We start from the raw sequence: 68425 nt of genomic DNA, 5'->3' as shown, positions 1-68425 counted from the left end.
ATGCTGGGGGCTAGACCAGATTGGCCCACTGCCTACAGTGCCTGGAGGATTCAACTGAGTACTGGTGGTGATTGACAAGTTTACCAAGTGGATCGAGGTGAAGCCAGTAACTTGCCCCAAGGCAGACAGAGTACTCGACTTCCTCGACGAAATCATCCACCGCTACGACTTTCCCAATCGCATTATAATAGACCTGGGTTCTAACTTCAACAACCATGAGTTTTAGGAATATTACGAGAATAGCAGGATCGACGTCCGGTATGTCTCCGTCGCTCATCCGCAGGCCAACGGCCAGGTTGAGCGCGCCAACGGGATGCTACTAGAAGCTCTCAAGAAGAGGTTGCATGAATCGGAAACACTAAAGGGGGCAAGTGGCTCAAAGAACTACCCAATGTCCTCTGGGGGTTTCGTACCCAGCCGTGCAAGCCTATAGGGAAATCGCCCTACTTCCTGGTCTACGGATCAGAAGCTGTCTTCTACGCCGATGTCATGTTAAAATCTCTAGTAGTTGAGCAATACGACGAGGGCGCAGTAGAAGAAACAAGGCTTCTAGACTTAGACGGCCTCAAAGAAGCTCACTGTGCAGCACTTGTCGGGGATATATCCCCAGTACTCGCAAGGAGGAAAGAAGATAGACTCCCACTAAGATTCCCCTATAATCCTACTAGAACTCATACCATGTAATTCTACTAGGACTACTCCTTGTAGTCGACTAGTAATCCTGCCCCCTGCAGTATATAAAGGAGGGCAGGGGTACCTAGATCGGCAGAATCCTCAGAACCATCATCAATAGTCAACAATCAGGCTACGCAACACCCAAGCGCAAGGCGCAATATACAACTCCCCAAACAGGACGTAGGGTATTACGCTACTCTGACGGCCCGAACCTGTATAAATCCATGACTTGTGTCCTCGCTTTTACCTTCGAGTTGCAGGTCCGGCGATTCCCCACCAACCAATCTACTACCTCGGGTACTCCCATGGTACGTTGACGGTATAAAATATCGATATTTGGCGCGCCAGGTAGGGGTGATTGTTGAGATCATCAGGCGAGCTTGAAGGACCGCATCTTCAAAATCAATTTACTCAACAAGAAGCAAGTCACCGATTTCCAATTCGAAGCAGAGTCGAGAAGCTTGGGAAAACAATTGGATCACAGGCGATTCCATCCATGGTAGGTTGGTGGTATAAAATACCGACAACACTCGTCCAGTCTGCAAGGTGCCTTGAAGGAATCCGCTGCTATCATGATCACAACATCAAAGAACATTTGTTCAATATAGGTGATATGGTCCTCAAGCGTATCCAAGACACCAAAGGGTTGCACAAGCTAAATTCACCATGGGAAGGACCATTCATCATCTCCAAGGTCATCGGACCTAGGTCGTACAGGCTCCACCATCTCTCTGGTGAAGACGTCGACAACTCGTGGAACATTGAGCAACTTTGTTGATTTTATCCTTAGTTTACATATTCATGTAATTTAGCCATCAACCTTCGTTGTAGAACTACAATTCAATAAAGCAAACTTATTTTTTTAATACGACTACTTATTTCTGCTTGATTATGGCTTGCACAAGTAAGTTCGTAGAGCTATTTAGCTCCCTAGGCAATATTGCCCAATTCGCAGCTTGTAATAACAAGTCTGCACAAAGCTATTCAGCTTCTGGGGTAAAATTGCCCACATGCGGCTCATAATAACAAGTCAGCAAAAATTTTCGAGTTATTCAATTCACTGGATGAAATTGTCCAAACACGGCTTGCAAAGACAAGTCTGTAGCAAAATTCATGAGTTATTCAACTCATTGGACAAGTCTATCCCCTGGCGATTTGCAGAGTTGTCAACACTATGGGAGTTGAGATACTTTCTGCTAGATAAGTCTGTCTAGTCGTAGCTTGTACTAACAAGTTTGCAGTTTCTGATTTTCAAGAGCGCAACATCAATACAACCCAGAGACGTTTTAAATATAGGCTCTAGTCGAAGAAATCCTGAAGGGACTACTCGCCTAAGGGGTCTAACTACCCAGATGCTTTGAGTACTCGTACTCTACAGAAAGGAGTCACATCCTAAAGTACTCTACATCATGTATCTGAAGAGGCTCATCAGAGTAGCCTTGTGCGCAGACACTTACTTCTACTGTATGAGCAATTATCAGGGTAGTTCGTAAGATGCACTAAAACAACAAGTCAAAAGCAATAAAAATTGCAACAAGACTTAGAATTATTAACATTTCATAACATTCACATCATGTTTTACATTACAAAGAACTAATGTTCACTTTTTATAAGACTACTCAAGGTCTAAATGATTAGCTACTTACTCCACGATAGGGTCCATCTCCTCCAGGTACTGCTGGAAGAGCTCATCTGAGCAGTCCTCCGCTATTCCTTTAGCGACAGGAGCAAGATCAGCCTACAGATAGAAGGACTTCACGAAGCCCAGCAGCTGCTTGGAGATAGACTTCGCTATCTTCTGAACGTAGCTAGTGAACTTCGCTAGCACTTCCTTGAGTATTTCAGAAAGAGGGTGGGGCTCCACACCTTCAACTGGGGACTCCAACATGTTCGCAATCAGCTGGGCTGCTTCGGACAATTCCTTTGGAGCAAGTTTCGCAGCCTCCAGCTCGGCCTCGCGCTCCCGAAGGGTCTTCATGGCGTTGACCAAGTCAACCTCCTTGTCCTAGTGCATCTTCTTCTTCTTCTGCAGATGATGGCCCAGGTTCTCATACAACGCAGTCAGGTTGTCATTTTGGTCCATATCCGGTAGTAGGAGTTCTTCCAGTCAACAACTTGGCCCTGGAGATCTTCTTTTGTTTTCTCGAGCACTGCAGGAATAATTCAACAGAAGTTCAGCATCGCAAAGTGGAATCAGTACTCGAAGATCAAGGAAGAAGATCAATTACCTCTCAGTTGCTGCTTCAGAGACTTGTTGCGCTTCCTGAGATGGTCCTTCTACTCCTCAAACTGCTGGACACTATTCCAGTACTTAGCGGCTTGTCCGTCGTACTTCATCAGCAGCTGGGAGGAGTGCTCCCTCTCCTTGGCAAGCTCCTCGGCCAGGGCTTGAGCACGGAGTACTGCGTCCCTGTAGCCTTGCAGCATCTGTGATTTCCGCTGGGAGCATCCAATGACATCCTGTACCACAAAATACGTACTCGTGTAAGGGTACGGCTACTAATTTCAAGTTATGAAAGAAGCAGGATGGGACATACCTCTACATATACACCAACACGGTGGTACATCTCCATCATCCCGACCACCATCTCCATGTCTAGCAGAGGGTCGTCGATCAACTGAATGTCTTCAAGGTTAATCCCTTCAGCTGCTAGTGGCTCCCCGTGCGCTTCAGCATCTACCGCGCCGAGCGGAAACATGGCACAACTTGTCGACGGACCTATCTTAGAGGATGGGATGGCTTCCATGACTTCCAGCACTTCCATTGTTTCAGTTTATGCCTCTGGCTCAGGGGCTACGAGAGTAGCCACGATGCTAGAGGTAGTCGCCACTAGAGCTTCGGGTACTGGTTGCTTGGGGGCTGGCACTACAGCGTCAGTCAAGGAACCTATTGCATCCTGCATCAATACAGCTACAAGAGATATGGCACCTTGGTTGATTATTGGCGCAAGATTTTCTTCTAGTGGCGGACTTGTCAGCGTCGAGGCAACATCTTGGACCGAGTGGCTACTGCTATCTGTCACGGGCTTTAAGCTTGGCCCTCCAAGTTTCATGCTAGTGGATTTCCTACAAAAGACAAGTTGTCAGAGGCATATAACAAGTCGATCAGAAACTGCAATTGATACTCAAAAGGAGTAGCAGGACCTACTTCGAAGAACGCCTCAGCTTCAGTGCAGGCTCCCTTAATAGGCGTGGTGGCTTGATGCTCAGGGATGGCTTCTTGGTCACGGCTTGTTGAGTCGTAGTCTGATCACGCCAGCCTCCGACGCTGCCTCTGTTTCTTGAGTAGTCCTCGCGCTAATAGGGTTCACCACAACAGCAGGGGGTTCTAGATCATAATCGACCTCAATTACCTCCTCGATTGCTGGCAGCTGGTATTTTGCGATTTCAGTAGTCGCCTTTTCCGCCTCGGACACCTCCTCGACTACATGAAAACCACCAATGCTATATTGAGTAGATATGGTGGTATTGAATTTACTTACTGAGAGAACTTGATTCTTAGGATCTTGCCCTTCCTCGTAAGTTATTACTGTTGGGGGTATGCCTTTTACAGTGAGAGGCTTCCTCACGGCATGCTTCCCAGCGACAATCCACTTCTTCCTTGGCGGTGGAGCCAGCGCAGCCTCAAAATCATCTTCAGCTAAGCGTTTCGGTGAACCAGAGGATGACCTAGCCTTATTAGATGGCCGAGCCTTGAGCTTGAAGTCCTCCGCAGCTTCGAAATCAGAGCTGCTGAAGGATTCCACTTCTTCTTCCTCCTCCTCCTCGGCTTCACTCCCCACGCTTGCTACCTTATGGACACGAGGAACAGTTTCAATGTCTTCTGAACCGGGAGGAGGAGGAGCAGAGCAGTACATATGAACATCTTCCTGCACAAACAGACAAGTCAGTTCATCCAGTTATCACCAATATGAGTACTTGGCGGCTGCGGCCACGGGTACTTACAGCTTTTGGCGGGTTGGCGGTGTAGAACTCTCACACAATTGTGGGGATTTCACCCACATTCTTGAACATGCACCGCAGCCGCGCCATGACCTCATCTATATTGAGTTCCTCTGGAGACAACCTGGATGGGTCGTTGACACCCGAGTAGTCGAAGTCCCAGCAGCATCAAAGTTGCAGAGGATGAACTCATCGCTTCATGAAGCTAAAAGCTACTCCGACTCCTATCAATCATTCTTACTTGAGTTTGGCTATCCTGTCCAGGAGTTCGGGTAGCTGCAGGCAGTCCCCATGGCTTGGCTCGTCCAGCCATCATTGTTCCAGGTAGGGTGATGCCCTATCAACTTGGGGAGTTTGGAGTCATGGTTGCCGATGTAGCACCATCTCTCTTTTCCATCCATAATGTGAGTCCATCAGCTCATAATCCAAATACAGGCCCTTGAGTTTCTCCCTCATTTGAATTTTGGCACCCTCGACTACCTCGGTGTGCACCCTCTTGAGCTATGGCTTCACTCGGAAGAACTTGCGGAAGAGTTGGAAGTAGGGCTGGATCCCCAAGGAGGCTTCGCACAAATGCACAAAAATTATGGTTTGCAGAATGCTATTGGGGTTCAAGTGAACTAACTCCAATTTGTAGTAGTCCAAGAGACCCCAGAAGAAGTCGACGGCAGGTAATGCAAGACCGCGCTCAATAAAATGTGAAAAGATTACCGTCTCCTCTGGGTACCCTTCCAGCGGCCATGGGTTGCCATAGGCAGATCTCCAGTTGATGATATCTTTCTCTTGGAGGAGGTTGGCGGCTACCAGCGCCTTGATGTCTTCCTCCTGCAGTGACGATTGTTTCAAGGCACATGCAGGGGTCGGCGGCGCAGTTTGATTCATCTTCCCATACTTGGGTGCCGGTAGTTGAACCACCTTCTTCTTCCTGCCTTCCACCGCCTTGGCTATAGCTGCTTTCTTCCCCATCCTTGTTGCCACGAGTGTCTTCCTTCGCATATGCTCGGAGGCTGAGTGGTGGGGGATGGCGGCGCTAGTGCTCGAGGATCGAGCAACGGCGACGCTAGGGCTACAGTGCGGAAGTTGAAAGAGCAGATGGCAAAGGTAAAATGGATGGAATGTTTTCCTCTGTTATTTACAACTGTAGTGCAGTAACAGCAACAGGAATAAAGAAATATTCAGGTTTAATGGACCGAAAGATTACGCACCTAATTGGCAGTTATTTTCGGAAGAGATAAGGTTACTGTTTAGAGACGGTCACATTGACCAAAGGTTGACCCTTATACCCACCAAAGTAGTCGTGTAACGGCTCGGGGGCTGTATGCCACGTGCCTATCAACAAAAAGTTTTTTCTCTAGGTTTTGATGGGAAAATGGTGCAAATTATAGATTGACTCTCAACCTGATTCTACAATTCAACCTAAGGCTCAGGGGCTACTCCATATGGAGTGCGACTTTCGTGGCACTTCCATATAAAAATTTAATATTGAAGGATTCAATACCAAGTTAAATGAGGCTTGAGTATATTCTAGCCGCATGCCAGTGTTCGTGTACGTTTGAAGACTCAACCTGATGAAGTACTCAAAGAGAACCAAAACTAGACGATGAGGTCTACAAAAGTACTCGGAACTACTACATTTTGACTAAAAAGTACTCGGAGGCTTTTCATCCATACATCTATGGATCCACCAAAAAGTTTGGACAGTCCTAGGTACAGTGCTGGACATCGAGACGTGTCTGACATGGAGGCTACGGTGCAGGACAGCGTAGTCTACGTGGCAGGATAGTAACTAGTCAAGGATAAGAAAAACTACCCGTAGTAATTAGAGTAAGACTCGCCTAGTCGAATCCGATTAGTATTTTTATAAATCAACCGACCTGTAACCCTACCCCCCCGAAATATAAGGAAAGGCAGAGACCCCTGCAAAGCAATTTAATCCAACCAACACACTGGACGTAGGGTATTACGCAATCTAGCGGCCCGAACCTATCTAAATCGTGTGTCTAAGTTCACCTTCAAGTTCTTAATCTCGACAAACCCCACAAACCAATCTCTACTTCGGGCACCCCCGTCGGTAGGTTGCCCGGTCTAAACACCAACACTCATGCACGCACCCCCTATCTCTAGTCAACTATAAATCTAAATGCCCATGTCGAGTTGGTCAGAGCAACTTAAACCCAGAGAAACAGGTTTCTACATAACAAACCTAATTAGTTACACTCAATTCACTGCATCATGTTTTCCGACCTTATCTGTTAATCACTTCATGTTAGACATCACATCTATAAAATGTTGCTCATCATGGTCTCTTCTTAGAGACTCTCTAGCTGATGAGGCATGATAATTAAAGCAAATCAAGATAGGGCCCATAAGCTAGGCTTCATACTATTTGTAATAAAAAAACTGGACCGGGTCACCGATTAGATCAGAAAAACCACGAACTACTGATCTTATCGGTTTGGTTTTAGCAAAAGATCGGTTTAGTAAAAAATCGGAACTAAAATGGCATATTCTAGGGCTTCCACAGGCTTCCACAAGCCAGATAGTTATACAACTTAGGTCCAGTAAAAGTCCATCAACCTCCTCTTCTTCTCCCTCCTAGAATTTCAACATTTTATAGAAATAGATTCAACATTTTTCAAACAATAGTTCAAAAATTTAAAATTGTGAATTCAATATTTTTTAAACAATACTACATTCAACATTTTTCAATGCTTATTTCAACATCTTAGGAAAATGAATTCAACATTTTTCAACATAAAGATCAACATTTCGAGAGAGAAATCTTCAACAACAACAATGGAGCTAGCGGCGCATGGGGGTAGGTCGCCAGCGTGCGGTGGCGATGGGAGAGGCTGCCAAGCCGCACGTAGGGGCGGCGGCGGTGCCCAGGGGCAGTGGCGAGGCCGAGGCGTGTCGGCTAAGCCGCGCACAGTGGTGGCGGCGGTGCCCAGCGACGTGCCAGTCGAGCCACGGGGATGGCGACAGCGGCAAAGCCTTACAGTGCGGGGAGGCGGCGTGTGTGGTGGAGGCAGTGGTGGGGAAGAAAAATTAAGGTTAGAGTTAATGATTGTTGTACGAATCTCAAGTCACCAGAAGCCATATAAGTAACTGGCTTCTGGAAGCCAGATAGGATTGTTGGGCTGAAAGTTGGCCCAATGAAACTGCTACGAGGCCCGCACTGAAAAACTCAACGAAAATGAGAAGCATCAGTTGGAGCAATCGGTCCAAAGACATTTCAACTTTTGAAAGAGTCAGGACGGTACCATTTTCTGAACTTTGAGCTCGCAACGATTGCTCTCAGAAGGAAAACTGTACAAGAAGAAACAGTGAAGCTGCGGCCAAGAAAATATTATGCGACGAGAAGCTGTGGCTGAGACCTGATTTTTTGGTTGACCTGCGCCTGCGTCGTGGGGCGGCGACTATGCGAATGAAGGGAACCGACTGATAAGCTAGGGACCATCCGTGTGAAGGATCTAAAATAGGACATCCCTTTGCATGCAAACCCAAGCATCGCCGCCTCCTTTGCTGGTGGCAAGAGCAACAGCTAACGAAATCCATGCGTGCATGCATTCAGCCAACGGCCGTCATGCATCACCACATTCCATGGGAGAGGCTGACTTTTGGGCACCTTTGATTTTGGAATAGCTAGCTAGATGCGCTAGCTCTTGGACCTACAGTCAAGGAACTGCAACATTATCCACATTCAGGTGTGCCGGCTTGCAATGCACACCCAATCCACATGCCTGCTGGGTGTGCAGCGTGTGAGCCCAGCTTCCCCAACCAAGCAAGCCGTGATGCATGCATCTTCCATGCAAGACCGAAATCATTTGTGCCAGGAACGGAATCTACCTGACAGCGATTTGCCCCTGCCCACCTATAAAATCGCGGCATCTTCTGATCCAGGCCTTACCATACTTTGTAAAGGTGCCCATGCTTACGATGGCTTGTCTGGCGAGAAGCCTTGTGGTCTGCCTGCCCCTCGTGGTCCTCGCCGCCGTGGTCTGCCTGCCATCACGCGGCGACGCCATGGGCCTGCCCCAGCCTCCGCCGGACCTCAACTTCACCATCGCCGTCGAGGGCGTCGTCTGGTGCAAGACCTGCCGGTACGCCGGCTACGTCCGCTCCATGGACGCGTCGCCCCTCCCGAGTACGTTGCTGTCATCATTCCTCGTGCGCTCAGATCATCTGCCTGCCAGCTGCCACTGCCACAGCTGACCGTTTTATGCATAAATCAATAATCTATAATGCAGATGCCACGGCGCTGCTGCGGTGCCGGCGCGACGGCGACCCGCGGGCGCTGTCCGTGTCGAACACCACGGACGCCGACGGCTGCTTCCTGATCCAGGCGGACTGGCAGTCGGCGCCCTTCAAGAGCAAGGACTGCAAGGTGTACGTGCAGCGGTCGCCGGCGGCAGGGTGCGCCGTGCCCGTCAAGCCCGCTGCCAAGAAGGGGGCGCCGCTCAAGTTCCGCAGGTTCGTGCCGCTCCCCGACGAGCTGCAGGCGCGCTACACGGCGGGCAACTTCACGTTCGCGCCGGAGGAACCCGCCAAGTGCTAGCTACTGCTACCTGATCGAGTAGCTGACTCTGGACGTCCAACTGTCGGAATAAATCAAATACTATGTGTTTGCAGGGAATGATTGACAATGTAACACCAATCCGGCCAAGCGAAAACTTTCATATGTATATTTTTGACAGCCCTATATGGGTCTCCTTTTTTCTAACAAAAAGGATGAACAGAACGAACGTTGGCCGCACAGGGTTTACAAGTTTTGCAAGCTCTAGCTCTTAAATTTTTTTTTCTTGCATCTAGGGTGCAAGCTGCTGATCCTAGCATTCTGGCTAGATCCATGGTGCAGCTGTAATATATGCGTCGTGCTCTGTTCTTTGTTCACTGGCTCTTTGTTTGAGTTGAGTGGTGTATTGGAGTTGTGCGAGAAATGTTGATATCATAGTTCAACTGGTCGGTATTTCCTTCTTCTTATTGGTCGTATTGCCCAATCCAGACTTCATTTTTACAATAAATTCTCCTGCCTGATTTCTTAAGAGAAAAATGGACATCGGACAGACTGATGAGCAAGGTTATCAGGATTCTGATCCAAATCTTAGGATTTTACGATGCTACGATCCTGCCAAAGTAAAATGATCCTTTCCAACCTAATATCTTAATTGTACCCTGTAATTATCTTGGTAGCGATCCTACGATTCCATGGAATGCTATATTTAATTTCATAAATATGAACTATTAGCTCCAGAGTGTGGTTTTTTTACTTCTATCACTTCATGACATTATTATTGCACTATTTTTTTTACAGAATGACAACATATAATTGGCAAATATATTTTTATATAATATAAACTTTAAATGAAAAATTTTAAAAATCCACGATCCCATACAACGATCCGATCATATTTGGAGAAAAACAATCCTACCTGGTGAAAACCTTGGCGATGAGTCATACTCCCCCGCCATTCAAAAAGTACAATATTTTAATTTTGTTCTAAATCAAACTATATTAACTTTTACTAGAGAAAAATATCAACACTTATCATGATAAATCTACTAATACTTATCCGATCTCATAAGTTGCTGTACTTTTTTATATAAATTTAACCTAACTTTAAATAATTTAACTTAGATAAAAGTAAAATAATATATTTTTTTTATGACGAAGAGAGTAAATTCTAAGAAGGTATAGATCCACACGCACTCGATTGTTTTGCATACCACATTAGGGTCACATGAGCCAGGTCATGGGCACACGAATTTACATAAAGGACTAAAAATACCAAACTATCATTTACCTGTACATCAAATCCACTTGGGCCATATGTTGCTGGGCTCATGGGCTGTTACGGTCCTTGAAATCATTTGACATGTCCTTGTATTTCAAGGATCATATCGCTTGGGAACCGGAATCACTGGAAAATTTATGTTTCTCGCCTGTCTTAAAAAGTTGAGCTCCACCCTTCGCTGAAGGATCTGGATTTATCCAGGCTGTGCGATAGGAGCACTAAGCAAGATTGGCATGCAGGTGTTAACAACTAAGCTAACAAAGGTTCCAAGGGATTGAGTGCATCAGTATGCATATGTGTATGTGACGACTCCTTATCTTTTTTCTTTCCGGATGCGACGACTGAGTTGTGGCTGAAATTTGATTTCTGGGTTTGACTTGCGCGCCTGCGTCGTGGGGCGGCGATTGTGTGATCAAGGCAGCTAGGTCATCATGAGCTAGCGATCCTCAATGCAACAAGACATCCTTTTGCATGCAAATCGAAGGAAGCATCGTCGCCCCTTTGCTGCTAGCACGAGCAAGAGCTGAATCCATGCGTGCATCGCCGAGCGTACGGCCACAGGTAGAAGAGAGACCTTCTATCCAGCATTTTAGTTCCGGTTGTTTATTTTTAACTTGGGACTAAAGGACCTTTAGTCCTGGATCAAATTCCCACCACCAACGACCACCTCCGGCTGACTCTTTAGTCCCGTTTGTAAGGGCTAGTGGAACGAGGAAATCTGGTAGGGCATTTTGTCCCGGTTGGAAAACACCAACCGGGACTAAAAGCCCCCCTTTAGTAGTCCCGATTGGTGGCTCCAACTGAGGCTAAAATGCCCCTTTCCACGCAGCCCCCTCTCTCCCCACATTATCTTCTCATCTTCTCCCTTATCTCGCGTAGGCAGTGCTCTTCTCCTCCTCTTCCTTTCTTCTAGGTGGGCGGGCGGGCTGTCGGATTTATTAGTCTAACATTCCAATAGGGGATTACCCAAGTGGTTGATTTATAGGTAGGAAGGATTGCGAAACTAAGAACTTGAAGGTAATCACGAGAACACGAGAGTTTAGATAGGTTTGGACCTCCGGAGAGTAATACCTTACATCTTGTATTCTGGTGGTTTGTATTGCTTTACAGATTGGATTGGGATGCCCTCAGGAGGCGCCCTAGGCCGCCTTATATAGGCTGACGACATAGGGTGACAAGTCGGATTGAATCTGATCTACTTGGTTGTTACATGGAAGGTAATCTGAATCGAATTACCATACGCATCCCACAATATCCGAGCTGATTTGAATTGCCTTTCTTAACTTATGCTCCAAGTAACTTCACGTCCTTGGCCCGCACGTTTTGGTCGAGTGAGCCCACCTATCAGGACCGGCCATTATCCTAGTCGGTGAGGACCCATGGTGTACCCATATCCCTCACAGGCCTCTGGCTCGGGCGGCCACCCGGCCGGCGCAAGGCTGGCGCGGTACAAGCCGGCGCGGGTGGCTGGCACTTTTTTTATTTTTTTAACTGGTATTACCAACCAGGATTAAAAGGGGTCTCTAGTTCCGGTGAACGACCCGGGACTAAAGAGTTAGTCCTGAATAGTTAGTCCCGGTTGGTTTTTCGGGAGCTATAAGACTTGCCAACCAGAACTAAAGATCAGTTGGGCACAGTTTCAGATTGCCATTTTGGTTTTCAGGGAGCTAACAAAACTTGTAGAAGAATTCAAAGTCTCTTGGTGTGGATGTCTTTTTTTTTATCAGCTAGAGTTAAGCAAGTACGGCATTACCGCATTATCCACTTGGTAGCTAGTATAAAGTGCACGAGGAGCAATCACGGATATGCATTTCGCTTGCAACGCACCCCCAAGCATCTGACTGACTGTATCTGAGTCCGAGCCAGCCGGAATCTGCTCTCTGACTCAAAGTGCTCCTAGGCTACAAATTGCGCGGCCTGATCTGGGGCTTGCTACGATCGCTAGCTACAATACCATAGCATTCTCTTAAGACATCAGTTATAGTAATGGCGCCTATAAGCCGCGTCCTAGGCTGCGGCCTCGCCCTTGTGATCTTCGCCGTGGGGTGCCTGCCGTCCCGCGTGTCGGCCATGGGCCTGCCCCGGCCGCAACCGAACCTCAACTTCACCATCGGCGTCGAGGGCGTCGTCTGGTGCAAGGGCTGCCGGTACCGCGGCTACATCCAGTCCAGGGACGCCTCGCCTCTCCGGAGTACGTCCCTTCCTTCCTTCCTTCTCCGATCGTCGCCCGCGCCGCGCCCATCAATTTCCAGCCATTTCCCGCGCTCTTACTAAGAACGAGTATAATGCATGCAGACGTCTCGGCGCTGCTGCGGTGCCGGCACGGCCGCCGCCGAGCGCTGTCGGTGTGGGGCGCCACGAACTCGCGCGGCTACTTCCTGATCGAGACGGGGGCGCAGGCGGCGCCCTTCACCAGCAAGGACTGCAGGGTGTACGTGCCGCGGTCACCGGCGCGCGGGTGCCGGGTGGACGTCAGCCCCGGCCGGAACAGGGGGTTGCCGCTCAGGTTCCGCCGGTTCGTGACGCGACCCGACGGGCTGCAGGGGCGCTACGTCGCCGGCAGCTTCACGTTCGCGCCGCAGACCGGTCCAAGTGCTGACCCGGTCAACTGGACCCTCGCACTACTACTTCGACTCGTGGGGCTGTAAATTAATAAGGCCGTGAAGCCGAACCCACCGTATCTGTGTGCTTCGTTCGTGTTGTTGCAATGTTGCTCCATGTTCGATCAGCTCGGAGATGTTCAGGAAAGCACCGGACCGTACTGCATCAGTGCATCACACAACACACGTCTGCCGGGGGTGGAATATTACAACTCTATTGGTCAGCGTGGAAGCCCAGTTTTCAATGGGTCGCTTCTACCTCTTTGTGCGCCATCTCGGTCCAAACGGAGGCGCGGCCGAACGGGGTCAACTTGCCGCGGCGCCTATTCCGGGCGGGGGATGCCGCACACACCACAACAACTTTCTCTCCTCTCTGGGCCGCGTCGTACCGTACGCCACCCAGCCCACGGGCTGGCAAGCCGCGCAGCTCAGGCCCGCGTGTTCGTCCCTCACCTACCACACCCACACCACACCACCCACACCTCGTGGATCCAAGCCAGGAATTCCTATCCATGTCCGGGAAGAACTTATTCAACACATCTTCTAATGTTTAAGGGGCTGTTTGGATATGAGGTGCTAAACTTTAACAGTGTCACATCGGATGTTCGGATGCTAATTAGGAGGACTAAATATGAGCTAATTATAAAACTAATTGCAGAACCTTGTGCTAATTCGCGAGACGAATCTATTAAGCCTAATTAATCCATCATTAGCAAATGGTTACTGTAGCACCACATTGTCAAATCATGGACTAATTAGGCTTAATAGATTCGTCTCGCGAATTATACTCCATCTGTGCAATTAGTTTTGTAATTAGCTTATGTTTAGTACTCCTAATTAGCATCCAAACATCCGATGTGACAGGTGTTAAACTTTAACAGGGGTTTCCCAAACACCCCCTAAGATGCGTGCGAAGTACAATCAACTGAGGACATTGAAGCGGGAGCATAAAAGCAGTTTGGATCTTTAGGATGCAGATGTGGACATGTGTCAGCATGCATGGGTGGTTCTTGTGCGTAGTGGTGGATGGGTGAGATTCCTTTTAGATTCAAAACTTTAATCTCATTTATCTCTCAAACCGTAAATGAGTTTTAAATTTTGTTTGAACCCTGATGCTATTTAGAATTTATGCAACAAAACAAGACCCAACATGAATATATTTTATTTTAAAAAAATCAACATTTCAAATGCACTCTTCAACATTTGAATATACATGCTCAACATTTTGAATATACAGTTTCAATATTTTTTTGCATAAAATGTTGAACTACTTTGCGAAAGGGCCTCTAGTCCATATTCTCCTTATGACGGTCCCACTCATCGTTGACTTGATTAATCACCACCAGCAATCGCTTTATTCCTAGCGAGACTGCCAGGCGAAGCCCGTGCAGAAGCGCCTCGTATTCAGCTTCGTTGTTGGACACTTTCAAGAAGATTTGCAGGATGTACTTGAGTTGTTCGCCCTTGGGAGATATAAAGAGTACGCCTGCACCGGCGCCCTCGAGCTTGAGTGATCCATCGAAATACATAACCCAGTGCTCTGGACGCTTTGCTGGCGTTGATAATTGATTCTCCCACCACTCTGCCATGAAATCGACTAGGGCCTGGGACTTGATTGCAGTCCTTGATTTGAATTTCAGGGATAATGCTCCGAGTTCTACCACCCACTTAGATATTCTTCATGTTGCATCCCGATTGTGGAGAATTTCTCCCAGGGGGAAGTTGGTGACAACAGAGATCTTGTTCTCCTGGAAGTAATGTTGTAACTTGCGCGAGATGAGCAGTATCGCGTACAGCAGCTTCTGGACCAGTGGATATCTGGTCTTGTGAAAGCATCTTGGCCCCTAACTTGTGTTTTGATAATTAATGACGACCTTTGTAGACTAACAATTTCATTAAGAATATGAGTATATGTTAGTCCTAGAATTGAATTGCGCTTCCAAGGATGCTATGGTGATAGTTTGGATGGTTTGTACCTTGGAAAGGTCAAGGCAAAGGTACATGGTAGGATTTTCTATTTTTACCGATCAAAAGGTGCTTAGCGGATGTAAATTGACCGGATTAATAGGCTAGATAGTCATACTATCAAGAGGGGTCAATTTCATTTGCTTGACAGTTCTATAGTACCACTTTGCTCAAATAATTGCATTGCATGCATATGGACTAACATAGTTTGAGAAAGTGAAAAAGTTGAGAAAAAAAAGATGATCCAGAAGAGTGCTGATTGCATAAAGGCGGACGGTCCGTGCCTTAGAGGCGGACGATCATGCTAACTTAGATAGAGACATGTTTTCAGGCTTATGGGCATTTCTTTAGAGGTGGACTGTTCGCAGGTGTTTGAGTGGAGTGTCCGCAGTTTAAAAGCTCAAACTAATCGCGCTGAAATGTATACCGCGGATGGTCCGACCCTATAAGGGCAGACGGTCCGCCACCTCTGTAACGGTACAGTCTAACACGCATTAAATGTTGTAGTAGCCGTTGGACTTGAACGACAGACGGTCCGACCCCTGTGAGGCAGATGGTCCGCCAGTTCCCAGTTTTCACGAGTTTGTAATCCAACAGCTAGTTTTGGAAGAAGGGGCCATATATACTTCACCCCCGGGCATGGGTGAGGTCTCTTGGCACTTTGAAAAGCTGTGTTGACATTCTTGAGCCTTCTTCCACCTCTCACTCACTCAATTTGCTTAGAGATTGCATTCTTGTGAGATTGAAAGCATTCTAGTGCATTGCATCAAGAGTTTGAGCTTTGTGGCATTAGGGAGTCTTCAAGCAAGCGTCATTGGCTTGTTACTCTTGGAGGTTGCCGCCTCCTAGACGGCTTGGAGGCTGTGGAGCCGTTGAGCCCTTCAAAGAAGATTGTGAAGGAGCCCCGGCTATTCTTGTGAGGGGTTTGTGCTCACCTCGCCGGAGCGGTGAAGAGCAACATTAGTGGAATTGAGGTTTGGAGAGGTTCTTTGATTCAAGCCGGCTCAAACATCAAGCGGTGTCTTGATAGAGGAGCAGTTGAAGCATTGAATCCACCTCAACATGGATTAGGAGTGACCGGCAAGTCATCAACACCATGGGAAAAATTTATCTCTTGTGTTCGGTTTTCTCTTTGCTCAATCTCTTTATTGCAATTTACTTTGAGCAAATACATTCATAGAGTTTGAATTGTACCTTGTCACCCTAGGTTGCAAACCCTCACCTAGTTATAGAGTAGCTAGAAATAGTTTTCCTCTTGTGTTACTAATTAAATTCTTTAGTGTTGTGATTTTAGTTGAAACCGCTAATTCACCCCCCTTTAGTCAGTATCCTAGATACTACAAGTGGTATCAGAGCCGTGGTCTCCGTATTTCAAGGATTTAACCATCCCGGAGTAGGATAAATGGCTAATGACAATAATGTTTATGTGGGAAAATCACCATTCTTTGATGGGAACAACTATGATTATTGGAAGACAAGAATGATGGTTCATCTTAAGGCAATGGGCAAGAAGATACGAGGAGTTGTAAATGAGAGATTTGCCATTCTTGATGAGAAAAATAAGAGTGAAATCGATGAAGCAAATGAGCTGCTCGATGATCAAGCCATGAATGTGCTATATGGTGCTCTTGATATTAGTGAGTTCAATCGAGTCAAAAGTCTCACAACCGCATTTGAGATTTGGAACAAGCTTATGGAGATTCACGAGGGAACATCTATCGTGAAGGAAACTAAACTATATGTATACAAAGGCAAGTTTAGTGAATTCTCAATGAAGAAGGATGAAAACGTCTCCTCTATGTTCAAGCGGTTGAATGATATAGTGAACGAGCTCAAGGGTCTTGGCTTCAATGTTCCCGATGAAGATTTCTCTCACAAATTCCTTAGGTGTCTTCCGGTAAAATATGATACTATTGTGACATTGCTAGTAAGATCAAACTTGAAGACTATGACACCTATACAAGTGTTAGGAGAAGTGCTCACTCATGATATCTTCAAGCAATCACAAGCACATGGTCTAGCAAATGAAGAAGAAAAGAAAAGCATTGCTCTCAAGGCTCAATCTTCAAAAGAGAAGAATAATGATGAGAGTGACAATGATGATGATTCTGATGAAGAAATGGCTCTTTTTTATAAAAAGTCTCAAAAGAATCATGAAGAAAAAGAACTTCAAGAAGGACCAATCATCAAAGAAAAATCCTTTTGAAGACAAGAAATGCTTTGAGTATGGTGAGTTTGAACACATTGCAGTAAATTGCCCAAACAAGAAAAATAAGACCAAGAAAAGTGATGATAAGAAGAAAAAGAATAGCCAGGCCTACTACGTTGAGTGGGATTCCGATGCTAGCTCCGATCCGGTTGATGATGATGATGAGAAGTCCTCAAAGGGAATTGCCAGCATCGCCATTAAGGAAGTTCCATGGCTGGTAACCCCGCTATTATACCGACGGAAGGTAACCCTAGCCAGCCCAAAAACTGGCGTGAAGGTCCATTCAACCTCCCGCCTTCACTCCATGTACGCGAAAAGGCGCCCACACGAGCCTGCACCACGTGAAACGGTCGAAATTGACGTTCCACGCGGTGCAGTCCGGCGGGCCTGGCCCGTGACCCCCTCCAGCCTACCAAACAAGACCCCCGCCGCGTGTTTTCGTGACCGGCGAGGTCCCGTGATCCTGCTAGGACTCAGGTTCTACGTTCCGAACAGCCCCCAATGGTCCCCGGACGACACGAGTGCAGGGCAATCACGACGGGTCCTGTTCAAAGGCAAGCAACCACGGAGCGATCAAACTCACGACGCGGCTGAGACAAGTATGCCGCACAGGTCGCTCACTTGGGCGTGTTGCGTCTTCTCGCTCTGCACAGCGCCTCATGTGACTCAACAAACAATTGCAGAAGGGTTAAAAGAATCCACATGCGTAGCAAGTAGCAACAGTTACCTGATCGAACAGACACAGCATGCTTGGCACCCAAGCACTGTTATCAATCGATAACATATAAGGGAAAGGACAAGTAATCAGGCAAATGTTGATCTCTGGTTGAACAGATGTAATCCATTTTGTACTTTTGCATCTCAAGAGCAGAACCCTGATGCGGGTAGGTAAAAACTTGGATTGATTTGCCTGTACAAGTATACCTCGAACCAATGATGTACAAAACCTTTCTTTGTGGGACCACCCGGCACCTCAATTTCCTCTCCTATTTATGCTACTTTTGCTACCACGCTAATCTGTAATCCTATCAATCCGCTAAATCTGTGACCGCTACTCCTACCTCCAAACTTTGCAACTCGTATTAAGTTACATTTTGCGAATTCGTTGGCTTCTCCGAATTCAAGTGCCGCAAACCTTGAAGCCAACCAGACACACACACCCTGGGTAAGAAGTCAGTACATTTCTAGATGCACAACCCAATCGTACAGAGTCAGTCCATTTCTAAGATCTTGATGTTGCCGCTGGAGTTAGCGGAAAGAAGAGTTGTAGACTGCCCTCTCCAACAGACACATGAAATGAACTGTGTCGGATCATCAATCTCCTGGCCTGATATAGGGTCTGTCACGCTAAACTTATATGCCAACACTGGCATGGGAAATTCTTTGTGGTAGACAAAAACCTGTGGTAAAGTAATACGGGAGGTAAGATGAACATTTCAGTTGATATGAACAGGCAAAGGAGAAGTATACCAATCTAATTAAAGAACACTAAGTTCCGGTGCGACATTTCTCTATTGACACAGCAAATGCTGCTTAAAACCTGGTAACTATGCAATGATCCATAAGCTACAACAGAAAATTCAATCGTGTTTGCATTGCATCTTAGTAATTTCATTTACTTCCTTCTATATGAAGTGAGAACTTGAAAAGTTCACTTACATACGTTGCCCTGACTTATAAACCAACATGCAAGGATTTATAGTATGAAAGCTCCTCCTGCCTCACCGTAAGCATATACACATGGCATATCAAATGTAGACTACTGACTTACTGAGCGACATGAACTACACTATATCCATCAACAAAAAAAAATCAGCTTCCTTGCAACAAATACAATGTTTACTTGAGTACTCTGACTTTGCATAAAGGTTGATAAAACTACATTGGCCACCAGTCAGATATCCAGACAAATTTGTGGAAGCTTAGCGATTGGATGCATACCTCATTTGTTTCGGAGCCAGTAGCAATGTAGCCATCAGATATAGAAAGGCCAACAAAGTTCTGGTCAAAAGGTTTAACAGTTAAGTAAATTGGTCACTAAACAACAACATTGTTTTCTTCAGCGCAGAAAGCAACTCAGCATACAAAGGGCATGCTGGAATTAATGAAGGGTAACCTCTGTTTACACGAGAGAGAATTAATTATGATCTCAACTCAGGTGCTAAATTATTTCGTGAAAACAATGGACTGATAGAGCCACAAACCACTCTAATATGCCACAGGGACAAACTGGTACAGGAAGCACATGAAGTGAGCAACATTTTAAGGTTGTTGAGCAATCTAAATATCCAAAAACAACTAGCGCAGTGGGATTTAAAGCACCTCCTTCACACAGTGATCCATAAAAAGGACAGGTCTTACAAATTCTCTCATTTTTCAAGAGACAGAAAAGAGCATATAAATCACTAATGTGGTGGGTGTAGTTTATAACATAATGGATCAATCATATAACAGTTACAATAACGCACTATGTAATAGTTTGTATATAGCACAACACAGATAATTGTTACAGTAGAGTACTCCACATATATTAGAGTTTCATAGCAAATAAACTTTCGAGATTTAACTAGTTATCCTTAGGGCCTGTTTGGTTACCTAGGAATAAAGTTTAGTCCACTCATTTTTGACACTTTTAGTCCCTAAAGTGCCAAACAAGTGGACTAAAATGTGGACATAAAAAGGACAGGTCTTACAAATTCTCTCATTTTTCAAGAGAGACAGAAAAGAGCATATAAATCACTAATGTGGTGGGTGTAGTTTATAACATAATGGATCAATCATATAACAGTTACAATAACGCACTATGTAATAGTTTGTATATAGCACAGCACAGATAATTGTTACAGTAGAGTACTCCACATATATTAGAGTTTCATAGCAAATAAACTTTCGAGATTTAACTAGTTATCCTTAGGGCCTGTTTGGTTACCCAGGAATAAAGTTTAGTCCACTCATTTTTGACACTTTTAGTCCCTAAAGTGCCAAACAAGTGCCAAACAAGTGGACTAAAATGTGGACTAAAGTGTTTAGTCCTTTAGTCCATATGGGGTGAACTAAAGTGGACTAAAGGGTCTTGGGGACACCTTGCCCCGCATTTATTGCCCTTCCTCCCGCCCGGCTCCCTCCGCCGGCCTCCCTCCCGCCGCCTCCCGCCGGCCCCCGTTGCCCTCCCACCCGCTGCTATCGCCACCGGCCTCCTTCCCGCCACCCTCCTGCCTGGCACCGGCAACGCGCCGTGCTCGCCGTCCCCGTCCTCCAGGACGTCCGCGGTGCGGCGCCCATGTCCCCCGCGTGGTCGAAGGTGGTGCCGAGGAGTTCTTGTGCCCGATCTCCGGCGCGCTTAAGGTGGACCCTGTGATACTGCGGGCCTGCCTCCATGCCTGTGCGGAGCTTGAGTTCCTGCCCCCCAGCGTGGAGCCTGGGGGCGCGGAGACGGTGATTCCGAACTCGACGCTTAAGGCTGCCATCGGCACCTGGTGCGCATGCACCAACTGGGCGGTGCTGGCGCTGCCGGCGCGGGGGCCCAGGCAGGGCAGGAGCCGTGCTGCGCGCGATGCTTCCTAGGCGCGCCCTAGGCGCTCCTCGCCGTGGCCTTCGGCACCCCCGAGCTGGGCCCTATCTGCCGGCTGGCGCTCATGGTGATCTGCAACGCGATCGCCTGCTCCGAGGGCCGCACCGCGCTGATGGACGCGGGCGCTGTGGCGTCCGTCGTGGGCATCCTCGATGACACCGGTAGTGGTGACAGCACCGCAGACCTGGAGGAGTGGTGCGTGTCGGCAATGTACGCCATGAGCCGCGGCAGCCTCCGGTATGTATGTGTAGGAGCATGAGTCCAAAACCAGATCTGGCGCCAAAACAAGGGTACCAGGTGGTGGGTAGCAGGGGTAAAAGAATCTTTGTTCAACTGCATTAATGGACTTTAGTCCATGGAACCAAACAGGGTAGGGACTATAGTCCATGGACTAAACTTTAGTCCATGGAATAAAGGAACCAAACACCCACTTACAAAAGACAAAACTAGACACTACTAATCACTTGTAGAGCAATATAATGAAAAGAGAACAAGTACATGCAAATGTCTTCTAACCTTTGTATTTGTATGCCCTGTAAATGTTTGGATTGGACTGTCAATTATCCTTCCTGGGCTCATCGACAAGTCCCAGAGCCTCAATGAGTTGTCAGTAGACGCAGATACTATTGTTGATGCGTCTAGATACTTAACATAGCTTACTGTTTTTGTGTGCCCAACCAGTGTACAATAAGGAGCTCGTATGTTACGGAGATCATAGCAGTAAATTTTGTGATCTGCTGAGCCAATGGCAATGGAGCGAGCAGTATCAGGTTGGAATTGTACAGAGCACACATTTGCCCTTGTTCTAATAGTGCCAATACTCCCAGCCTGCAAAGTTCATCGAAATGTGTTATAACATTGTAGAGAAATAATTCCACATTCGCATATACAAGTTCGATAACCATGTTATCGGCAGTTCAAAAGCTGACATACAGTAGGTGCAAGAATAAAATTGCCTGATTCATATCCCACAGCTTCACAGATCCATCATCACTCCCACTGACCAATTTTGTTGGGTCCACAATTGAGAAGTCCACCGACCACACTCGCCTCTCATGCTCCCTCATGTCAACGAAAACTTGACTCCTAGTAACATCCCAAACCTGAAATACCGACATATTATGGTAATTGCATCAAATACAATTATTTTTAAAAAAGCATGCCATGAGGAGCTTACCTGCACTATACCCTCAAAATCACTAGATGCTATATGGCTCTTCATATAACTGTTCCAGCAAATACAACTTAATTTTGATCTATTGGACATCTCTACCACAGGATAGTGAATGTCACGATGCTCATTTACAATCATATTATACTCAAACACTTTTATCTTCTTATTTACACCAGCTGTTGCAAAAAACTCTTTATCCCGGTCAAACCCTACGGAGCATACTAAGTTCGATGAGTTCAGCAGATCACACTGTTTCAGTTCTGCCTGTACTTTCAACTTACTGAATGACAAGTACTTGCACAATCCCTCAAGAAAAGAGTTCACCCAACATTGCCTACTGCCATATTGCCTTTCCAAAGGAAAATTATCTATTGAACTTCCCTCGGTCCCAACAGCTGAACCAGTAGCCCTCTTAACAACTTGATGACAGCTATTTATTTGGTTACCAACTTGCTTCACCAACTTGGACCTTGTAAGAAAGTAGGCTGTTTCAAGTTTTTTGAAGTTCTTCATCAACCTGGAGCTTTTGGACAAAACACTTTCCTGGATTAGCTCAGAGGACGGCACTGTTCTGGAACATTCTTCCACGCTATGATTCTGTTCCTCCATGTCAATACCTTGCAGCTCAGGTCTGAAACGCTTCCTGGATCCACAATCACTCTGATCTTCAACAGTTCCAGAGCACACCTCTTTATCCAAATCAGGTGAGAAGTTCACAAATTGCCCCCCTAGTGCAGATTGCTGGTGGAGGACCTCGTTGATGTCAGAAGAGAGAAAGGCAACAGTATCCTGCAAATTGTCTGCTATATCCTGCTTTCTTTTCTGCAACTGCTGAAGAAAATCCAGCAGTAATTCCTGTTCTTCTATCTCTTCACGTAACCTAAGTGCTGCTTCACGCTCTTCCAGGCTATTCCGAGACTGATTAAGGAACTCACTCTGTAGCACCTCACTGTCAAAAAAAGGAGAAAAAAGGTCAATGAGGTACAACTTCACTGAATACCACAAAGTTTATATGCAGATACATATCTTTAATTATTTAATTTTCTAAAAATTAATTATGTCAAGGGCAGGCATATGACCAACTAGCACATTGCAGTAGTGAGAAGACAATAAAGAAAAAAAAATGTTAACCTGAACTTAAATCCAGCAATGGTCTATTGTCCAAATAGAAGTCTTTATTGCCATACCTAAAGATCCACTGAGAAACTCCTAAAATGCAAGGAAGTGTGCTGGCACTTTCATCAGTTGCAATACAGCCACATTTTCTAATTGAAGCATTAACTACAGATACTATCAAATTGGAAATAAGGACAATGATATGTCTGAGTTTTCGCAAATTGGCAGAATTCTCCTGCAAGTGCATGGTCTGATGGTTACTGGTTAGTTGTTATGCCTTTTCGATAGTTTGCTGCATTTTTTTATTATAAATCGAGGCTTGAACAAGAATGTCAAATCTAGAATACATGGTGAATTGTTCATAAATTCCAATATTTTAAATTGTTGATAATAATTCCATGGTTGCTACTGCCTCATGAATATTAGTTTTTCTTTCTTGTTGCCTAATTTAGCCAACTTGATCTTCGAAAAACTCCATGTTCATGTTTAACAAACCCATGTTTTCTATCCTATAAAGTGTACCGCCACAGCACATGTATAGGAAACAAATGCAGTTTGCAGCTTTGAGGAGAAGCACTACTACTATATAGTAGTAAATTACTTCCAGTTACCTAACGTGAAACAAGCAACCCCTAACACAACCCGTCTCCAGCCATAACATATTCAAAACATAGTACATGACACACAACGCACCTCATCTTCGGTCTGGTCTCAGGCACAGGGTGCATGAGCAACTGGCAGAAGGACGCCTCCTTGGGCCATCTGAGCAGAAGCTGCGGCGGCAACACCCGATGCCGCAGATTAGCCATTGCCCGCATCTTATCCTCCAAGGTTTCGAACGTACAGAACAGCTGCAATCCGAGTGGCCAACTAAGTGTCATAAGCTATGTGATGACGCGCCCGCAGAACAGAAGCATATTCATGTGATGAAGCAAAACTCACCTCGAACAAGAGCACGCCCAGTCTGTAGACGTCCGAGGAGAAGGTAGAGCCGCCTCCGCCGCTGTCTTCCGCCTCCTCGGGGCTGGTGTACCAGCTGAGCTCCATCGCCAGCACGCTCTTGAGCGGGAACGTCTTCCCGGTGCGCTCCTCGCCGCGGGCGGCGCCGTCGCGTCGCCGCGGAGGCGAGGCGTCCGGGTCGGCGTCCTCGGAGGCGTCGGAGCCCGAGCAGGAGCCCGAGGCGTCGGAGCCGGAGGCGGACTCGATGAAGGCGACGCGCGCGAAGGGCGGCGACACGACGAAGCACGAGGGGCGCGCGCTGCCCACGGCCACCCCCTGCGCGTGCGCGACGGCCACCGCCTCCGCGACCTGCCTGAACACGTGCACGCACTCCGCCGCCTCCACCGCGCGGCCCGGGCGGTCGAGCCACTCCCGCAGGCTCACCTCTCCCCCCTCCTCCGGCCGCCTCCCTTCCTCCACCTCCGCCTCCGCGTCCCCCCACCGCCGCCCGCCGCCAACGGCGCCACGGGACGGCTCCATGCCACGCACACCCCCTCCACTCTACCCCATGGCCCGGGATCACCACCGATTCGCCGCGCCCCGCACCTCCACCCGCTGCTCCGCCAACCCCATCCAAGCTCCGCACGGCCTCGTCACGGCAGCGGGGATCAGGTAAGGATCTGAGCCCAGCGGCGAGGCGGCGGCCACCTGAGCACACCCGCGGCCGGCGAAGAAACGCGAGGTGGGAGGAGAAGTGACTAGGTGAGAGGAGTGGAACGGAGGCGAGCAGCGAGCCACACAAAGGCGCTTTAAATCGGGGCTCTCTCGTCTACTGCTTTATTTCCGTCGCCTCGGTAGCCGGCTCCCAGCCGCACAACGCCCGCGACCCTTACCCTCGAACACCTCGCCCCAGTTCGGGGCGGCAGCCAGCGGCCGCACAACGACCAGCCCAGTCCATCTCCCTCCCAGCCTCACCTGCTACAGCAGCACAGTGCCACCGCACTAGACACCAAACCTGACCGCGGAGATGGAAACGCCGACGCGGCCTTGACTTGACGCCACAAAAAGCCCCCCACCACTGGCTCGCCACGCCGCCGCCGAGGAGGAAGAAAACGGAGCCGGAGAAGCCCACCACCAACTGGGCGCGCCCTAGGCCTCCCCTACCCTACTCCTCGAGCCCTCCCCTGGTCTTCCGATACTCCTACTTCCCAGGCGATTCCCAACGAGATTTGCCTTCCGAGCACGAGATCAAAATCAGAAGCAGCATTTAAAAATTCCCAAAAGCAGCCGCTCGTGACGTGGCGCTTCTAATAACGGAAACCGCCCGGACCACACGAGAGCCGGAAACCCGTCGCCCCACGCGGCCTGTCCAGTCGCCGTCCCATGACACCCGGGGCCGGTGACCCCGGCGTGGCCCAGCGGCCGGTGGCTCGCGGCCGGCGCGGCTGGCGTGAGGAACCCGCCGCCACGACGGAAGTGGATCAAAAGGGCGCTGGATTTCCAAAAGCGCGCACCTGGCTGGGGTTGATAATTAAAAAGCGTCACCCGAGCCGTACCTCCGGGCCCACCCGTCGGCCTGCGTCCCCGGGCAGCAGTGCATGGGCCGCCCGACCGGGGACTGACGCGCGGACGCAACCGGCTGACCCACTGGGTGGCCGGTCGCTGTCAGTGGGTCCAGATTTTTATACTCCGCTGCGGAGCCCAGCAGTCAGAGGGCGAGGGGGCCGGGGCCAGGTGCGGCCGCGCGCGGCAGCGGACGTGGCGCGACGGCGGCCGCACGCCCCCGCGGTGCGGGGGGGAGTTGAGAACTTGGCTCGAGGCGCCCCGTGCACGGGCCACGTCGCCGCGCCACCGGCTTCGCGATCTGGGGCGGGAGGGCCGGAGCGCGGAGGGGAACGGTGGCTCGGGGCTCGAAACGTTAGCGGGAGCACGTTTTGTTTCCGTTTTGGGCCATGTTTAGTTAGGCCATGTTTAGTTACTCCCAACTCCCAACTTTGACACTATGCAAAAAGAAGATTCCCCATCACATCAAACTTGCGGTACATGCATGGAGTACTAAATGTAGATGAAATTAAAAACTAATTGCACAGTTTTGTTGTACTTTGCGAGACGAATCTTTTGAGCCTAATTAGTCAATATTTGGACAATAATTCACAAATACAAACGAAACGCTACAGTGTGCTACAGTGCTGTAACAGTAATTTGGCACCTCCCAAATTCCCCAACTAAACACGGCCTTACTCCCAACTCCCAACTTTGACACTATGCAAAAAGAAGATTCCCCATCACATCAAACTTGCGGTACATGCATGGAGTACTAAATGTAGATGAAATTAAAAACTAATTGCACAGTTTTGTTGTACTTTGCGAGACGAATCTTTTGAGCCTAATTAGTCAATATTTGGACAATAATTCACAAATACAAACGAAACGCTACAGTGTGCTACAGTGCTGTAACAGTAATTTGGCACCTCCCAAATTCCCCAACTAAACAAGGCCTTGATCCGTTCCCAGTCCCAGCTGATGAGCGGGCGGCACGGGTTCTGTTGTACTCTCTCACGCCGCCACGCCGGGGACGGGGAGGGAGGCGGAGGCCGGGCCTCGTGACTCGTGTGTTCGCGACAGGCCGGGCCGGCTCCCCACGTGAAGCGCACGGGGGTGACACCGCTCCGGCCGCGCAGGTCAAAGGAACGGATGACTCGCCCGCAAACTAGCGGTGGAGACGGTGCTCGCCCTGCTCCTCTGTTTGGATGGAGTATTTTGGATGCGCCATGCCCATGCGCCTTTTCGTGGAGCGGATTAGCTGAAGCGTAGCGTGGGGTGTTCCGATCTGACCATCAGGACCTGATCCTCGTTTTGAAGCCAATCCACTTGTCTCACTGACTCATCCACCACAAACACATTTTTTTTGGGGTGAAAATCCAACGGAAACACATAAATAAAATAAATCAGGACCATTACGAGTTGGATGGCGTTGAAGGCTACTCGATAGTCAATACCTCAGCCTTGTGCAATTGCAGCCGGGCAGGCTTGATCAGCGTCGTCCTGCCCCCTGGCCCGCAACGTCTACCGTACACAGCAGCCACTGCATACAAACATGCCATGTCTGTCTCACCTACCTGATGACGTGCTGCACCCATTTGGGCTGCGATCGCGCTCGCGATCGCGCCGCCTAAATGCCAGCACTTTCTGTGGCTCATCCACCGTCGAAGGCTGCCTACGCGTGCTCTGCTGCATCATCGCCACATCTCGCCATCGGCTGTCTGCCCCTTCCTTCTCCTAGCCGGAAACGCAAGAGCATCTACTTCTGCACTGCGGCCATGCCAGGGCCACCTGGGCTGCACTGGGAGCTCTTGCCCCATCCAAAGCATCCATGATCTTAAGCTGCTCTGGACAGCCAAATAATCAGCTCTTGCCATTTGGGACTCTTGGAGCTCTTGCCATCCTGAATATTGAACATAAAAATTGCAGATCCACAACTGCAAATTAGCTCTCCTGAATATTGAACATAAAAATTGCAGATCCACAATTGCAAATCTCAACACTTTAACCATATGATCCTGCTCGTCTACATCAATCCATAGCGAGACCCTTTACAAATGATTCAATTTATGCAGGATGCATTTATAATATAAAGGACATCATAAACAACATATGTGTAACGCGTTTACATGTCAGTCAGCTATTTTAGTCTAATGGTCGACCAGGTGATGATCTTGATGCCAGGATAGATTTAGTGCCTCGCTATATATACACGAAGAAACAGACGAAACAGTGGGTTAGTATAAACAGGGCTTATTGCAATTCTGATGACACCAAATGTGGTGATACTGTAGTAACTTGCAGTTTTGTAAGTATAGCCATACAATTCACTGATCTTGAGGGGTTTGCCTCCCTGCTGAGAGTGAGATAATGCATTGTTGGACCATCTCTTGGACTCTTCGCTTCAGAAGCTTGTCTTTCACGCCAGAAAGCATGCTGCGGTAGAAGATCTCCAAACGATTGAGTTCATCAGTGTCTGCTGCATCCAATATATTCTCAAATTCCTTTCTGATATCAAAGACGGGAGATTCCTGAAGTGAACGCGGTAGCGTACGTTCATCAAGCGGCTTACGGAAGATTGAGATGTGGAGTATGTTGGCATATCTCTCCATGAGTGTCAGTTTTGACCTTAGGAACTGTAACTCCTCTGTGGCAGCAGATAGCTTCTGCTCCAACTCAGTGCTAGTGCGATCAGTCACTCTTGACGTTGATGCCTCTGTTCGGTCCTCATGAATCTCCTGGAAGTTCTCGCCAAGAGGAGGCCACATCACAACACATGGTATGTAGCTGTCAGCAGTCTGGCCTCTCCCAAGCACACCACTGCGGCCTCTGCCCCATGCCCACATCCTATACCCATCACCAGCAACAAGAACAGTGTGGGCAGCTCCACAGGCGATCTGCACTGGACCAAGAAAATTAAACCCATTTGTTTCAGGAGACTGAACTCTTATCGGAGATAGAGCATCCCCTGCATCAACCCCTGAGTAGCTAGCATCTGGGCACAGCCCAAGACCTCTCTCCATTCCCCAGCACCATACCTCTCCATCAGAGGAGACTACAGTTGTGTGGAACAATCCACAATCAAGAGATATAAGGAAGGATCCGGTTGGTAAGCCATCAACAGGTTGTGGCGAGCAAATGGTGGCTGTGGTTCCATGGCCAAGCTGCCCCTTGTCACCAAGGCCAAACGTCCAGCACCGAGATTCTATCTGGTCAAACGACTTCTTATTGGTGAGGACGGCAGTGTGGGAAGCTCCACATGCAATTTCATACACCTCCCAAGAAGATTCTTCACTAAATGCTGAGATAAGCACAGGACGAGATCTACTTTCCTTGTCACCTAGACCCAACTGACCATGGTTGTTATTTCCCCAAGCATAACAAACAAGGTCACCTCCTGTATAGGTCTCCCCAGCACTAACTGCAGCTACTACATGCTCATTACCACAGGCAACCTTAACAACGGTGTGTCCATGGAAATCCCACACAGGTAGTGGAATAGAGCTACTTGCGATACAAAACTCTCCAGCATCAGTCTGCTGTGGGCAATTTCCCCACATCCAAAGGCCCCCCAAACTGTCTATGGCAAAAGACATCATGCCACCAGCTTTGACAGAAGACAGCTGTAATAAAACATACATCAGGATTATCAAAAAAAGAAAGCCAAGCTTTCAGGAACAATCTTAAAACATATAATTTGGGCATTGTAGAAACTTGACACTGATGATATGCTCATACCTTCAAAGAAGTCAGATCATGTGTGCTCTGGGCTTCATCATCCAGTGTTTCAGGAGGATCCAGATCCTGAAATTGCTCAACCAAACATGGAAAAAGGGAATTCTGATCCCCGTAGCCAAGCTGACCATCTGTTCAATAGTCAAGGAAGTGACACGCCTGACAATGACAGGTATAGCAACTAAGAGATTTGCAGCTAACAAAGTTCAAAAATATGCCAAGAGGTGTAAAGGATACAGAGATTGTAGCCCCATGACCAGAGTGAACCTTCGTCTGCCATACAAAACATTATTCAGTGATCAGTATCAATATTTGATGCCCATTGCATATGTATATTGATCGATCAGGCTTAATTGCTTTTGGCAACAAAAAAAGAAAATGCAGCAATGAACACTTTGCACTTACGGGAATTATAAATTTTATGGATATGCAACACATAAGTCACATGCATACAAAACGCTGCATAAACTACGAGCATTTTGTATAGTGACCATTTTACAACATCGTCAATTCAGTCACTAATGCTGAGCTAGGTCAGATTATGTCCTAAGTAAGCCTTAAACAGGTGCAGAAAAATTCAGGGTAAAGATATTAAATGTCATGTGCAGATTTTGCAGGAGGAGCCATGCTGGGCCTCACTTACAGGCTGTAGCACCCGAAAATCAAAGTGCCAGTCGGCAGTAGGCTAGTACAAGCAAACTCACGATTTGGGACACAGTAACAGAACCCCCATTTCTCTGCCGCTGGTCAATTACCCGATTCCACCACCCACCACAAACCGCAGAGGCGTCAGAATGCTGAAACTACTCCAGTGATTCTAACTACAATCGCTTGATTCGCACGATAATCAGAGAACGGATGAGGTAACTGAGCACGAACCGTCCAGCGCGAGGCTGTGGTAGGCCCCGGCGGCGACGGCCACGAACCTGGGCCTCGGCCTCCCACCGCTGACGCAGACCGCCGGCGCCACGGCGGTGGGGACGAGCTCGTCGTCCTCGCGGCCGGTCCCGAGGCGGCCGAACGGGCCCCTGCCCCACGAGTACACCTCCCCGTCACCTGCAGTTACAAGCCACGGAACCTCCCATCAGACCCCCGAGGCGGCCCGGCGCGGGGAGCAGGAAAATTCGAGCGAGCATAGTCGAGAGAGTCCTCACCCGTGAGGGCGAGCGTGTGGACCTCGCCCGCGGCGATGGCGACCACCTTGGGCGGCATCTGCGGACGGCGGTGGGAGTGGACGATGCGGTAGATGAGGAGGAGGGGGAGGCAGAGGACGACGCGGGCAGCACATGTGGAGGCATCACCGCGAGCGGGGAGGCGGCGGGTTAAAAGGTTGCGGCGGCGGTTGAAGTGGAAGGAGAGGTGAAGACGACTCCACACAGTGATTTGGATGGACAGCACGGCAACGGCCAGTCACCGGTGAGCGAGACACGATCACTCCATCACTTGAGTAATGCACCGATTTTTTCGAGGTCGCCGACGTTGCCCCTTCTCACCTTTCCTCCCTGACCGGGTTTGTGCGTGTCACGCGATGCGCCGCTGGGGCCGGCTAAACATGTGATTTAAGTAGCGGTAGGTGGTGTGATGATTGGGACAGTGGAGTGTTCGAACAGGACTCAAACTGAATCTTCAGACAGCAACACCGCGAGTCAACATCACGATCATTCTAAATAGTAGAAACGAGCATCGGGCAGCATTGAGTAGAGTATATTACATCGCCTAAAACAGTTGAGTTCATCCGACGACTATCTAACAGGTACACGTACATCACTCGATCACTCATCTCAGTCAACTCGGTAAACATGGATCGGTGGGCATCAAGTGACGCTGCACCTCACCATCCAGGTGAGCATGGAGACCGAGGAGGCGAGGACATTGACAGGCACAAGCACAGAACTTTGGAATTTTCTACAACTAGTACCATCGCTCATCTCACGGACTTGACAACCAGATAACGTCGATTACGGCGGAAGTCGCGAGGAAGACGCAGCTGAGGAAGGCGCAAGCGATGGAGGCCGCCGAGAGGTCGCAGAAACGTGGCAGCGGCTTGCAGAAGTTGGGCAGCGCCGTGTGCCGGATGCCGGTGCGGTTCAGATTGGACACCGCTGCCGCTGCTGATCCCGCGCTCATCATCGCAAGAGAAAACACCTGTCATGTTGGCAACACCGCAACAGATTAGCAGTTATTCTTTTACTCCATGGAAATGCCGAGCATTCATGGGGCTCCATATGTTCAGACTCTATTGGCCGAGCTAAAGAACGTTATCGTTTTGTTATGATATAAAAGTATACAACTAACGAGGTTAGATTATGCTACTAGCTTGGAAGATAAGTTAGCCTGGAGTCGCTTTGGTCAAAAAGGATAGGATGAGCCGATGAAGAACGCTTTGGACGCAAACGAAAGCTAAGGACAAACATCATAAGCAAAACTCAAATCAAGTCGATACGGATGATGATTGGCTACATGACTCTTTAAGTTTTTTTTTGCGAGTTATGTGGAGTACTCTCAGATATCCAAAACCACTTTAATGTGATTTTGGCAAATGGTCCAGCAATTATATGTCCGTGCTCTGTTCAAAGGGCTGTCCACAAATATGTAGCACGCTATTAAGGCCTTTTAGTCATTGGACATGGTCAAATGGAAGCATATTTTCATATCGTATTCTTTGTGTTGGAAAGGTCCTCCTGAGTCCTGATGAATCTTATAAGGTGTTCTTCGGCTCATCATACTATGGAAAGTACTGAAGTGCCAATAAAAGCGTAGCGATACAATCTAGCTACATTTGTTCGTGTAAATAATGTCAGTAACTCAGTATGACACAGAAAACATAAAGTACGTACAAGAAAAGAAAGTGCAAGTTATGCACCTAAGAGCAGGTGTTCTTACGAAGTTAGTAATATTTGCAGATATGCAAAACCAAGTTCACAGGACGCCTTGGGTTGAGCTATTCGCTGTCAGCCTCCCAGGCCCAAGTGTCAAACAGTATTCTTATGCATCGTAGTAGTGAGTAATGATTCCCTTATATGTACTGTATTGTTACACACATGAGGGGAATTTCCAATGATCCGCTCGATAAGAAATGAATAGAATGCTCTACAGCAGCTCGCAATCACATGTACAAGGATCGGAGTTTCTAATGATTCGCTGGATGACAATACAGGGGTTTTTAGGCCTTGCAGGATATAGTCATATCCTTGGTCATACTGAGAAATGGGCTATCGGATAGCACATCAACCATATGGAGTGCCATTTACTCAAATTTCCAGACAAAAAAAATATAACTTATGTGTGGTGACTACTATTTCTATGTAGCCAACATATGGTCAGGTAAAGTTGGCAGCAAGAATAACTTATGTAAATGAATTGTTCTTTCCACTTGGTATCAAGATCTTGGCCTGATCCAGATCTTGGCCTGATCCAGTCCTAACATCGAAGTTGAACTAACTCAACCAACGCTACCTAAACTGGTATTGGCTGCTAACCTGTCCATCAATTATTTAGAGAAAGTTCAAAGTAGTACACTGATGCAGCCAACAAAATGAAAAGTAGTATAAAACAGCACACACTAGAATAATCACGACGCAAAAACAAAGATAATCATATTGACACCTCATAATCACATCAAAATGACCAAGAACCAGCAAACCTGATCACCAGCAAACAGCAGCCATGTTTGTCGCCGGGAAGGAACCATGGGAACCTTCTTCACGGCCTTGTGTGCAATCAAGAGGAGATGAGCCAACGAGTAGGCAGCTGAGGCTGCAGACATCCCAACCAAGAATCTGAAGATACGAACAGAACATACAAGCAAATCAGCATTTTCTCTGAGCATAACCGCACATTTCAAACTAAAATAGTTCAAAAACTTACTGCAGGGAATAAGAAAAGGACCAATTAGCATGGAGCGGGATCTCAATGCCAAATATGGTGAGAATGCCCCGCTGCTTGGAGGAGACCATTAGAGACACCGAAAGCAGCGCCATCACCAAGGCTGCAACTCGGGTTGCCACCATAATTACGCCCAGCCGTGGCCACCTTGGCACTGGAGATGTTGTCACTGGAAGTGATACTGGCTCCAGCACCGTCTTGCTACCCTCCGGTGGCATCTGGATGCCAACCGCTGAGACACTTCGACCATTACCAATGGAACCCATCAGTGTTGCTCCTTGTTGTGGTTTGGTGTTACTGGTAGACGGTTTTCTCTAGGCTATCCTTTTTCCTTTTAGCATGTTGTGGCAACAGAAAGGGAAGTTGGAATCCGATGAAGTTAAAGATGTATGGCTGAGGACCCATCCTAGCCGCATATGTGATGCACCCGTGACTGCTTTCTGCACTTGCTTTTTGACAGTATTGACTATGCAGAGACAAAAACAGCACAGCTTTCGAGCGCTATCTTGCAAAGGATTTTAGCAGATTGCTGCAGTAATCGCCAAGTGTCATGTGGATGAACGCACAAAGAAGACTACTAACTACGTACTGTCTACTAGGAGAATCTTATTAAAAAACCAATCATGTAGAACCCCGTGTACACTTGCTACTTACTACTAGTCACTAGTGTATTTTCATGACACATTGTTAGTACCAAAGTAAGATATCTAGGCTGAATTTCTGCAGTCATCTAACACTAATTCTCTGAGATGTCATGGCCGCCAATACCAACCTCATGACTAGGATGAACGACTCAACAAGCACAAACAATGTTCAAGATGGACCTGTCGTTAAAATTTAGCATATCTCCTGGAGTCATGCTCAACACGTGCACAAGTACTAGAATTTGATGGGAACTTATCTCTGAACTGGATAAAATAGCAGATGCTAACCTAACTCCAGCAAATAAGTACTTGGAAGACATGAAAGTGTAACAATGGCATAGTATGGACAACGATCATTTGACGCTAGAAGACAAATGCTGTTGGATCAACTACTTTATATTTAACTCTCGATCTAAAAGAGAACATAGCACCGAATTGATGGATCTTACCATACCTCAAGATTATGCTGTCCAAATTCCGCTTAATTAGACATATATGATTAGAAGACAAAAAAGATGAATTTGCTTCTTTCTCAAAAAGATATCGATTTATAATGTATTGCAAAAGAATACAGAGAAAAGAACAGCGCAGAGAGTAAACCTTCAATGCTGATCACTTTGTGAACTACAGGCTGCAGCCAGGAGACTTCACGACATTCCTCTCCGACATAATCTTCCTCACCCTCTCGACCTCACCCCACATCCCAGCAGCAGCATAAATGTTGGACAACACCACATAAACCCCGTCGTTCCATGGTTCAGCCTCTACAAGCCTTTCTGCTGCCCACTCCCCAACACTCACATTCCCGTGCTTCTCGCATGCACCGAGCAATGTTCCCCATATCACCACATTTCCCTCCATGGGCATCCTCTGCTCCACCAAAGCACGTGCCTCATCCACACGGCCAACTCTACCAAGCATATCAACCACACACCCGTAGTGTTCAACAGTTGGCACTACCTTGATTTCCCCATCTTCCATTTGCTTCAGCAAACCCAGCCCTCTATCCACCAGCCCTCCATGAGCACAAGCAGAGAGCACTGCCAACATTGTCACCCTATTTGGTGGTACTGGTTCTCTCTGCATATTATCAAACATATCCAACGCACCCTGCTCCTCGCCATGCGTTGCAAGCCCTGTAATCATGGTTGTCCATGAGGACACATCCCTGACAGGCATTCTATCAAACACCCTTCTTGCAAGGTCCGTGCGACCACACTTGGCATACATGTCAACCAACGCATTGGACAGCGTCACATCAAGCCGGCCGGAGCGCTGGCATTGTAAGATGCACTTGTGCAGCTGCTCCGCCAAGCCAATATCGCCAAGCACACAGCACGCCGACGCAACACTCACCATGGTGAGATCATCCGGTACCATGCCACCCCTCCTCAGCTCATGAAACAATGCCAGTGCCTCCATGGGCTCGCCGGCTTGCGAGAGTCCGCTTATGATGGCGTTCCACGAGCCGAGTTCCCGGTTCGGGTTTTCGTCGAACACCCTGCGGGCGGCGCCCAGGTCGCCAGCCTTCGCGTAGCCGCTGATGAGCGCGCTCTCGGTGAACGGGTGGCGCGCGAGGCCGCGCTTGACGGCGGCGGCGTGAAGCTGCAGGCGCAGGCTGGACCCGGGGGGCTCGGCCTGGGCCGCGGCCTTGAGGGCGAGCGGGAACGTGTAGTGGTCGAGCGCGGCGCCGTGGGCCAGCATGCACGCGGCGGCGCGGAGAGCGGAGCGGGGCGAGCCGAGGTGGAGGTAGGCGCGGGTGAGGGCGTTCCAGTGGAAGGGCAGCAGGAGGAGGCCGCGGCGCAGGAGGCGCGCGTGGATCCGCGGCGGGAGGCGCCCGTCGGCGCAGGACTCGAGCCGGGCCGCGGCGAGGTCGGCGGCGTGGTGGTGAGGCGGGAGGGGATCGCGATACGCGGCGGGGGCGTGAGCGGCGGGCATACCGGTGAGTCGGTGAGACGGGATGGCAGTGGCACCATCAGCGTATTTGAATTCTGGCGGAAGGATCTCTGACTCTCTGTTTTGTTGCCTTGGCCTGATGCTCATTGCTGGTTTGCAGAGTAAGGGCGTGTTGAATGTAGAATTTCAAAGAAACATTGGCGTTCCATTTCACCAAGAATTCAGAATTTTTTTTTTGCCATGCTGTAAACTGAGGTAAAACGTACAGTGCTGTCTGCTGTCCTAGCATGGTAAAAGAAGCCGTGAGACAATCTGGTACCATGCTGATTCAGAGGTCACCATGCCAAACCTACAGAGAATGGCAATCCCATCACAAAACTCTCTGATTCTCTGAAAACATTAGAACGCACACGGCCACAAAAACCAATTAATCTGAACTACACGCCATCGCCCTCGATTACATTGATCTCCTCCTCGAGCCGCCGGGCGACGCCACGCGCGAGCTTGTCCAGGAACCCCAAGAACCCCTCCTGCGTCCACCCTTCTACTGGGTCGGCCTCGAACGACCACGCGACGGCGCACCCGGCCGGGTCGTGCTCCACCCGCAGGGTGGCGCGGTACCTACCGATCCCCTTGTTGCTCTCCACCACCTCGTAGCTGTACCACCGCCCGGCGTTGTCCGCCTCCAGCAGCCGCTCCTTGGACCACCCCACGGCGGCGGCCTCCCCCTCCCCCGCCGGCGCCGCCGCGGCCGCGGCCATGTTCACGGGGCCCTCGCAGTAGCGCACGCACCCGGGCAGCCCCTCCACGCGCCGGCACGTCCGCACGGTGGACACCCACCGGTCCAGCGAGAAGAAGTCGCGGAGCAGCGCCCACGCCGCGTCGGGCGAAGGCCCCGACGCCACGGCGCGCACCGAGCCGCGCCACACTGCCGGCGCCGCCGCCCCGTCCGTGCCGTGATCCATGGATTGATGGACGATGGAGCTTTGCGGTTCCGTGGGAGTTGTGCGTGTGATGGCGAGGGGTGGAGTACTGGAGTGAGCTGGTCCGGTTGTTAACCGGTTTTATAGATACGAGTTGGCGAGGGGTGGCGATGGTTGGTACAAAAGTTAGTTTATCGACTGTTCAGCACTGGTCAAGAAAGACAGAAAGGCCAGCGTTTCTGAGGTGTCTAATAAAGTGGCCCGTGTGTCCCATGGCAGAGCTGGCAGCGTCGTGGAGAACTGGAGAAGGTTGCGCTCGATGTTCTTGCGCGGGCTTGACGTGAACCATAAAAATTGTGTATACTGTCGAGATAGCATGTCCTTTCGTGCCGCGTTGATCTCCTTATCGCAGTCGCAGAGGACGCACCCTCTGCAGTTTGGAAGGCTCAAGCTTTGCTTGCTTTTTATGATGTGGCGTGAAGTGTAAATGTCTTGTTGCTTGGTGGGTGCATATGGCTACTGGCTATGGGTTATTCACGTGTTAAAAAGATTCTCCCTCGTTCTTCCAATCGCACTGTGCTTGTGCATACACATTTACAAAGCAATATCTTAAGAAGAACTACACGCTCGTTGGAGCTCGGCCTCGGAGTTTCAAGAAAGAGATACACAACCATACGCACGCATTCGAGGATGATTTTAGGCCTTTTGTGGGTTCACACTGTCATCCTTCTTCTGCAAAACAAAATGCACAGACCTCGAACGAAACACGTACAGCTACAGCCCTCTCAAAGAGAGAGCAAAGTACAACAAAATGAAAAAACAATGCGCCCACCGTGGGGCTCGAACCCACGACCACAAGGTTAAGAGCCTTGCGCTCTACCGACTGAGCTAGACGGGCTTCTGATAGTGACTGTTTTCAACTCTTTCTAATTGTTAGAATGTTGATTCACTGAAAGTCTAGAAACTGAAATGAACCAGTTACTGTTTGTTTCATACAAAAATCTTGGAAGGCTACATCCACACAACATAGTTCTAAGGCTTTGTGATCCAAATATAAGATATACAAAACTATTATGCCCAACATTCTTCATAAAGACGGCATGCAAGAACATGAAAGCAGGAATAGCAGTAAATTCAACAAATTAAAAAAAAACGCCCACCGTGGGGCTCGAACCCACGACCACAAGGTTAAGAGCCTTGCGCTCTACCGACTGAGCTAGACGGGCCTGTGACAGTGGTCGCTTCCTTGTATAAGTAGACCTTGCCAACTCATTCTGCACGGCCCTATGAACATCAAAATTTATGTAGTCTGTCTTGTGGTTCCTTGCATCAGCCTGCCATATAACTTGGCAGTGGTGCAGCCTGCCAGACCTAGCACTTACAAGTAAACGGTGATAAACATCTCTCAGTGTACACGTCAGACTGAGGCTTACAGTTCTATCTCTGTTGGAAATTAAATCTCTTTATGCAGTAAACATATGTAAAAGCGAAGAGAAGAGTAAAGCCAGCCAGCACTGCCGCTACTACACCAATGAAGTCTGGGTCATAGCCGAAGAAGTCCTTGATGAAAGCCTTGACTTGCTTATCGGGCTGGCCAGGCACCTTGATAAAATCCTCCACATCACCATATTGTGACACAATCAGACCATAAACCGTCCATGCCACTGGACAAATCCAATAGTACCAGATCCACCATTTCGGGATTTTCTGAACAAGACATTATTTAAGTTAATTTACATAGAGGGCAGTGCATGCCGTTTGGTGTCCTTGAAAGTGACTTTAAGAAAGGAAAACAGTGACTCACCGATCTTGGAATGATGAATCCTGAGAAGAGATTAAAGAGAGAGTAGAAGGCAGCAGCAAATATGGAAGCAACCTGAGGGTTCGGTGTTATGGCAACACTCATCATACCATAGTATGTGAAATAGAGGAAGGTAAGGAATGAAATGTAGAAGAACCAGAAGAATTTTGCTGGTGTCCACTGGAAAGACATCATTGAGTACACAATAAGAGTGTAGATGACAGTCTCGACGAACACATATGGTATCTCCACAACAACCTGAACAGAGAAAAGAAACTATCAGACTTGAACATCATTTCAAATTATTTTGTTTCTCCTTTATGCCACATTTTAACTATGTACATCATACTTGGCATGACCTTATATGCATTTATTGAGTTCAGTTCAATTGCTAGTTAATATAACTGACCTGTGAGAGAGCAAAGGGTATAGCTGAGTACATTCCGGCTGCACGCTCTCTGTAAAAGACAGTCCTTTCCACAGCAATAACAGATTGAGCAGTTATACAATTTTCAAAACCAACAAACGCAACAGCAAAATACATTGATCCGATGATGATCAGAAGATCTGTTGAACTCTTCCTGCACCAAATAAATAACAGTTAAGGATCCTGTAATACACATTCACGATAAGATAAAGATGACTGCAAAGCAAAAGTTAACAACTTAGGATGGTAAGAACATACATCTTACGACCAACCCTCCAAAATATAATCCCCAGCAATAAGGCAGTAAATAATGCAAAGACCATTCTGACAAGGTTGTAGTCAGGGCTTCTCCAGTAAGTCAACCATTGCTTCCAGAGGCAGAATTTGAACTGATCAAAGGCGTTCCGCGAGTATTGAGTGGGGAAGTAGAGGTCACTAGAACCAGGAGGCGGCTTGCTCAGCTCTTTGACTAACGCTTTGGTCCGCCTGAAAATAGTCAACCATACAACAAAGTGGACATCTAAAACACCTGGATACTCAAAACGACAGGAAGAGGCAGGTCCATTCAAGCATAAATTGCAGTATAGTTAAAGGCAGAGTGGTGTCACACTACGAATCTCTAAGGATCACATGTTCATGATGCAATGCTGCCTGCACTACTGCAATACAGGACACCAATGAAGCTAGTGGACGCGCATAAGGTTTTGGTGGTTTTAAGTCACAGGTCAAGTCCCAATGTCCATAAAATCAATCATATATAATTTGCCCTACATGTTCTTGTTTTTAACATTTAAGAGTGGGCCAAATATATTTACACTAAGAAGCTGAAGGGGTCCTGCACTTACTGATACACAACTGATGACTTGTAATGTTCCGCAAAATCAATCTTCAACTGAACCTCTGTAGCAGTTGAGCTTACATCCAGCATCCATGTAGCAGGGTTGCACCCCTCTTTGATCTTTGGGACTCCATGAATTGCCTGGTTTGGTACAAGGATAAACAGACTTTAAAGACTATACCAACGAAAGAGTTTTAATTAGAGAATGATCAAATATATCCACAATATTGCAAAACCTGTTGCAGGTAAGACAAGGTGACAGGAAACTAAAAGCTATGTGGTAATTGGAAGAAGTTTGAATATAAGATTACACACCTCAAAGTATTCAACAACTTTGTGTGAGTTCCTACCCAATGGCCCAGAGAATATGATCTGGCCTCCTCTTTTCATTAAAAGCAGCTGCATGATGACAAACAAATATTAAATCACAAGAAATATACATACATACACGAGAAGAATGTCTCCACAAGTCGCAATTGCACTACCTCGTCGAAAGCTTCAAAAATGTCAATACTTGGTTGATGGATAGTGCAGACAACGGTTCTTCCAGTATTTACAGTGTTCCGAACAGTTCTCATAACAATTGCAGCAGCCCTTGCATCAAGACCTGAAGTAGGTTCATCCATGAAAATAATTGAGGGGTTTGCCACAAGCTCTACGGCAATCGTCAATCTCTTTCTTTGTTCTGTTGAGAGCCCGTTCACACCAGGGAGACCCACAATAGCATCCTTGAGACCATTAAGCTCAACCAGTTCCATAACTTCATCCACGAATATCTACACAGATGTAAACCCACTTTATTTGACATAATTCACCTAAAAAACCTATCAAGAACATAATCAGCAAACAGCCAAACACTGCAGTAGAACAAGAATGTACCTTCTTTTCTTGATTGGTGACCTCCTTAGGAAGACGCATGAAAGCAGAAAAGAGTAGGGACTCCCTTACAGTGATCTGTGGAGAGTGGATGTCATTTTGCTCACAGTAACCTGATATTCTTGCAAATGTTGCTTGGTTCTTAGGGTAACCAGATATATAGATTTCTCCTTCAATATATCCGCCAGTTTTCCTTCCAGACAGAACATCCATGAGAGTAGTCTTTCCAGACCCACTCACACCCATAAGGGCAGTAAGAACACCAGGTCGAAAAGCCCCAGATATCCCTGACAGTAGCTGAAGCTTATCAGCAGCTACTCCTTGACTCTTCATCTCCTGCCATATACACAGCTTGCAAATGAGATTACAGGTAATGGGATAGCCACCACAATGCACCCAAAAAATGCATCCTAACTCCTTACATATCATGTTTGGGATGATATGCATCAGCATAATCGAGAATCTAACGGAATACGTCCGTTGCAAGTTTTCGAAAAATAATCAAGAGCTTTTGTAGAAAATATGTTAACTCACATAGTCACAATACAAAGTCTCCACTCTCCACACACCAATGCAAAATGGTTATTCTTCAAAAACAACATCGATATTCATACTCCGATCATTTTTCCAGATTAAATGTGGTCTACCTAATTATCTAACACATATCCTAAAACGAGTTGCTTTTGCAATTGGAGGGGGTATTTGATTATATGGAAGACTATTGGTCAATGATGACATGGGAATGCAGCTTGGAAAAAAATATATATGGACAGGGAACATACTGCAGGCATGTCAACATAGTAATTTATGTCACTGAAGGACATGGAGAGGGGTTCGAATGGAAGAATCATCCCTCTTCCTGGAGCAGTTCTGACAGAAGCATTTATGTGTGATCTATCAGAAGTATTAGAGGATTGGCCACGTAATCGTTCAAGCACTTTATCCACTAGAAACAATGAAAAAACATCATTAGAATTGGGACTCAAAGTAAAGTAACATACCCTTTTCCCAAACACGAGGGTAGAATGCAAGTGAAACAAACAGAAACAAGCTTACATGTGATCATTGAGTTTGGGGATAAAGGTTCTGGTGTTGGGACTTTAGTTCTCTGTGTTATATCTGACATCTTCTTTCCTTCCTGAGTGCTCTCTAGACTTAAAGTTGTATCAGTTTCTTCAGGCAAGATTGCCTGTGGTTTTCCGACAGCTAATTAATTCAAGGAGCAAAACAATCGCTTAGTAAGATGTCAATATCAAAGAACCACTTTAGTACACAATGAATATATTTGTTTAGCATAGACAAGAAAATGCTGTATTAAGAAAATAAAGGAGTTGCCTGATGCATGTCATAACATATCTTTATGTAGTAGATACTTACGATTTAGGTACATAAGTGACAGTGTGAATAACACATTGAACAGAACAGTGAACCCTAGAAGTGCACCCGTTGCAATCCAGTACCATTCCTTATTGGTGAAGATACCTGCGTTTTCAAGAACTGCCACTCCCAATCTCCTACCATCAGGTGTCTATTGATTCACAAAAAGAAAGTCAAGAAAAATTATTCTTATAAGAACACAGCAAGGATATTTGAGATTTTTTGTTTGTATAAGTTTTTTTTAATATTGCCATGTTGGGATTTTTTTTTCTCAAATACGCAGGAGAACTACGTATCATTGTATTAATAGAAGAGAAATGAACTGTACAGAGACCCAAGCGCACGCGCGCACACCCACTCACTGACTGAAACTAATCACCTATTACTGAGAGGAAAGACCTGACCAAAAACCCACTACCCAACACCTCAAGCTGTGAGCCAGGGCAGTCCCCTAGCTCCAGCCATAGACCATAAAAGAGCTTCCTCCCTAGCAAGATTCAAAGCCGTAGACAATCTAGGGGTGGCTCCATTAAAGACACAGTTATTACAATGCTTCCAGATGGTCCAGGCGCATTGCCATGTTGGGATTTGTTACTAGTTCCAAATTTGATACAATTTTTTTTTTGGGAACTTGTTGGAATGTATTTCTATTTATTACAGGCTTTTGGTTTACACGGCCAATTGCAGCGAGCGCTTGCCAAAAAAAAAATTATTACTAATCGTGTAGAGGAGTTTTAGCTTTTGAATTGTTTTTTGTACATATTTCTAGATATATGTCCTATATGCAATTGGGACATAATTTTTTAATGATATCTAGAAATAGAAACAAACTAATATATAGATAATCAAAATTGAAGAGAACTGTCTTTTTCTGTATGCTTTCCCCGTTCTATTGCTACCACAATCAATCGGATCATATAGATATCCCTTCAAGACAACATAGGTCATCGAAAGGATCTCGGATGACTCATCAAAGCAGAAAATGGGTTCCTATTTGAAGAGTGCCTAAATGCATGGATAATCTTACATTAACCCGTCAATTTTGGATCCCATTCAGGATTTTTCTTGGGAAGTTTCAGGAAGAAATTGGAAAAATGGAATAATATCGATTCATACAGAGGAAATGATGACGAGTTAACTTACAAATTTGTCCATCCACCTTGGAGAATGCATCTCATTAGCGGCAAGAGCAATGTATCCATATGTTAGAGGTGAACAATAATAACCCCATATCAACCATTTTGAAATTACATCTATAACAATGAGCAGCAGTTATGTCAGCTTCCAAATAAGACTCAACACTGAAGTGTTGAACACAAAAGATTTATTTATGAAGAAATCAAGTCTTTGAGCCATATGGTACTTTGCTAACAGAAATAAAAACTCATTTACTGATTTTAGGACTACTCAGTTCCCATTGTTTATGCTGAATTTTTTTTTGAGCCCTTAACTGTGTATGTACTCCCTCCATCCCAAATTATAGGAGGTTTTGGCTTTTCTAGATTCATAGATATTATTATGCATCTAGACATAGGGTATATCTAAGTGCATAATAAAATCTATGAATCTTAAAAAGCCAAAACGACCTATAATTTGGGATGGAGGGAGTAGATAATAAAAAATTTCTCGAATCGTATGATCATGACACCAAGACAATCAAACAATGTCCAGTATACAGCCAGGGACAATGGAAACAAGAAATTATGGATGTTTACCTTTCGGTAGAATGAATCCTCCTAGTACAAACATGAAAAGGACTGCAAGTGATCCTACTGTATTAGTTATGACCACTGTTCTGCACATGCCAGAGACGAATCTGAAGAGTGCTGCAGACATCTGCTGGATAAAGAAGACGGCAATCAAATGTTTGAAGAACCTGCAGCAAGATGAATATGTAACTAGTATGGTCAGAGAAGCAAATGTAAAATTTTAAACTACATATAATTTTTATTGGAGAGAGTGTGCACCTGCTGGCTTCAGGGGCAAAACCGATGGTGTAATAAGTTATAGCTGCCCAAACTATCGACTCAAACAGGGAGGCAGGGACTCTCAATAGAACATTCGGAAGTGTAAAAGTCCATGGTCGATGGAACAAGAAGTCCCTGTGTTTGTAAAGAACAGCGAGCCTTGCCAAAATAAGAGATGACTCAGCAAAACCATTGAACATGTTAACTATCATGACATAAACAAGTGCTCCTATGTAAAGTTGTCCGTCTTCCTCATTTCTTGTATGCATTTGTGTTCGCAGGAAAACTGTTGATGCTACTAAGGCAATCAGGATTCCCTTCAAAAGAAAAGAAATAGGATCACATAAACAATTATAACTCTGTTAAGCACTCTACCATGGTTACACAAAGATGTTAAGATTGCATTGAAGGAGACGAGCAAGGTATGACCTGGCTATTTAGGTACCTGAACTATTTTAAAAACATAGACAAATGAGTTTCTCTTCATAAGAAGCCATTCCTTGGACCATGAGGTCTTGAGAAGCTCCAAAGTAGGAACAGACTGCTCAGAGAAGACCAAAGCGGATTTGTGTATTTTTCTCTTGTGGAAAGGAACTGAAAGTTGCTTTTTGAGGCTCTTCCCCATATGAAACTTCTTGAACTTAGCCACAAAGTCAGGCACTGATACATAGTGATATGGTTTTTCGTTCTGTATCCAGTACTGTTCCTGATCTTTCTTTGATGTAACCTGTTCGAAGAAAGCACCCATCAGAACAGTATGTTAAGTGCTTTGTGCCTACTGTACCCTCTATTAAGTAATATATATGGCATTTGGATAACGACACAGTCTCCAACTTTATATTTTTTTTATACAAAAATATGTTAATCAAAAGAATGAAAAAAAAAACTCATACCATGAAGTTATTTTTTTCAGTAAAACTAGCAATACCATTTTCACATGACCAATCCAGATGTTTCTTTTCTATTAGCAATTAAGTGGTCGAATTTTCTAGAAGTTTGACTACAGACTTTCCGAAACATGTTACATTTCTTAAGGGAGGGAGTGCCATTTATATTGGTTGGCCAAAAGGTAAAAAACTAGATGTATCAAGAAGCGTTACAAACTCTAAGAAGTTGTCTTCCTGCTAACTCTAAAGAGTAAACCAAATGTGTTAAACCTCCTGGCTAATAGCAAACAACACTAGAGGCCCATGACAGTTGTAGTTAATTCATAACAAAATCATGTCATGCTTGCCCAAGAATATTCGGAAAAATCTAATAGGAATTGAAGTCTTATGCGCCGAAGTGACGAACCTCCTGCAAGAAATCAGCGACGCCTTTCCTCTCCGGGCAGCGGAACCCACACCGCTCGAAGAACTCGAGCACGTACTCCCGGGGCCCCTGGTAGACGATTTGACCCTCGGACAGCAGCATGACGTCGTCGAAGAGCTCGAAGACCTCCGGCGCGGGCTGGAGCAGCGACACCAGGACGGTGGCCTCGCCCAGGTGGACGATCTGCTGGATGCACTTGACGATCTGGAAGGTGGTGGAGCTGTCGAGGCCCGTGGAGATCTCGTCCATGAACAGCACCTTGGTCGGGCCGACCAGCATCTCCCCTGAAACCAAACACGCGCAGCGGAGGCGATCAGGCAACGCCATCAGAAGCGCAACGGAATTCAGGAGGATGACGGGAGGCAGGTACCTGTGGTGAGGCGCTTCTTCTGGCCGCCGGAGATGCCGCGCATCAGCTCGTTGCCGACGATGACGTCCGCGCACATGTCCAGCCCGAGGATCTGCACTCAACAGCGGCGGCATCACAACCGCGGACATCGCCGAATGCGTCGAAATTTTTGCGAGGGAAGCGAGGAACGCGATGCGATCCCCCGCCTTCTCGGTGTGGCACACAAGCGAACGCCTGGCCTGCGACTGCAACTGCAACTGGAACTAACCGCTCTTCCTAGTCTACTCGTTTGTCAACGGACGAGGAGCCGACGCTAATGCTGGGCTGGCGGCTTTGGCGGACGCTTGAGGAGGAAGGGCTTTCCGGGCCGAATAAAGTGCTGTTGCAAGGCCCAAATAAAGTCTACGGGCTTTTGGTTTTTCCCCTATAATTTTTCTTGTTCCTTTTTATTTCCTCTACTCTACTAAAACAATATTGCTTATATTTTTAAAGCTAAGTTTTTTCATTATAATTTATTCCTCGCTGAATGGGCATCGATGCATTTGACCGTAAAAAAAGCTTACGCTAAGATTTGCTTTAGGGGCATTACCCTGAGAATGTAGTCCGTCTGCAGAGTGGCTCCATGAACTGAAGTGGCCTGCAAATCATCATTGCAACACAACGTTAATGAGTACGCCACCTAAGCAACATGTTCATGTGGTAGATGGAGGAATGGAGTGAACGTGTCCACACCTTCATGAACAGGTCGACCTCCGGGTCGGGATATATCCCCTGCTGCCTCTCCTTCTTCGCGAGCTCCTTGAGCAGCTCTGCCCGCGGGAACGGCACGCGAATGTTAAAACGTTGACGATGGAGAGTGAAGCGGCAAGAAGAAAGCAGAGACAGCGTTGACTCTCACCGTATCTCTGGCCGACACCCTGGCACCTCGCGGAGAAGTCGAGGACCTCCTTGACGGTCATCTCGCCGTCGTGGACGTCGTTCTGGCTGATGTACGCCGCCGTCTTCTGCGGCACGAACTCGTCCAGCCCGTACCCGTTGTAGGTCATCTCCCCGCTCACCTTAAGACCGGGGTCCAGCTTGCCGGCCAGTGCCAGCAGGAGCGTCGTCTTGCCGGACGCCGGCGGGCCGAGCAGGAGCGTCATCCTGGACGGCCTGACGACGCCGGAGACGTCCTTGAGGATGCTGAGCGGCCTCCTCTTGCCGAGGTTGACCCCGGCGAGCCCCAGCAGCGTGTCGGCCGCGTCCAGCGCCGCGTTCGCCAGCGTCGGCAGCGCGCGGGTCCCGACGTGGCACTCCGCCTCCACGCTCAGGCCCCGGAACCGCACCTCGACGGTGGGGATCTGGATCCCGGCGCGGTCGATGCGCGCGCGGAGCTTCCTGAGGAAGCGCTCGTTGTCCTCATCGGCGACGCGGAACACGCGGTCCACGAACGCCTGGCGCTGCGCGAGCCCCATCGCGCGCACGTCCACCTCCTCGTGCGGGAAGCGCCGCCGGCTGTCGTCGTCCGCCGCCCGCACGAGGCCCGTGCGCAGGCGCTCGAAGGATGGGAGGCGCTCCATGGCGGCCCACTGCAGGGCCTCCTCGTCGTCCACCTCGTCGGCGCCGCTGCGGCGCCGCGACGACGCGCCCGAGAAGTAGGGCGTCGCGTCCGGGCTCGCCATGCCGTGCAGGCTGCGGCTCAGCATCTCCATGGTGGCGGCGGCGCCGTACCGTGCATGCACGTACACGGCGGCGCGCGCCTCGGTTGGTTTGCTTACGTTGTACGAGCTGGTTGATCCGGCGTGCAGTAGTCTGTCACGTTCCAGCGAGATGCTTTGGATGCGGTGCCATTTATACGCGAGGGAGTGACGCGACAAGGCTCGCGCTTAGAAGATGCCGGCTTCGATCGGCCGGAGCCGTTGTCAGCGTCGATGTTGAAGGGCCACTTGTCAGCTGGCTCAAAGCTCACAAAAGCATCTGCTGGCGTCTACTAGCTCATCTGCATGAAGAGTGTGCCTCTGAACAGATCGAACTGCCCACGGAAGCAGCAAAGGATGGGTGCAAGTTGTGAAGTGGCGTTGGCTCCTGGGCTCGTGGCCTAACATGCGAGTGCGCCAACGACGTCCCGCTCGAGCTCGGCGCAGCGGCTGACGCCCCAAAGCTCGGCCATGGCGCGCTCTGGTGAACCAAGAAAGCTCGACCGGAGCTCATGACAGTTACGCCAATCACCAAATAGATCGGACCAGGTAAATGCAGCACACACTAGCACCTAATAAAACTGAACTGATCAGTGATCATGGCAGCAACAAAAAGGACAGGCACGCACGAGTGCCGGACCGGAACTGCTCGCGGAAGCAGCAATAACGACACGCACGAGTGGCGTACGGGCTAGGCACGACGGCTACTGACGCTCCAAAGGTTGCTAAAGCACGAAGCACAGGACTGTTGCACCAATGGCCAATTAGCCGCCAAGGAGATCAGGTGAACGCTGACAGCCTGAACACAGTGCATAGCTTTCCACGGAATCATTGGATTGTACGTCAACACTCGACAGTGGACAGGGCATGTTACGTTGCCTATCACACAACACTGTCAGTCTGTCTCGACGCAGCAGATTAATCATTGGATTGTACGTCGACACCTCTTCTAGATCTGCCGACTCGGACTTTATAAAATACGCTAAGAGATGCATTCAGGGCAGTTTTTTTAGACAGCACCCAAGTACCCTTATGGCTCTACATCCCTGCGAAGTCAAGACTCAAGAAGAGCTCCAGAACTGCGGTGTGATCCTCCTGCGGGGGGTTACGCAGGAAAGCCAAATGGCCATCCGAGGCATCTCATGCGTCGAATATTCCAAGCTTGTCGTTTGTAGAAAAAAAAAATGTCCAGGCTACAATCTCATTGGAGCATTCTTCTCTGACGGATTCAATGGGTCCGATAGGTTACGTTGGCTATCTATATATGCGCCTAACCACATAGCTAATTAAGCGACAAAAGAGCATCGGGTGGAGCAACCTGAGACGATATTCCCCGCGTGATGGAGATTGGAGGCTAAGTGGTGGTTGTGAGCTGTTTGCATACCTGCATTGGATACTGCATCACTGATGACGAGTGGTTAACGGTCGGCAGACGGGTGCATTTGGAAAGGGGAAATGGTGGATCGAAGCTGTGGCGATCAGACGTCAGTACAGATGATGCGGTCGTGCGGAGCTGGAGCGCTCGAGAGCGAGTGACGTCAAGGAATTCTTCTGCCCGAGCGGAAAAGACGAGAAAAGCGATGGTGCTCTTGCTATGCTAATCTGGCGAACCTGTCCTCTCAGTCCACTGCGACTTGGTTAACACGCTGGTGGCATGTTCCGACTTCTGAGTAATAAAACTATAGCATCGAGCGGTGATGGTGTGCAAAACATTACCATTTTGACAAATGTTGGAACCGTAATTGTTTCAGCAACAGAAAAAACACATTGCAACGCAAAATTGCAAAACAGAAACAATGCGGTGAGCGTGGATCGAACACGCGACCTTCAGATCTTCAGTCTGACGCTCTCCCAACTGAGCTATCCCCGCTTGTGTGGAAGGTCGGCGGAAGAAAATTACTAAATGCACATGACCTCTTGTTATCAGGCCCGCATATGAACTCAGGCCTTGGCCCAAGTGAACTCGGCCTCCAGTTTTCGGCCCACCCACACGCTAGGCCCGGTTTTGCTGCGAACTCCTCTTCCGTCCGTCCGCAGCAAGCAAACTCGCAAAGCGAAACGCAAACGCTCGCCCTTCCCTTCCCCGCCCGGCGGCCGCCCGACGCTCCGCCGACGAACGAGAGCGCGGCCGCCGCCCGCCCGCTGCTGGCCATGCCCTTGTTTCGTGCCGCCCTTGAAGACCCGTCCCAGTGCCCCTGACCCGTCCACATCGCGGTGAGCCATGTGGGGAGACGAATGCGGCCCGGCCTCTAGGCGACTAGGCTCCAGTCTGACCTCGCCGCTTTGCTTTTGCACGCTGAAGAGCGGCAGCCGCGCGCGCCCCGCCCAACAGCATGTCCGGCGGCCGGGGGTGAGACGGCCACGCGTGCAGCAGGCATCGACGGCGACTGCTCGGATTGTCAAGACGCGACCTCATTCTTCTCTACTTTTAATTCCACCTTTTACGGTCCGGCATACATCTTGCCGTGTACGTCTTCTATTCTACCTTTGACCTTTTATTACGGTCCCTTTAGCCCGTAAAATTTTCATAAAAGAAAAAAAAGACTACAATATATAAGGGAAGAATTTTAGATTAATGAGCAATGCGAAAGCGTGCTGGGGTCATTAGGTGGAGACTGCAGCCTGCAGGTTGTTTCGGCAATGGAACTCCTGATAAAACCAAGATAAAGCTGCCACACCGTACAGAAGGATCATACGGAGTTTGGTACAGGTGGTGAGAGCCCTTGCATAATATATCCATTGCCAGATCTCTCTGCTGCTGCTGCTGGAACTTTTCCAAAAAATTAAAAAAGATCTCTTTGCATGATCCTGTTCAATGTAGGAATCCCAGGATATATAGGATCCAATATTTTCCCCTTCTAAATTCCAAGTTGTTGCCGGCAGGCAGTGTCTGGTGTGGCCATGCTAGCAAATAAGTACTCCAGAGTACCGCACATATGGGATCAGTCCAGGTACAAAGTGATGCAGCCAGCACCCAGCATGCTAACAAGATCCATTTGCTTGGATGATCCCTTTAATTTAAACAATCTTTGCTTTTGTTTGTACATAAATTATTCCTAGAGCACTAGTACAAGCCATGCGTGCATGCATGAACAAATTAAATTCAATCAGCATCTGTACATATTCATCGCCTCAAGAAATATTCAGATACCCATCGGCCTTGCTTGCCACTTTCAGCTGTTCTCTTAACCAATACAGGCCGTTCCCCGTCCTTGTTTTCGCCCCGATTTTGCTTAAGCAGACAATCAAGTTGTTGGCCAAGTGGCGTTCCGCTTTGTTGCGCCATAAAGCACAACCACTTGGATTGCAGATATGTGCATAATAATTGTATAGATAACTAGATATCAACACAGTTTGTAATCGGATTTTCTCTCCAACTAGCTGCAATCATACACACGCACGGGCGACACAGTAGAACATCACTACAGCGCAACAGGGACTTTGGATGCCGATGTCTTCCCTGCTGCGTGCTTCCGGTGGCCTTCGTCGGATAAAGGAACTCGATTCATGCATGCATCATGCATTATACACACACAGTTCACAAATCCCATCTCACTCTTTTGCTTTCTCCGGAGCAAAAGACCGCTGCAGTCGGCTGGAATTGGACAGGGATTGCTTTTAATTTGCAGCAAAGGGAAAAAGCAGGAATCTTCGGGCTTTAGGACCATACCATACCAATCGCAGTGTACGAACTACGTAGAAACCAACGCATCATGCACGGAAATCATGTTTTCTTGGAGAGAAATGTCGTCCAGTTTTTGGAAGGGGATCGGAGGTGAGAGGGGAAAAGGACTGATGAAAGCATTACGTGCCCACCCACGATACTTCGTACCGAAAAAGAAAGCTGATATCTACACGAGAACTACACCCTTCTTTACAGCTTATACTTTGATGAACAACATTGTACCCCTTTTTCTCAAGAATTTTTATACACCATCCAGGTTCACCCAACCTAAACATTTCTCCAGTAACTTTTTTTGGGAAAAAAAACTAAACGGTTTTAACCACTGTTACACATTCGGAACTGCATTTTCTTTTGGTAAAATTGATTAAATCTGTCACAAGCAAGACATATATGTAGCAAAACCGTATCATCATCCAAACATTGGCAGATATATGAAGCATAGATGAAGTGCAGAATCAAAATGCTAGGGTAGTGAGGCAAGAGAGGTGCAAAAGCCTCCTCCTAGCAGGTTCGATCCTGCTGAGGCCAAGGTGAAGAGACCATTTTGTGTAAAAACCAATCTTTTTCTTAAAAAACTAGTTTTCCCAACTAACTTGCGTTGCCCCAAGTAGGTAATCTTATAGATTTATGATGATGTATATCAATCGTAATAAAAAGAAATCGATATACGAAAATCATATTTATTTGAGAAAAAATGAAATTGTTTTTTTGGAAGACAGAAAGGAAAAGGACATCAAAGTGAGGAGATAGATCGAGATATTTGTGTGCCCACTCATGCACCAACGAACAGGTCGAGATAGTTCGTTCCGACGCGAAAGCTGATATTACACAGGAACGAACTAAGGCGTTTATTGACCCCTCATACTTTTAACATGTTTGTTTGGGAAAAAATAAATTGATTTTTCGAAGAAATGTGAAAGGAAAAGGCCTAATCAAAGCGAGAAGATGGGCTATCTCAAAGCGTGAGTGCCCACTCACGCACGTAGGAACAAGGTGACATACATCGTTTCAAAAAAAAAAAGGACGACATTGACACAACGTTGTACTGATTTTTCAAGAAATTTAATTTAAACAGTTCAACTTCACCCGATCCTAAACAGTGTTAACCTTTGCCACATGATTCTCAAGCTGCATTTCCTTTGGCAAAATATCATTAGTTTGGCACGATCAAATAAAGAAAAGAGACAAACAAATCCATTACCTTTACCATGAAGCGCAAGCAAATTAAGTGGAGAATAACATTTCCTAGGTTCGATTGTAAAAAACATAAAAATATCAATATTTCCCCTTACACTTCGACCCAAACACTACTGGGAAAGGACCTTTCGTCAAGTACCTTAGTATCGGTTGGAATTGAGCCCGGTACTAATGTGAGCATTAGTACCGGGCCTAACGGCTAGTTCCCCAAGGCTGCCTGGTGAGCCCCTTTAGTATCGGTTGGGGGAACCAATCGGTACTAAAGGGTGCACATTAAGCTTTCAGAATTGGAAAAGCCCTAAAATAAGTGACCACGTTGCTTCCACAAGCACAATCCCCATAAGCGGTCCCTGAGCGAGAGAAGGAAATGATAAGCGTGGTCCCTGAGAGAAAGAAAACTTCACGTTCGAAGGTGTAGATGAAGCAAAAGTGAAAGATTGGAGCTTCAAGAAGGGTGCAATTGCTTTTCAGACGTACAAGAAGAAACTTAACAAAGACTACATAAAGAAGGGGCTTACACCTGATTTCACAAAGCACCCGAAGTTAAGAGATCACTGGGATTCGTTTGTACAGTTCAAGCAGTCGAAAAATAGTGCTAAGGCAACTCAAACTAACACCGACAATGCTCAGAAGAAGAAATACTTTCATCATCTTGGGCCAGGTGGTTACAAGAAGGGGATCATGAAATGGCAGAGGATGGAAGATGACATAATTGCTAGGGGAATAATACCGCAGACTCTTGAATGACCGGAGCGAGCAAAGAATTGGTATTATGCTCATGGCGGCACGCTCAATCCTAAACATGGATCATTTGTGTTCGGCCAAGAATTAAGAGAAGTGGCTACGAGGCTTGTTGACTTAATAAATGCAATGGTCGAAGGATCTTTCATGCCTGATCAAGAGAAGGACAAGCTGACAATGGCACTGGATAACCTAGAACACCCTGGACGTTGCCACGGTAAAGGAGTAATTCCATGAAAGTTTGTCTTTTGTGAGCACATTGATTCATACGGAAGTCGCCAAAGAAGTAAGGCCGAACACGCACAACAGCTGCGAGAGTTGCAAGAACACGTACCTTTGATAGAGGCAAGAATGGAGGAAGCAATCGACCAGCATGTGGCTCTAGCTCTTAGCAAACAAGCCAGTAAACAAGCAGGTGCAGCATCAGGGTCTAATGTCGACGTAAGCCCCTATCGGCGTCGCTTCCACGCAAGCCCCAGCTGAAAGATCTTCTGACATATTTGAGGACAACCAACGTCATCCCGTGGACGACATCACTAGGAGAGCCCCTTGTGAGTTTGTTACTCCCATGAAAAATAAGCTCATCATGGTGGCTAAGCAACCGACACAAGGCCAAATACTTCATGGCCTGGAGATTTCAGCTTGCAATTACACCAAAGTTGGGGTGGACCGAGTGGTCGACGGTTGGGATGACCTGGAACTGGAGATCCCTGGAGGTGGCAGGGAAAAGAATCTAGGAGAAGCCATCCATGGTTGGATTCTATAGCCCAAGCACTACATAGGATTACGCAATTGAATCCCCCGACCTTGGGATCATCTCCTCAGGGCAAGATCACCTACACCATTTGCCAGGGTACCCTCTCCACTACTAGACAGGGATCCTAGCATGATTCCACCTCCCCTGTTATGAGCATGGCTACACGGCGAAAGACGCATTCAGTTCTGCCTACTGCGGCTACGAAAAAGCAGAATGTGCTGAAGAGAAGCAACCAGAGCCCAAGAACCCATGTGATGCTGAGGTTAAACCTGACTTCGCAAAAAAGCCTCCCGCGAAGAAAGATCCACCACTTGATAAGGGTAAATTTCGGACTTTCATTAGAAGCATGGAGTTGGAGCAAAAAAAAAACAGCCATAGAAATCACCGCTATCTGACTACGACCGACAAATAACAAAGGCTTTTCAGAAGAACAAGAAAAGTGGGTTAACTATTTCGCAGCTCGAAACCCAATCGAACCAATCGATTGCCCCGATCAAGGTGCTTTCGAAGTTTGATCAGAACCTGCTTCAATTCGCCAAAGATACAAATCTCACCCCAGCTCAACTTCGAGGTGAGGATCACGTCCCAAAGCACCCTAGGGCTGCTAAATGGAAATATGAGTATGGGAAATCACTTGTGTGGCCGCAGTTGGTGGACCGTGTTCCAATGAAGATGTACAAATTGCACCAATGGTACATGGAGGCTTCAACCAATAGTTTATTCGTGCTCGAAGTTCGGATTGGAGATCAACATTATTTCCGTAGGGAAGACATTATAAATGTGCCGTTGGAGGAACTCTATTACTTTTATAATCAAGATGCACTTGATAAGTCACTCATCAATTCCTGGGTTCCGTAAGTCTTTAATATGCTCTAACTTCAAAATCCCCGCTCTAGTCATTGTGCTATGTCTTAACTTCTATTCGATTGTCGGAGGAAAGGATACTATGACGTAGGCTTCATGGACCCCCGATGTTGTAAATGAGTCAATTCTAAGAGATAGACCAAATCAGACCTTGAAGAATATATATAAGTTTCTCGACAAGCAACATTACAAGAAGTACATACTTCTACCATACAACTTCAAGTGAGCATGTTTCCCATCTCTTTTTTTTAACTAGCAGTTAAACATAAGACTAACTTCCACTGGATACTCCTTGTTGTCGTGCCTGATCTAAGCGTGATCTATGTCATGGACTCTTTGAGAAAACCAAGAGATGGTTACAAAAACCTCATAAACATTCTAAACAACGCATGGGCTCGATTCTGTCGACATCTAGCGGGTCAATTCAAGGAGGAACTTGATTTGAAGACTGAATTCCCGGTATGGGTTGAATTTTCACATCTCGTGGCACTTTCTTGAACACAACAAATATTTCATAACTTTTTTTGCAATATATATAGTGTTTGAGATAGGAGTCGGGGAATAATTTATGCGGATACTACGTATGTGAGTTCATCCATGGCTTTGTAGGTCCGAAGCGTATGACTGACCACGACTTCAGTGTGCGTATACAAAATTCTTAACAATAAATTAGTTCTAATTATGTCGACCCATTGATCTACTATATAATAACCTTTGTCGATGACACAGATGATGTACATGAAGGAAAGACTCCTCGACATAGAAAAAATCAAGGCAATTCAAAAACAACTCTCTGGATTTTTTCTGGATGAGGTAGTAAATCCAGCAGGGGAGTTTCGTAATGATGGATCAAATCTACATCACTGTCAGGACTCGGGTTCAAAATAGTTGATCCGAAATGTTGAATTTGGAAAGTTGATGCAATGTAATATTATTCATATATGTGTATGCACAATAGGTGTGTGTATAATAGTATCTCAAATGCAATATTATAGATAAATACAACTTTATATATATTAGCATATTAGAAATTAGAAATGGTATACGTAAAGGAAACAAATATGAAATACTAATATAGAATAAAGAAACAGAAAAGAAAATAAGAAAAAAAATAGAAAAAAATTTAGTACCGGTTGGGGAGACCAACCGGTACCAAAGGGCCCCTTTTAGTACTGGTTGTTTCAATCGGTACTAAAGCCCCCTAGTACCGAACTAGCAATACTGATTGCGAAACTAGTACTAAAGGGGTTCCCAACCGGTATTGATGGGGTTTTTCCTAGCAGCGAAAGCAATGGTCCATAATATATCAATGATCATATCTTTAAAAGATAATGTTAGTAATCAGGTTACTGTATACTTTATGAGCGTCACATTGGCAATATTAGTAGGAACCACCTCTCTTATACGACTGATTAGACAGAAAGCCGATACCTTTTTTTTATTTATATGCATATTTTGATTTAGATCATTGGAGTTTACTCAATCCTAAATGGTTCTAATAACCACTGACACAAAAATTGGCACAATCAATAAAAAAAGAGAGCAAACCATAATATTATGTGAAGAATCACAATGCTTAGGTGGTGAGGCAATAGAGGCGTGCTGCAAATACCTTCGCTTAGGTCTGATCCTAGCAAGGCCCCATAGTGGAAAGGTCGCTGCAAAATGTAAAACATAAAAAAATTGTAATATTTTCTGCAACACTAAATTGTGTCAACTCAAGTAAGCAGTGATGGATAATGTACAATACCAGTGCACATATCTTTAAACAAGGCTAATCACTTTTATGCTGATTTGACCGCTAGTACGCTATTTTTTTTGTTCATATGCACACCATGCGTTAATGGAACAAATGAGAGCGCCTAATTCTCGCACACAAAATTGAAAGAACAACAAAATCGCCTCCCCTTTTCATTTTGTTTGCTCACGTACTAATAATTTTTAAATGTTTACAGCATTACCAGGAGCATAAGTAAGTGAAGTGATGCGCCAACCGCAAACAAAAATTTGAGACCCACAAAAATAAAATTGTAAATTAGGCCAAAAGATCCTTCCATAGTGGTCTTGCTTTTGTACCTTTTGGATCGTGCTGACCTTGCTATTGGCTATACCAAATAGTGAAAGCAAGCAAACACAAACTAATGGAGGACCCTGCCTGTAAAGACCAGAAACAAAGCACAGATTCTCTCCCTTGCCTGACTAAAACTGCGACCAAATCTAGCTGCAACTCCGCCTGAAACAACATTTAGGCCATGTTTAGTTACTCCCAACTCCCAACTTTGACACTATGCAAAAAGAAGATTCCCCATCACATCAAACTTGCGGTACATGCATGGAGTACTAAATGTAGATGAAATTAAAAACTAATTGCACAGTTTTGTTGTACTTTGCGAGACGAATCTTTTGAGCCTAATTAGTCAATATTTGGACAATAATTCACAAATACAAACGAAACGCTACAGTGTGCTACAGTGCTGTAACAGTAATTTGGCACCTCCCAAATTCCCTAACTAAACAAGGCCTTATAGTGGCAAGATTTCACTGGGCCGGGCAAATCTTGCTGCTCCTGATATACTAATCATATTGTACTTTGACGGCGAGCAAGAGACTACCAAAGGACCAATTATCATTGACCCTGGTGGCCGGTGGGCAGGCTTTAGATTCTTACTTTTTTGCCTTTCATTTGCTACAGTTGCCTTATCATATAGCTTCGATTCTACAATGTAGCATAGTACCGGCCACCTCTTAGGAAGCATTTCGAAAGTTATAGATTGAAAGAGTGAAGATCATGTTTGTTGGTCTACAATATGGGCTAGCTATGGCACCGGATAACTTCGTTCGGATGTTCCTGGTCCCATGTTATGGATGGCTTCTTCTCGTACAATGATCAATGGTAATGATCAGATACATGGAAAAGAACTGTTCAAATGTCTGCCCCTAAGAAAAGAGATCAGCCGGTGCTCAATCACAATTGGAACCAAAGGGTGGTTCGCCAAGACCTTGATGGCGTATCATGCTCCCATCTTCCAAAAGCTCATCCGTTCTTGCTTTCCTGCACATCCTTCACGCCTTCTTTTCCTTTAGTTTGAGAAATATTTCCTGCTTCATCAACCTTTATGTAGTCCTATGGCGTTGTGGCAACACAGCATCGAATTCAGAAGTAGCTCGTTTGCTTTTCAAAACCATGAATACCGCCCAACCTTCAAACAAAATCGAGAGCGATGTACAACTACCTGGCACTCTATTGCTGACCAACATCGCTTAACCAGAGGAGGATTTGTATGATCTAGTCATCTGAAAAGCATGGAGTTTGGCAGTTGACTCTTTGTGCTGTTCTGTGAATGTCTATGCAGTTTCTTCCTAGCCTCGAGTTACACGTCACCTACGTGGTTTTTGAATGCCTTACAGGTAACGGATTTGGTAATACACTAGTTTTTAGTTTTTTTTTCAAGTTACTAAACTATTTTATTAATCCATGCATCTGCACAGACTAGCAGCAATTTTAGAGTATACAAAACTTCATAAAAGATTTGGATCACGAATTATAAATTTTAAGTACTACCTCCATATCAAAATATTTATCGTTGTTGACTTTTGATCACGACGTTTTACCATTCGTCTTATTCAAAAAATTATGTAAGTATTGTTTATTTTGTTTGTAAGTTACTTTATCATCAAAGGTATTTGAGACATGACTTATCTTTTCGTATATTTGCAACAAAATTTTAAATAAGATGAATGGCCAAACATTGCAAGAAAAAGTCAAGAATGACAGGTATTTCGATATGGAGGAAGTATATATAAGAGTTAAACTAATGAAGGTGAAAATAAGCGTGTGGAACGATGCAATGCATCGACACTTTGGCCGGGTTTATTTTGTAATGGCACATCGGATAATTTACAAGAAAGTATATGAGTTTTTGAATTTTTTTTATAATGGTAGATGTTGGTAATTTATAAGTAGGTATATATATGCTGACCTTTTCATATGATTTAGGTGGGTGATTTTTGAAGTGGATTAGATCTGACGACTATTGCTGTGAATGATGATGTTTTTTTTAAGAATTTTTTGGAGTTCTTGCTTTTTCTAGTACATTTAGCATGGGTATAATTAACGCTGAGTAAGATAGACAAACATCTAGAAACGTGAACATGTGAAGCACGACCTTACTAGTTTTATTCCAGACAAGTGCTAGTAGTTAGTTGCGAATTAAATAAAATTTTAACCACATCCGGTCGGTCTGGTCATGATTGAATATTTGATTTTGACAGTCTCCCTTTTCTCGCTAACTTTTGAAGTGCCCTCCAAAGCAGCTAATGGCAAATACTAGGAGAGCTTTACTGTCCCTTTCAGGAAATCAAAATTAAACATGGAAAAAGGAGAAGCAAAAGCTAAAGCAACATTAATTGCGGAAAAAAGGATGTGGACATGTATCCGGAACGGTGGTCACACACTCACCGTGCCGTGCGTGACAGTGCCACTGACACTGTGACACAGCAGTTACGAAGATCTCTAATCAAGTCAAGCAAAAGTCTACTCTCTCACTGAATGGTTCCTCTGACTGCAGCAGGTGCTTAATTAAGTTCTTGTGTGATTTGACACACAAGGTCGTTTTTCCAACGTCTAACTGTGTTCAACATATTTCTCAACAAAGGTTATTATTTTCACAAAATTGCAGCCTGAACATTACTAAGGAACATACAAATGGTCATCGAGTTCTCCACTAGTTATGGAAGAAATAATAGCTTGCCCGTCAAACAGTTAGCCGCCTGGTTGATACACGGCCCACTAGGTTCTGGGCATGCATGGAAAATGTGAATGATTTTTCTAACAAAATAAAGCATCCACGAACGAGAGATTGTGTCAACTAGGACAGGCCATCATCCTACAGATGCAGCACTAATTATTGCTTAGCATACGAGAGCGCCACCTGCAGAAACATACTGATGAGTGGTGAGTAATTTGGTAAAGCAGATCCACTTTAATTAGCATAAGTGTTTCTACTATGTCCATTCGTAGAATTTGGTATTTTGGACATTGATATGGTCACCGAGACTCCGATATACAATTTTGAACACCATTACTTTTTTGTGTTAGAAATGCTAATAAAAATTTCTAATTACTACATTTTGAAGAAAAAAAAACTCTTCTCACGACAATCCGGTGTAGTACCGTGTGCACATGATCAATACAAACATTATTTGTCTCTTCTGCTGAAGCTGAGAAGTGAGTCAACGTTCTAGCATATGGAAATCGAAACCTGAGAAGCACCTGTTCCGTCGTCGATCAGTGGTAGCAAGTTTATGTGATGCCGGTGGGCTAGTACCTTGGTGATGAGCGATTGACAACACGGTGTGCGTGTGACGTGTCTCTTGGCAGGTGTGGTTGCAGGTGACAGGTGGAGACGAGGTACATGCGGCGACGAGTGAAGAACGGGGATAGGATGCCATGCCGACGAACCGTGGGACGGTGAAGGGTGGATCAAGGCTCGCGCTCGAGGGACAGGCGATCGTGCGGTGTATGTCTACTGTACCTGGCTACACGGCGAGAGGACGTCAAGGGAGGTTTTCGGATTACACCACAAAATCCGGGGTTCGCTGGTTGAGCCATAAAGCCATGCATCGTACCGGGACGCTCGTGCGGCGAGCGTTGGCCGAAGATGGAAATTCCGGCGATCGCGATACGATTTCGGATGGTCGTGCGGCGACATCGCGAGGATCACATCACGGAGATGGAGGAATCGCGGACATCGCGGAATTTGTCATGAAGGACGTAACTGGAATTTACGCACCTATGTTAAATTTATTTAGCGTAGGGGGTTATGTGTAAATAGGCCGTGCCACCCTAAGGATATAAATACGTGGCACCTAGGGTTGAGAGAGTTCGAGCCCTTTTGCTACAGGCGGCGCTACAGTACTCGGCACTACAGTAACTCGCGGTTACTGTTCATCGCGGTTACTGTTCACGCGCGGTGCTGTTTATCGTCGCAGGTACTGTTCATCTCTCTCTAGTCTAGCCTAGGGTTTCAATCTAAGTGAGGGATTTTTATTGATCTCTCCGATTAAGAGAGGGAGGGTGTTTGGGCGGAGGCTAGATGCACTTTTGTAAGCACATTACTTGTCTCAATTTTTCATATTAGTGAATTAATCTATGTGCTTGTGCGTCATGTTGTGCTGAGGTTAAGATTGTTTTGATCCATCTAAAATCATGCTAGGGCATCTTATTAGAGCTTAATCTATTCTCGTAATTGTCTGATACAGTCTGCTTGTTCCTTTAATATCTCAAGATCCGAAAGTCCGATTGACATGATTCTAGTTGGGTTAGTTGCATAATTTTGTATGGATTTTTCTGTCAAATTTTTAGGTTGATCGGTCTTACGGATTTTCGTCTATATCTTTTTTATTAAGGAAACAGTATTCTGTCCAGATTTGAAAAACGTGATTTAATTAGGTTTTGAGAGGAAGGGGAAGTGTTAAACTTTATTTTTTGAACTTGCGCCCATTCACCCCCTCTGGTCGCCGTTTCGGTCCTTCAGTTTAGCAGTGCATGCTCATCGCCGAAATGAGAGCAACAAACCCCTGACCCGGTCTACACTCTACCCCTGAATATATTGTACTTACAGTACAATCCTAGGCCATAATAAGTGATTAAAAACATAATACGCGGTTACTGACTTGGTCATCGACCAAGAATAATGCATACACACCGTTTTTCACATTGTTGGAGCATCCATCCCAAGACCTGACCGTCCTAGAATATCCTTTAAAAAAATTTCAGCAAAGTGGTTCAGTAGACACTTAAAATGTGTTAGATCTTCACTAATAAGATCCTGAAAGCAACTAGGTACTACATCCGTACGTATTTTCCGGCGGGTCAATGCATGTGAGCAAGAACAGTGTAGTGCAATATTCTACTATATACAACACTGAAAATCCGAGCGTGCAAAACGGTAAAGAAAGGAGGTTTGTGATGGGTGAGTTTTAATATTACCGACTTGTCTACCACTTCACTCGATAATAATCTAACGTCTTTCAATCAAAAAAAAATTCCAGCTCCGTCCAAAAAAGGCTAAACAAACACTAGCTGATTGTTATGCCCTAGCCTAGGATCACTAGAGCACATCTAGTCGGGTTCGAGAGAGAGACATGAGAGACTAGGAGTTCCTGGTGAGTGCCTAGTGTGAGAGAGGGGGAATTGGGGTACCTTCACCCCTAGGGGTGGGAGCAGCGGAGCTGCTGGCCATCGCGGGTTCGGTTGGTGTAGTTCTGCGCAAGGCAGCGATGCGCAGTGTAGTCCGGTCACCGGTGAAGTGGCAGTGGCGCTTCCCGCCGCTGCTGCGCAACCTAGATCGGTAGGTGTGTTGGTGGGGGCGGCTGGCTGCGGCGAACCTCGTGAGCCGAGCCGGGTCCCCCCACCCTGTTTATATAGCGCAGCGCGACAGGGGCCCACTACCCATTGATAGGGTAAGCGCCCCCGATCAGGGCGCAGATCAAGGTCCTGATTGGCCTTTGGGCCAATCGGGAAAGAGATCAATCTAACATTCTCCCCCTTGATCTCATCATTTACTTTTAGCTTTATACTTTTCACTTTTATTCGTTTCATCGTAGATTAATATGCAGAGCATGTTTCATCGTCACAGCTTGATTGCCGATAGAATCAACAGCTACAACACACCTCTCTATTTTGAAACAATTCTGTTTCTTTTGGGCCTTATCTAATCCAGGAATCATAGGCTTTCCCTTAAACCCATGCCGGCTAAGTGTTCCCTGAACACATTGGGAGGTAAGCCTTTTGTGAGCGGATCCGCAAGCATATCTTTTGTTCTTATATGCTCGAGACTTATAGTGTGATCCTGGATTCTGTCTTTCACAACGTAAAACTTTATCTCAATGGCTTTGGAAGCATTGCTTGATTTGTTGTTGTGAGCGTAGAATACTGCTGGTTCATTATCGCAGTACATCTTTAGTGGTCTGTTAATACAGTCAACCACTCTCAATCCGGGTATGAATTTCTTTAGCCACATTGCCTGCCCCGTGGCCTCATGACATGCTATGAATTCTGCGTGCATCGTCGATGACGCAGTTACTTTCTGTTTTGAGCTTCTCCATGAGATAGCTCCTCCTGCGAGAGTGAATACGTATCCAGACGTGGATTTTCTATCATCCTTGTCTCCCGCAAAGTCTGCATCTGAATACCCTTTTATCTCTAGGGAATCAGATCTCTTATATGTAAGCATGAGTTCTTTTGTGCCTTGCGCGTAGCGCAACGCCTTCTTTACCATTTTCCAGTGTTCTATTCCTGGATTACTTTGATATCTACCGAGAACCCCGGTGACAAAAGCTAAGTCAGGGCGAGTGCACACTTGTGCATACTGTAAGCTTCCGACAGCTGAAGCATATGGAACCGCTTTCATTTGATCGATCTCGTACTGGTTCCTGGGACATTGAAAATTCCCAAAACTGTCGCCCTTGACTATAGGAGCAGGTGTGGCTTTACTCGCATGCATATTGTACTTCTTTAGAACCTTTTCTAAATATGCCTTTTGCGATAACCCTAGAACCCCATTCAATCTATCTCGGTGAATTTCTATGCCCAAAACATATGTTGCTTCACCAAGATCCTTCATATCGAAGTTTGAGGACAAGAACTTCTTTGTCTCTTGCAGTAGATTGATATCACTGCTTGCAAGCAAAATATCATCTACATACAGGATTAGGAAAATGTATTTCCCATTTTTGAACTTTGCATAGACACAATTGTCCTCTATATTCTCTTGAAACCCAAATTTCTTTATTATATCATTAAACTTTAGATACCACTGTCTTGAGGCTTGCTTTAATCCGTAAATGGATTTCTTTAGACGACATCCCATGTGCTCTTTGTCTTCCATGACAAAACCCTTTGGTTGTTTCATGTAGACGTTTTCTTCTAAATCCCCATTTAGAAATGCCGTCTTTACATCCATCTGATGTAACTCTAAATCAAAATGCGCAACTAGTGCCATTATGATTCTGAAGGAGTCTTTACATGAGACAGGAGAGAAAGTCTCATTATAATCTATTCCTTCTCTTTGTGTAAAGCCTTTTGCCACAAGTCTCGCCTTATATCTTTCTATATTCCCTTTGGAGTCACGTTTAGTCTTGTAGACCCATTTACAGCCTACTGTTTTGGCTCCTTTAGGAATCTCCTCAAGTTCCCAAACATTGTTGGAACTCATCGATTTCATCTCATCTTCCATGGCCTCTAGCCACTTCGATGAGTGAACACTTTTCATGGCTTCTTCATATGAAGTGGGATCACCTTCTATATGAACTTCTTCTGTGTTATAAACTTTATAACAATCAGGGATGGCTGATTTTCTGACCCTTTGAGACCTTCTAGGCCCCTCACTTTCAGGCATATTTTGTGCCTCTGCTTGTGGCACACTATTCTGAGGTGGCTGCTGCAACTCTTCCTCGTGTGCAATTATGGGTTCAGTTGGCTCCTGAAGGACAGGTTCCAAAACTTCACTCATCGTTTCCACGGGTGGAATCACAGCAGGAGCCTGCACCACACTATCAGGAACTGTAGCAGGTGCCTGCACCACGACCTCAGGAATTATCGGTGCGGGAATAATAGGTAGTGAGAAGTATGGTTCCTGAATCATCGGATTGGGTGCACACACCCGCTTCTCCTCAAGATCAATTTCTCGAGCTACCATGCTCCCCCTCACCATCTCATCCTCTAAGAAAATCGCCTGTCTCGTTTCTACAAACTTTGTGAATCTGTCTGGACAGTAGAAACGAAAACCCTTTGATTTTTCCGGGTAGCCTATGAAGTGGCAACTAACTGTTTTGGGATCTAGTTTCCCGATGTTTGGGTTAAACACTTTGGCCTCAGCTGGGCTCCCCCACACACGTAAGTGGTTTAGTGAGGGTACTCTTCCTGTCCATAGTTCGTACGGTGTTTTGGGCACCGACTTACTTGGTACTCTATTAAGGATGTGAATGGCGGTCTTCAGCGCCTCCATCCACAGTCCCAATGGTAAGGTGGAATAGCTCATCATGCTGCGCACCATATCCATCAGTGTACGGTTACGCCTTTCAGCTACTCCATTTTGCTGAGGTTCGCCCGGCATTGAATACTGGGCTACTATGCCATTTTCCTGCAAGAACCTTGCAAAGGGTCCAGGAACTTGGCCGAATGGGGTATGCCGACCATAGTACTCCCCCCCACGGTCGGATCTTACTATTTTGATTCTTTTGTTATGCTGATTTTCAACTTCAGCTTTAAATATCTTAAATTTATCCAAGGCTTCTGATCTTTCTTTGATAGGATAAATATAACCGTAACGGGAGTAATCATCCGTGAATGTTATGAACAAGTCATAGCCATCCACACTTTTCACAGGAAAAGGTCCACAAATGTCAGTGTGGATTATCTCTAAAATTCCTGTGCTACGTTTAGCGCCTTTTTTAATTTTCTTTACAAATTTTCCTTTAATGCAATCAACGCATTGTTCTAAGTCTGAGAACTCTAATTGAGGAAGAATTTCATTCTTAACTAGTCTTTCTATTCTCCCCCTCGAAATATGGCCTAAACGACAGTGCCATAATTTCGACGATACTTCTTGAGTTCTCTTTCTTTTCTTTGTTTCTTTCTCTGACGAGGATACATTCATATTCACATCACACACAGAATTAACTTTTTCACGTAATGATAATAAATACAACTCATTGTGAAGGATGGCAACACCAACACATGCATTATCGAACCAAATGGCACACTTTCCATTACCAAAATGACATTCATAACCATCATGGTCCAAACGTGAAATACTTATTAAGTTTCTGTGTAATGAGGGAACATAAAGCACATCTTTAAGTACAAGCATGAAACCATCAACTAGCTCTAAAGAGACATCGCCAACAGCTTCAACTTCTGCTTGGACTCCATTTGCGACTTCAACGCATCTTTCGCTTCTTTGCGTAGTCCTCGTCGAATGGAATCCCTGTAAAGAATTTGCAACATGAACAGTTGCACCTGAGTCAATCCACCAAGTAGATTTCGAATACTGTGTATACAAGGATTCATTTACAAAAGAAATAGTATTCTCACCTCTTTTTGCCATTATTGACTTTAACCAGTCGGGGCAGTCTTTCTTGAAGTGCCCCTTTTTCTTGCAATGTAGACATTGGTCTTTGTCTACTGGGAGAAGCTTTTGGTGATTCTGCTGCATAGGAGCTTTTCCACGTGCCTTGAAAGAGGGATTAGCAATCTTTTTTCTGTTATCCTTCACATAGTGCAATGAGCCACCATGTGAGGATCTAAGTCTGTCCTCTTCCTGCACGCACATGGCAATCATTTTCTCCATGTCCCACTGTTCTGGCTGCATGTTGTAATTGACAACAAAATTGTCAAACTCTTTAGGCAGAGAAGCAAAAACCAAATGCATAATGTGCCCAGGCTTGAGCTCAAGATCCATAGGCTTCAGCTGCGCTGCCAAGTTATACATCCTCATGATGTGATCTCTTATGCCAGTCCCTCCGCCATTGTACCTCTCTGTGGCCAGCTGCTTGAACAGCTGGGTAGCATATATCTTTGAGGAACCAGTGAACTGATTCCTTATCTTGTCGAGGTACTCTGAAACGGAGTCACACTCTGCGATCGAGCCCAAAATGGCAGGCTCAATCGTATTCTTTACCAAAGCCATACATTTCTTGTTGGCAGTGGTCCACTGTTTATTCTCAAGGGTGTATGCCAACTCCAGTGGAGCATAGTCCCTCTCCTTTTGCTGCCATGCAGCATCATCATCACCATCAGCCCTCACTGGCTTCTGTGGAGCTTGTGGCTGCGGTGTGGTCAGTACCCAGTCAACTTCTCCACAAACGAAGGAGAACTCAATCTTCTTCCTCCATTCTGTGTAGTTGTTGCCTTTGAGAATGGGTATCTCTTTGAGACACGCCATTAAGTTGAATGATCCTGAAATTCACAATCCATAAATGCGATCATAACGACAATTGCATGAGTCATTTCCAACGTTGGTCAAAAAATAAAACATACAACTGTTGATGCAATTTAAAACTATATCACCGTTGGGCAGAAATAGAAATAAAAGCATCAAAATAACTTTTTAAATCATGATACAGTTATTAACAACGTTGGTCAGAAAATAACAGCACCATGATCTAATTAACTTTATCATGCTCTCACAAAATTTAATTATCTCGTTGGTTCAAATTAAATTTAAATAGAGCAATGAATATTACTTTTGCAGCGGAAACTGTGAAATAAATCTATTTTCAGAAGCAAAACTCTGTACAAAAATTTATTAATCTCTAATACAAATTATCCCGTTGGTTCAAATTGAATTAGAGACTAAAACTGTGCAAAAACTATTAATTAAAAGCTTCTGGAAAAAGAAAAAAAAAACAAAAAAAAAACAGAGGTTACTGTGCAAAACGCGAAAGTCGGCCCGCGCGCGAAAACGGCCCACGGCCCGTTCCCGCACGCGGCCCGCTCGCGCGTAACAGGCGGCCTGCTCGCGCGGCGCCTGCGGCCTGCTCGCGCGGCCCACGAAAACGGCTTGCCGCCGGCCTCGCTCGCGACGCGCGCGCGCAGGCCACAACCTGGGCCTGGGCCGCGAAAGCGGCCTGCGGCCGCATCCCGCCTGGGCCGAATCTGGCCCGGACAATCCCGACCGTCCGTCCAGATCCGACGGCCAGGCGCCATTTTCGGCGGAACAAAACCGGCCGACGGCCGGCCCCTGGAAACCCTAGCCCCATTCTTCTTTCGCCCGTTCGCTCTCGCCGCGGCTGCGGCGGCGGCGGGGTCGTCTCTCCCGCGCCCGGCGATGGCCGGCGGCGGCGGTGGAGGGATGGCCCCGCCGGCGCACAGCCGCGGCAGCCCCCTCCTTCCTTTCTTTTCTAGCCTTCCTCCCTTCCTCCCTCCAAAAACCGAAGGTTCGAGATCCAGATGGAGAAAAGGGGCGGCGCCACCGCGGGTCCCCTCGCCGGCGAGCGCGTCCACCCGAGGGTTGGGCGCGCCGCCGTCGAGCGGTCCTGTGGTGGTGCTTTTGCGCCCTCCCCCGAGCCCCGAGCGGTTGCGCCGGTGGTTCGGGTGGACGTGGTCTCCGGCGAGCCCGAGGCTCGGCCGGCCTTTGCCGCTCGCCGTCGGTGGACGTGCGGCGGTGAAGGCGACGACAGGTAAGTTTCCCGGCGTCGCTCGTTTCTTTAGATCTAGGGTTAGGGTTAGGGTTTCTGTTTCGGTTTCTTTTTCGGTTTCTTTTCCGATCGTCATTCTTTTCTCGATCTACTGCTTTTCCCGATCTAGAATAGCTTCTAGGAGGTGTCTGATACCAATGTTATGCCCTAGCCTAGGATCACTAGAGCACATCTAGTCGGGTTCGAGAGAGAGACATGAGAGACTAGGAGTTCCTGGTGAGTGCCTAGTGTGAGAGAGGGGGAATTGGGGTACCTTCACCCCTAGGGGTGGGAGCAGCGGAGCTGCTGGCCATCGCGGGTTCGGTTGGTGTAGTTCTGCGCAAGGCAGCGATGCGCAGTGTAGTCCGGTCACCGGTGAAGTGGCAGTGGCGCTTCCCGCCGCTGCTGCGCAACCTAGATCGGTAGGTGTGTTGGTGGGGGCGGCTGGCTGCGGCGAACCTCGTGAGCCGAGCCGGGTCCCCCCACCCTGTTTATATAGCGCAGCGCGACAGGGGCCCACTACCCATTGATAGGGTAAGCGCCCCCGATCAGGGCGCAGATCAAGGTCCTGATTGGCCTTTGGGCCAATCGGGAAAGAGATCAATCTAACACTGATGTCCTAGCAGAAGGGCAAAAGGGGCTAAGCTAGCGGTTGCTTTCGACGTACACATCATGTGTTGAAACTTGGAGCTATAGTACGAGCTGCTACCAGACAAGTGACCGGTCAGTGGGTTGGTTAAAGATGCAAATTATGGTTGTTTAAAGT

The 68425-nt window shown here is 46.7% G+C and overlaps 8 protein-coding genes, 3 non-coding genes and 1 pseudogene across 13 annotated transcripts; 3 read left to right on the top strand and 9 right to left on the bottom strand.

The window, feature by feature from the left end:
• The first annotated feature begins 8545 nt into the window (after nucleotides 1–8545).
• Nucleotides 8546–9544, top strand: LOC101757214 (non-classical arabinogalactan protein 30). Its single transcript, XM_004972098.2, has 2 exons — nucleotides 8546–8764; nucleotides 8868–9544. The coding sequence occupies exons 1-2, from the start codon at nucleotides 8548–8550 to the stop codon at nucleotides 9173–9175; spliced, it is 525 nt and encodes a 174-aa protein (XP_004972155.2). The 5' UTR covers nucleotides 8546–8547; the 3' UTR covers nucleotides 9176–9544.
• A 2823-nt stretch (nucleotides 9545–12367) lies between these two features.
• Nucleotides 12368–13130, top strand: LOC101756797 (non-classical arabinogalactan protein 31). The gene is made up of 2 exons (XM_004972097.2): nucleotides 12368–12603; nucleotides 12708–13130. The coding sequence occupies exons 1-2, from the start codon at nucleotides 12399–12401 to the stop codon at nucleotides 13058–13060; spliced, it is 558 nt and encodes a 185-aa protein (XP_004972154.1). The 5' UTR covers nucleotides 12368–12398; the 3' UTR covers nucleotides 13061–13130.
• A 4860-nt stretch (nucleotides 13131–17990) lies between these two features.
• On the bottom strand, nucleotides 17991–25061 carry LOC101783393 (protein SPA1-RELATED 4). Of its 3 annotated transcripts, none has more exons than XM_004969749.4 (7): nucleotides 23990–25052; nucleotides 23741–23898; nucleotides 21935–22880; nucleotides 21714–21860; nucleotides 21274–21585; nucleotides 19128–19187; nucleotides 17991–18586 (listed from the first exon to the last, which is right to left on the bottom strand). In XM_004969749.4, exons 1-7 carry the CDS (start codon nucleotides 24524–24526, stop codon nucleotides 18398–18400), a joined length of 2349 nt encoding a protein of 782 aa, XP_004969806.1. In that variant the 5' UTR covers nucleotides 24527–25052; the 3' UTR covers nucleotides 17991–18397. The 3 variants fall into 3 exon arrangements, 2 of the variants coding, with proteins under 2 accessions (XP_004969806.1, XP_004969807.1); XR_001164100.3 differs by having other exon boundaries at nucleotides 18350–18586; nucleotides 19128–19304; nucleotides 23990–25056; XM_004969750.4 differs by lacking the exons at nucleotides 17991–18586; nucleotides 19128–19187 and having other exon boundaries at nucleotides 21280–21585; nucleotides 21691–21860; nucleotides 23990–25061.
• Nucleotides 25062–27490: 2429 nt separating this feature from the next.
• On the bottom strand, nucleotides 27491–30698 carry LOC101782988 (ultraviolet-B receptor UVR8). The gene is made up of 5 exons (XM_004969748.2): nucleotides 30418–30698; nucleotides 30143–30319; nucleotides 29501–29536; nucleotides 29267–29394; nucleotides 27491–29151 (listed from the first exon to the last, which is right to left on the bottom strand). Exons 1-5 carry the CDS (start codon nucleotides 30473–30475, stop codon nucleotides 27856–27858), a joined length of 1695 nt encoding a protein of 564 aa, XP_004969805.1. The 5' UTR covers nucleotides 30476–30698; the 3' UTR covers nucleotides 27491–27855.
• A 211-nt stretch (nucleotides 30699–30909) lies between these two features.
• LOC101782578 (CASP-like protein 3A1) lies at nucleotides 30910–33445 on the bottom strand. Its single transcript, XM_004969747.4, has 3 exons — nucleotides 33131–33445; nucleotides 32907–33042; nucleotides 30910–31408 (listed from the first exon to the last, which is right to left on the bottom strand). Exons 1-3 carry the CDS (start codon nucleotides 33412–33414, stop codon nucleotides 31193–31195), a joined length of 636 nt encoding a protein of 211 aa, XP_004969804.1. The 5' UTR covers nucleotides 33415–33445; the 3' UTR covers nucleotides 30910–31192.
• A 100-nt stretch (nucleotides 33446–33545) lies between these two features.
• LOC101755990 (pentatricopeptide repeat-containing protein At1g77170, mitochondrial) lies at nucleotides 33546–35849 on the bottom strand. The gene is made up of 2 exons (XM_004972095.3): nucleotides 34393–35849; nucleotides 33546–33677 (listed from the first exon to the last, which is right to left on the bottom strand). The coding sequence occupies exon 1, from the start codon at nucleotides 35833–35835 to the stop codon at nucleotides 34417–34419; it is 1419 nt and encodes a 472-aa protein (XP_004972152.3). The 5' UTR covers nucleotides 35836–35849; the 3' UTR covers nucleotides 33546–33677; nucleotides 34393–34416.
• Nucleotides 35850–35908: 59 nt separating this feature from the next.
• On the bottom strand, nucleotides 35909–36712 carry LOC101782170 (lachrymatory-factor synthase). Its single transcript, XM_004969746.2, has one exon. The coding sequence runs from the start codon at nucleotides 36651–36653 to the stop codon at nucleotides 36126–36128; it is 528 nt and encodes a 175-aa protein (XP_004969803.1). The 5' UTR covers nucleotides 36654–36712; the 3' UTR covers nucleotides 35909–36125.
• A 724-nt stretch (nucleotides 36713–37436) lies between these two features.
• Nucleotides 37437–37509, bottom strand: TRNAK-CUU. Its single transcript has one exon. It is a non-coding gene; the product is annotated as a tRNA-Lys (tRNA).
• A 32-nt stretch (nucleotides 37510–37541) lies between these two features.
• Nucleotides 37542–46696, bottom strand: LOC101781773 (ABC transporter G family member 38). The gene is made up of 20 exons (XM_012845738.2): nucleotides 46456–46696; nucleotides 46290–46366; nucleotides 46147–46194; nucleotides 45579–45669; nucleotides 45191–45492; nucleotides 44343–44624; nucleotides 43898–44214; nucleotides 43646–43806; nucleotides 43074–43183; nucleotides 41931–42081; nucleotides 41610–41759; nucleotides 41336–41499; nucleotides 40557–40889; nucleotides 40163–40453; nucleotides 39993–40076; nucleotides 39685–39818; nucleotides 39098–39325; nucleotides 38822–38993; nucleotides 38416–38670; nucleotides 37542–38318 (listed from the first exon to the last, which is right to left on the bottom strand). The coding sequence occupies exons 1-20, from the start codon at nucleotides 46601–46603 to the stop codon at nucleotides 38049–38051; spliced, it is 3768 nt and encodes a 1255-aa protein (XP_012701192.2). The 5' UTR covers nucleotides 46604–46696; the 3' UTR covers nucleotides 37542–38048.
• On the bottom strand, nucleotides 37765–37837 carry TRNAK-CUU. Its single transcript has one exon. It is a non-coding gene; the product is annotated as a tRNA-Lys (tRNA).
• A 40-nt stretch (nucleotides 46697–46736) lies between the features above and the next one.
• Nucleotides 46737–47332, top strand: LOC105914328 (annotated as a pseudogene).
• A 1698-nt stretch (nucleotides 47333–49030) lies between these two features.
• TRNAF-GAA lies at nucleotides 49031–49103 on the bottom strand. The gene has a single exon. It is a non-coding gene; the product is annotated as a tRNA-Phe (tRNA).
• Nucleotides 49104–68425: the final 19322 nt, after the last annotated feature.

This window comes from Setaria italica, chromosome V (assembly GCF_000263155.2).
Source record: "Setaria italica strain Yugu1 chromosome V, Setaria_italica_v2.0, whole genome shotgun sequence".
NCBI lineage: Eukaryota > Viridiplantae > Streptophyta > Magnoliopsida > Poales > Poaceae > Setaria > Setaria italica.
This window is presented reverse-complemented; position numbering and strand designations above follow the sequence as displayed.

Bases quoted from the DNA above. Each gene is read 5' to 3' on its own strand.
- LOC101756797 (XM_004972097.2), top strand. From the start codon at position 12,399: ATGGCGCCTATAAGCCGCGTCCTAGGCTGCGGCCTCGCCCTTGTGATC. The intron at 12,604-12,707 runs GTACGTCCCTTC...TAATGCATGCAG, and splicing joins GGACGCCTCGCCTCTCCGGA to ACGTCTCGGCGCTGCTGCGG.
- LOC101781773 (XM_012845738.2), bottom strand. From the start codon at position 46,603: ATGACCTACAACGGGTACGGGCTGGACGAGTTCGTGCCGCAGAAGACG. The intron at 45,670-46,146 runs GTAATGCCCCTA...TGTTGAGTGCAG, and splicing joins AGACGGACTACATTCTCAGG to ATCCTCGGGCTGGACATGTG. The intron at 40,454-40,556 runs GTACATTCTTGT...ACATCTGTGTAG, and splicing joins TCACCAATCAAGAAAAGAAG to ATATTCGTGGATGAAGTTAT.
- LOC101783393 (XM_004969749.4), bottom strand. From the start codon at position 24,526: ATGGAGCCGTCCCGTGGCGCCGTTGGCGGCGGGCGGCGGTGGGGGGAC. The intron at 23,899-23,989 runs GTGAGTTTTGCT...CTCGGATTGCAG, and splicing joins TGGGCGTGCTCTTGTTCGAG to CTGTTCTGTACGTTCGAAAC. The intron at 18,587-19,127 runs GTATGCATCCAA...ACTTTACCACAG, and splicing joins CTGGCTCCGAAACAAATGAG to GTTTTTGTCTACCACAAAGA.
- LOC101782170 (XM_004969746.2), bottom strand. From the start codon at position 36,653: ATGGATCACGGCACGGACGGGGCGGCGGCGCCGGCAGTGTGGCGCGGC.
- LOC101757214 (XM_004972098.2), top strand. From the start codon at position 8,548: ATGCTTACGATGGCTTGTCTGGCGAGAAGCCTTGTGGTCTGCCTGCCC. The intron at 8,765-8,867 runs GTACGTTGCTGT...TCTATAATGCAG, and splicing joins GGACGCGTCGCCCCTCCCGA to ATGCCACGGCGCTGCTGCGG.
- LOC101782578 (XM_004969747.4), bottom strand. From the start codon at position 33,414: ATGGGTTCCATTGGTAATGGTCGAAGTGTCTCAGCGGTTGGCATCCAG. The intron at 33,043-33,130 runs GTAAGTTTTTGA...TCGTATCTTCAG, and splicing joins TCCTTTTCTTATTCCCTGCA to ATTCTTGGTTGGGATGTCTG. The intron at 31,409-32,906 runs GTTTGCTGGTTC...CCAACATGACAG, and splicing joins TGCTGTTTGCTGGTGATCAG to GTGTTTTCTCTTGCGATGAT.
- LOC101782988 (XM_004969748.2), bottom strand. From the start codon at position 30,475: ATGCCGCCCAAGGTGGTCGCCATCGCCGCGGGCGAGGTCCACACGCTC. The intron at 30,320-30,417 runs GTGAGGACTCTC...TTGTAACTGCAG, and splicing joins CCACACGCTCGCCCTCACGG to GTGACGGGGAGGTGTACTCG. The intron at 29,395-29,500 runs GTATCCTTTACA...ACTATTGAACAG, and splicing joins GTCATGGGGCTACAATCTCT to ATGGTCAGCTTGGCTACGGG.
- LOC101755990 (XM_004972095.3), bottom strand. From the start codon at position 35,835: ATGAGCATCAGGCCAAGGCAACAAAACAGAGAGTCAGAGATCCTTCCG.